This window comes from Colossoma macropomum, unplaced genomic scaffold (genome assembly GCF_904425465.1).
Source record: "Colossoma macropomum unplaced genomic scaffold, Colossoma_macropomum, whole genome shotgun sequence".
NCBI classification, from domain to species: Eukaryota; Metazoa; Chordata; class Actinopteri; order Characiformes; family Serrasalmidae; genus Colossoma; species Colossoma macropomum.
The window spans coordinates 8,177,371-8,233,479 of NW_023494802.1; the positions used below are offsets into that span (position 1 = coordinate 8,177,371).

The 56,109-nt window shown below is 42.3% G+C and overlaps 2 protein-coding genes across 11 annotated transcripts; one reads left to right on the forward strand and one right to left on the reverse strand.

The window, feature by feature from the left end:
- Nucleotides 1-222: 222 nt before the first annotated feature.
- tmem107l (transmembrane protein 107 like) lies at nt 223-3,834 on the reverse strand. Its single transcript, XM_036591598.1, has 6 exons — nt 3,632-3,834; nt 3,236-3,326; nt 3,007-3,074; nt 2,785-2,885; nt 1,825-1,921; nt 223-1,675 (listed from the first exon to the last, which is right to left on the reverse strand). The coding sequence occupies exons 2-6, from the start codon at nt 3,320-3,322 to the stop codon at nt 1,606-1,608; spliced, it is 423 nt and encodes a 140-aa protein (XP_036447491.1). The 5' UTR covers nt 3,323-3,326; nt 3,632-3,834; the 3' UTR covers nt 223-1,605.
- A 6,676-nt stretch (nt 3,835-10,510) lies between these two features.
- huwe1 (HECT, UBA and WWE domain containing E3 ubiquitin protein ligase 1) lies at nt 10,511-55,632 on the forward strand. Of its 10 annotated transcripts, none has more exons than XM_036591928.1 (82): nt 10,511-10,581; nt 15,959-16,008; nt 16,183-16,252; nt 16,339-16,437; nt 16,528-16,734; nt 17,740-17,892; nt 18,141-18,203; nt 18,324-18,401; nt 18,545-18,592; nt 18,691-18,859; nt 18,977-19,077; nt 19,341-19,491; nt 19,606-19,733; nt 20,109-20,249; nt 20,373-20,478; nt 20,590-20,697; nt 20,793-20,894; nt 20,983-21,063; nt 22,223-22,329; nt 22,726-22,903; nt 23,128-23,219; nt 23,319-23,521; nt 23,667-23,724; nt 23,955-24,131; nt 24,271-24,516; nt 24,644-24,777; nt 25,251-25,372; nt 25,611-25,799; nt 26,052-26,268; nt 26,368-26,490; nt 26,592-26,829; nt 27,224-27,571; nt 28,440-28,562; nt 28,682-28,777; nt 29,064-29,333; nt 29,663-29,815; nt 32,145-32,272; nt 32,452-32,533; nt 32,631-32,807; nt 33,162-33,315; nt 33,471-33,880; nt 34,036-34,231; nt 34,328-34,495; nt 34,637-34,785; nt 34,953-35,019; nt 35,181-35,404; nt 35,580-35,791; nt 35,914-36,096; nt 36,227-36,399; nt 36,575-36,714; nt 36,846-36,921; nt 37,009-37,107; nt 37,263-37,390; nt 37,504-37,663; nt 37,801-38,029; nt 38,407-38,585; nt 38,691-38,780; nt 38,942-39,102; nt 39,301-39,346; nt 40,087-40,440; nt 40,735-40,945; nt 41,546-41,670; nt 41,775-41,998; nt 42,175-42,569; nt 43,188-43,842; nt 45,909-46,590; nt 46,831-46,922; nt 47,072-47,228; nt 47,402-47,534; nt 47,670-47,872; nt 48,179-48,450; nt 49,151-49,253; nt 49,697-49,846; nt 49,931-50,176; nt 50,276-50,393; nt 50,594-50,734; nt 51,513-51,800; nt 51,938-52,043; nt 53,031-53,148; nt 53,308-53,489; nt 53,705-53,895; nt 54,722-54,824. In XM_036591928.1, exons 3-82 carry the CDS (start codon nt 16,208-16,210, stop codon nt 54,822-54,824), a joined length of 13,734 nt encoding a protein of 4,577 aa, XP_036447821.1. In that variant the 5' UTR covers nt 10,511-10,581; nt 15,959-16,008; nt 16,183-16,207. The 10 variants fall into 10 exon arrangements, with proteins under 10 accessions (XP_036447821.1, XP_036447822.1, XP_036447831.1 ...); XM_036591929.1 differs by lacking the exon at nt 10,511-10,581 and adding an exon at nt 13,009-13,197 and having other exon boundaries at nt 54,722-55,632; XM_036591938.1 differs by lacking the exon at nt 10,511-10,581 and adding an exon at nt 13,009-13,197 and having other exon boundaries at nt 48,179-48,261.
- Nucleotides 55,633-56,109: the final 477 nt, after the last annotated feature.

A 56,109-nucleotide genomic window follows, 5' to 3' on the forward strand; every position in this document is an offset into this window, starting at 1 on the left:
TATGTTCTTCACAGAAAATGAGCAAAGGCCAAGAAATCTGAGGTTGAAATAATAATAAATCGCATAATTTTTCGTGATAAACATTGAAAATGAGTCCTGCAGACCTGAACACCACACAGGGTTAAGTAAAGTAACCACACTTTTTTCAGGGTTGGTGACCCCCCGATGCATCCTTTACAAATCTCCAACCATGTTCCTTCTAGAAATGTCCTTCTCATTGTGGATCATACCCTTTGTGCAAAAATCGTACCCTCACCCTCCGGTCCTCTTCCAGGCAGCTTCACCAGAGGTTTAGTTGTTTTAAACCACTTAATTGTTGCCCACAGTGAGCAGCTATTTTTAGCCACTACTTGATTTATGAAGGTTAATAAACTTTTGTCTCCTTTCGTTTGTGTACTCTCTGATTTCCCCCCATGTTGATGAATGACTAAGAGAATTTAGCCCCTCTCTCATCTCATATTTATACCCCAGTGAAACAGGACGTCACAGACGACCATTAAAGAGTTCCTGCACACTCTGGTGGACTTCAAAACAATTAAATATAAATAGGAACATGCTTCAGTTACATTTTGGTCATAAACTTTGCAAGTGGTTTTGTTTTCAAAACAGTTTTTGGATAAGGGGTTTTGTTTTTGTTGACTAGATTTACTTCAATTAAAGGTTAGATTTCCATTATTTCTAATATTTTTTTATATTATTAAACTTTAATGTCAATTAATGTAAAAAGTTTTTATCCCAAGTAATTTTGGACCATTTCTATTGATCCATTCTTCATATGGCATAAAAACTAAACCACAAAGACACCACAATGAATGTATGTCAGACCATCTTAATTATTACAAAATATCTAAGTGTCAAAATTCTGTTACACCTTAGTTTTCCTCTTATATGTACCCCTCAGACAGCTAGAGAGGGAGGGACTCCAAAGCTTCTGTCAGCCATGAGACTAGAGCATCTCAATTTCTTAGGCCAGCACAACAGTACAAACAAGACCTATTTGGCTCACAACAAAACACATGAAAGCTGAATGTCTCTTTTTTCTGGGAAGATGCAGTCACACTGCAAATGTCCTGAATACTCTACCAGTGCTTTAAAACATGAAGACCCTTACAAAAAAATGTCCTTTCTCCCTTCTTTAGGCTTCACTGCTGGAAATCAAGCAATACAGCTGATTAACATGCTTTGGGTTTCTCTGGTGATATTCAGCAAGGCTGCATTCAGTCCTCACTCTCAACATGCAATACTGCATTCAATTACAACTTTTCATTTAAAAAATATTTTATTTTATTTGCAAACTATAAAAAAACAATAGCACAAAACATAAAAGCTATATTGATAAAGGTCAGTATAAAATTCTCCCTACTTGAGTTCCATTTGTTTACATACATTGAGTAGATTAAAGCACCATTTCTCTGGTCCCACTCTGGTACTTTTGATGAGAACAAATGATAATAAGAATATAGACATAACTGTAATAATATTAACAGTATTTCCTTTTATGCTCTGATTGTAGATAGACCACCGATACTCCTGTTGCTTGGCAACCCAATCTTCTCTGTTATACCATGAAGGAGAATTCTATTAGACATGCAAATACTGTATCATTCACAGTGGCTTCTTCTTCAGCCCAAAGACAGCAATAAGCAGGATCATCTCATAGAGTGCAGGAATCACACTAAAATAAAAAGAGAAAGAAAGAGAAAGAAAAAGAGGTCAAAATAGGCCAAAAAGTATATGCTTTTTGAAAGCTCTTTCAATTATATAATAAATCTAAGCATGACAGGGTGAAAACTGCTGCGCCAAAAAATCTGATCATTGACTCACCTACAGAAGCCAAAGATCCACCAGTAGATGCTGCAGGTCCACTGCTCAAACAGAAAGAAGAGCAGAGCAACAGAGCCACTTGCATGACATGCTGTAGCTGAAGAGTAATAATCAGGAAAGCAGTGCTGCACCAATGCATGTCCTATTTTTATTTTGTAATCACCCTACCAGTCCAAAAATGTAGAAGCTTCTATACAATATTGTGTTGTGTGACTGCTACTGGCTGCTGAATTTGCTTCAGGATCAATAAAGTATCTATCTATCTATCTATCTATCTATCTATCTATCAAATATCCTGTCTTCCTTCTTTTGGCTTCACTGCTTGAAATCAAGCAGCGGCAGCAAAATAGAGCTGATTAACATGGTTTGGGTTTCTCAGGTGATGATAAACAATACTTTGGGTAAGTCATTCAATTACATAATATTTTACAAAAAATTATTTAATTGAAAAACAGCAACAATACTCAAATTTATCACAATTTTTATTCTGACAGTTTCCACAACTCAAATCAAAAAGAAGTGGGTTGTTGTTGACCTGACAGGTAGACAGGTGGAGATGCAAACTGTCTTTTGCCCTTATGTTGTAATAGCAAATTATGAAGCCTACCTGTTACATAGGTATTAGGTTTCCGACCGAGTAATGATTCAACTGATGAACCTACTGAAATGTAAAGATGTCTTGGACAGATGTTCAGATTTGATTTGGTAATATGTTTATTGTACTCTGGAACAGCAGAACCTTAAGGCAATGCTGTGCTAAAACGTCTGCATTTTATTAATTTTATTTCATTGCTAATCCTACAGAGGTAGATGTTATATTTTCCTGTCATGTCAATCCAAGTGGATCTAGTCCAAATTTCTACATTTTATAAATGTTATGTATCGGTAGATATGCACGAGTAATATCGAATATTGCATCGGCCCAGAATTCCCATATTGGTGCACCCCTAGCAAGGATACATAAAAGGCCTTGATTGTTGTTGAACATGGAGGCTCCAGAGAAGAACCCAGCAAGTTCTACAGCAAACAGTCCCAGAGACACAGATAATGCCACCACCAGCCTGGAAACAAGAACAAGGAGAAAGTGGGGAATAAGGCAACAATGAAGAGCTTACAAAGAATTAAACACTCTCAATTTTGTGTTGTATTTGTGTGAGTGGATTTCTACTGACTTATTCCTACCGTGTGTCTTCCAGAGCGTATTCTCCATTAGTGTAGTCTAACGGCAAACAAGCTTTAACATTGTTCTCCTAGAAAAAGACAAGGATAAAGCAGCATCATTATAAACACAGCTCTCTTATTCAGAGATTTCATTCAGAAATTGTGAACAGAAGCATAAAAAGGAAGGAAAGGGCTATACTCTGGGTTAGCAAGAAATATAAGAGGCTCAATACAAAAGAAAAGGTCTCACCCGTGACCAGAATATGGTGATAACTATGACAAGATGCGCTATGAGAGTGAGGAAACGAGCTGGCACAAGGCTGCTTATCGCTGACATTGAACTGGATAGAATAAAAAAGCGTTACCAGCTACGCTACGTAGCGTTAGACAGTTTTGAGCGGCGCCAAATAACGTTACAGACACAAGTAACGTTAAGCCACTAGGCTTAACTTGAGCTAGCTAACGTTAACGTACGGGGCAATGGTATGAGTATGTCAGCTACGTGAGTTTAAAACAATGTGGTTGAAAGAATGTGCACTGAATTAAACTGGCTCTAGCTAACTAGTAAGTTATTATTTAGCCGTTAGCTGGCTGGCTAATGACGGACGGTTTCTAGATAGCGAATTAGCTAGGTTAGCTAACGTACCGATGTAGCCAGCAAACCTGTCCTGTCAGTACCAAATTCCCGATCTATACAGCACCAGAGAAACGGCACATTAATCTAGTTAACGTTTGTGAGTAAAACACAACTCCCTGAGCAATAAAGCCTCGACTGCAGCGTGCGTCTCTGCTGGTGGTGTCATTCGTTACTATGGGCAACTGCACAGATACAGCGCCCCCAGTGGCTGAAACAGAAGAGAACCTCCGTTTAAAGGGGAACCCCACCAATTTTTCAAAAGTTTCACTTAAATTAGTCCAATCTTATCCACAAAGGGCCGGGGTGGCTGTATGTTTTCATTACAACAAAGCAGGACTGCACAGGATCAGTTCTTTAAAGGCTGAACAATTGATTAAACAAGTAGAATCAGGTGTGCTCCTGCTCGTTTGGAATGAAAACTTGCAGCCATGTCAGCCTTTTGTGAATAAGATTGGACAATCCTGCCTTAATTAAACAGGTATGGTGTAAACAAAGCATGCAGGGTGTTGTAGGGCCAGAAGAATTTTCAGATTTTCAGCTGTTTTACCATAATCAGCATTACGTATAAAAACTCAGAAGACGTGTAGGTTCACTGGTGCTTTTGGACGGTAAATAAAATGGCAAACATGGCAATCCCTGGTTCCAATCACCACCACTGTAAAGAAATTTGAGTCTGAAACTGTCTCTGCAATGGACCATTTCATATCAAACCATTCTGAATGACTTTGTTTACATCTCAACAACGGAATTATGCAAAAAATTCCCCTTCAAGCCTCCTCGCTTTTGTAGCCTACAGTATATTTGACAACTGACTTTTATGTTTACACATGGCATTACACAGAAAAGCATCTTAAATGATCAAAATCCACCTGATGTTGAAAACGCCCCCTATCCTACCTGAAACAAATGAGACTGGGTGAACTCTGATTTCAGAAATGTCATGTCATCAGTGGAGATTAAAGTGTTGAACTGCTACAACTAACACAGCATTTAGCTGTGATAGCTAATATGTCATCATAAACCTGCAAACATTATTTTTTTTTACTAAAGCAGGGCACCCCAAGATGTGTTTGATTCAGCCACTAGAAAGCTATCCTGGCCTGCCCCCACCTGCTAAAAACAGACCATTAGAATCATTAGGCTTAAAACCTGATGGTTTTGCTTTTTTTAATGGGAATTGACTTAATGGTTACCATTAGAGATCTCTAGTTTCCTGTAGGATATCTTTAGATTCCATTAGGAAAACATTAGATGCACCTGGAATCAGTTTCAGAACACAAACTGAACGACTGTGATTGGAATGACCGAGATCCATGCATGAGACCGCACGATAGTCATTTTTAATAGTGGTGTAACAATGATCCAAAATATTCCCTTCTCCTGTGGCACTGGTGACATGCTGCCTGTACTATATTTGCACTGTTGAAGTCTCCCAGAATGATGAGTAATGAGCCTGGATCCTTTCTTTCTACTTTCATTATCTGATTGGCCAGCAGTTTCTGCATGTCGCTCATGCAGAATGTAAACAGCGACCAGAGTGAAAGAAGAAAACTCTCTGGGAGAGAGAGTGAACGGACTCTTTGAGTTGATTGATGTGCCGCTCGACTTCTTCCAGTTTGGCGATCATCTCCCACTCCTGACACCAGTGTAGCATCAGCTTAGAAGACGCAGAAAACATAGCGCACATAGGCAAATGTTCTTGTATTTTGAACAGACACTTCAAAAGACAGCGAAATGCCCAGCCCAGCACTACCCCAACCTGAACCACAGGGAGAGGGTTACGTGAGAGGACATGACATCCAGGGAGGGTAGACACTTCCGACACACTGTAACCCCCCCACTTCCCACTTTTATTATACTATTTAACCCTTTTTGGCCACACACCCTAAGCTCCTCATGGCTGGGCGGACCCTATGGACAGACTTTGATTGTCTCTCTTCCTCTGAAGATGTTGAATCTTGGCATTTGAATCTATATTACATTGACAACAGATTTTCAAAACTTTCTCTGAATTTTCATACTTTACTACATCTGAAAATGAGAAAATCCATTCTTTTCCAGACTTTGCAGACATGCACAGGAGACTATAAGCCTATAAGACATATTCTTTAATAGCCATGATTTGTCACTAACCAATATTTGTATGTAATTATACATTATCACTAGTTTAGTGATTTCTGTTTTTTTTTAAATATTAACATGTGTAATACCATCAGGCTTTTGTTAGCTGTTAAGTCATTTGCTATTCATTTAGTCAGACAGTCAGTTAGCATTAAGCTTACTGCTACACAATTGAATTTGAGCATGGAGTTTGTTTACAGATAGTGTCCCAGTGTTTCAGTAAATCAACTATTGTCCTGTATGTACTAACCTTAATGGGGAGTGAGCTACTTTTAGGGTCTTCCCATATAGAATATATTCAAGTGCAATGATTATGACAGTCTTTCTCATCCTACTGTGAACCTCAACACTATTGTATTCCACAATGATTGAAAATCAAACCAAAGAACTAAAAATTTAATTCAGGATGGCAGATGGATCACTACCACTGCAGCATTCTGGTAGTAATATAGTTAATCACTAGTTAAACATTTTAAACAAGTACATTTTACATTTAGGCCATGCTGTTCTTCTTTTTTAGGTCATTTACATCTGTCTAAGCAGCCAGTAAGTTAGCTGCTAGCTTACTAAATGCTACTGATCATCTATCTTGTTTACATGTGACTTGTTTACAAATTTTCTTGGCAGAGTTGAGTTTTCCAATATTCCAACAAATCTAGAACCCAATATGACCTAATAAGATCTCTCATTTCATTCCGTAGATAGTAGATAGACACAACCCAAGGCTAACCATCTCTCGCCATACATATGACTGAATATATCAGCTTTTTCAGAGAGCCTTTGGTGTTTCATATTGTCACTGTCAGACAGAAACTTCATATTTCCAAAGTGGTAACTTTCAGGAGATGGAAAAAAAACATTCAAGTTAGCAACAAGATTAACAAGATTTTATTCCAAGCATTTTTGGAACATTTCTTTTGGTCCATTCATCCTGAAACTTTCACACAATGTACATTCAGCTAGCATTTTCAAATTATGACAAAAAAAGGAAAACAACAAACATGGACATACAAGGCTTTGTTCCAACAGTGACAATATGTTTTCTGGTATCCTTATTCTGAGAAAATGAACACTTACATGTCCAGTTAGAATATATTATTTTTTGTCGTTTGAAGGATTCATCATAATTACTTAGTCATAATAAAAATAAAGCAGGAAAGCAATTGTAGTGTAGAGATACCTTTAATAATTCAAAGTTGCACACCAAACATTCTGATTTCACACTCTTGTGGACCGATTCACTAATATTTAACTCTTGTATGGTGTTGATGTTTTTGGTACTCAGTGGTCTGGTGGACCCACCACATTATTTATTTTTTAAATCAATACAGCCTTAACAATTTATGTAAAAATACCAGATGTTTAAAATATCACAAGTGGCCAGTGTAGGGTTCTCCTTTAGCAGCTGTAGCCAGTCAGCAGCCTGTCCATGTTATCCACCCTCACACGCACACACACACACACATACAAACACATACACACAGACACACACAATAACAGCAGGCCATGTCGGAGGAGAACAGCGTGAAGGGACACAGCACCTCCACACTTTTATTCCCCGCGGGTTCACCCCACCACCACATGTGTAATATAAAGGTGTAGGGGGTGAACAGTGGGGAGTCATTGAAAATGTGTTATTTTATATGCTCTTCACAGATAATGAGCAAAGGCCACTGAATCTGAAGTTGAAATAATAATTAATCACATAAAGTTTTTGGTACACATTGAAAATGGTGCCCACAGACCTCAACACAACACATGGGTTAAAAAAAAATTAGAAAATTGATTGAATGAATCAGATAAAGAAACATCTAATCATTCAACAATAACAGATCCCGATTGTAGGATACAGAGTAACAATAACTGAGTAATAAACAATAAGAAAGAAGGAAAAGCAAAGAAAGTGACCAAAAATATCATATTTGTTAATATTTTTGGAACATTACATGTTTTCCCTGTAAAAAGATGGTGGGATTTAGTAATTTTAGAAAGAAAACATTGAGTAAAGTGGGAGCCACATTCTTCTTCAATTACCTCAAATTTAATATAAACCTAATCCAACATTTAAATTGATGTTATTAGTAATGGACCAATATCATCAGATTTCAGAGATGCAGGGCTTTTTGGTATAACTCTGGCACCCCCTGCTGGTAGTGCTGGCCTAATTTAATGACATTTAACTACGGCACTGGGCACCAAACTTCAGCATATATCGTAATTTGCTTTGTATGCAAAATTTTTACATTAATTACAGGTTAATATGTAGTATCAGACCATTAGGGCAGCCCTTAATGCATATTAATGTGTTTTGCACATAGGATAAGAATTTATAATGCACACAAAGTTTTAGCTTTTGTCATAACGCTGGTTTTGCTGCATTCCAAAACCTTTTATCAAGTATGTTAACTATAAAGTTGTTACTACAAATTATTTCATACTATAATTACAAAATGTTATGTGGAAAAACAGTGTGTGTGCAGTGTTGTTTTCTAATAGGCAAGTATTACACAGCACATTATACAGTTGTGCTTGAAATGCATTGTGAATAATTTAACATTTTCTGTGTGTATGTTTTTATGTTTATTTTATTCTGCACTGCTCTTAGGGTAGAATTTAAAGGCTCATCACAGTTAATTGATTTTAAAATAAAAAATATCTTCTCTGTAGACTTATAACAGCACAAATAATGCAGAAGATGGCTCAGAGAACTTCAAGAAGGCCCAGTTATAACTTTATGCTCATCTTCTTATTGCCACGGATAATTGTGCACTGTGCATTTGACCATTTCTGTTGTTTCTCTTTGGCATATACTCGTTTAAAGATTCAGCATTTGACCCTCAATCACAACACAAAAATGAGACATTTTTTCCTGCACTTTGTCCAAATGCACCATGTGGGTTTGTTGAACACTGAGTTGATCTTCTGTCAACTCAACATTTTGTGTTTGGATATGATCACACTCATAACCTACCAACACTTTTAGTTTGTTAAGATGCAGGATTTCCCCAGTAATCATTGCATAGCTCTGGAAAAGTAATTTTAGCTTTAAATCTATAATTTTTGATATCAGAAATTTAAGTTAAACAAGTAAACATTTTGGCAGCAGTAGTAAAACATGAGTCTTGACATGTAAAAAATGTAATGCTAGGTCAAAACTAAACTTTTAGCAGTTGGCATTATGTTTTATGATATAGGATTTCAGTTCTCATTAGTGGAAACTTTTTATTTTAATTTTTTATGAAAGTATAAATTAAAATTTTAACGTGCTTATTAAATATTCAGCAGTAAAATACATACATACTTACATCATCTAAACCACTTATCCTTCTGGGTCGCGGTGGGGTGCTGGAGCCTATCACAGCTGTCATTGGGCAGAAGGCAGGATACACCCTGGACAGGTCACCAGTCCATCGCAGGGCAGACAGACAGACATACACAGTCACACACACACTCACACCTAGGGGCAATTTTAGCATGTCCAATCAGCCTGACTGCATGTTTTTGGACTGTGGGACAAAACCGGAGTACCCAGAGGAAACCCACGCAGACAACAGGCAAGCTCCATACAGAAATGACCCCGGTCACCCAGCCGGGAATCGAACCCGGGCCATTCTTGCTGTGAGGCGACAGCACTACCCACTGCATCACCGTGTCGCCCTCAGCAGTAAAATATTTTACAAATTTTGACATGTTCAAAATGTCATATTAGCAAAGACTACATTGTTCCATGTCAAAATTTAGTATATACATGTAAAAGTAAAACTTTTAGAAACTTCTGTTTTTACATGTAAGAATGGAATTTGCACATGACAGTTATTTTTCAATTCACCCAAGTAATAATTAGTAATAACTTCTGAAAAGTCATTTTTCCTTTGAAAATTTAATGAGCACATAATATTCAATTCATGCTAGTAAACGGTATTTCTCCTGTTAAAAAGAAACGCCACCAATTTCATTAAGAAAAGCCAAAAAGCCATTTCAGTGAGAACTGAATTTTACATCCCATAAAGAAGAAATTACACAGGTATATATGAGATACATTTCAAATACATTGTTTCATTCTCAAAATGTACTGTAAACATTAAAGGACATTAACCAAAAAGTTTTTATTTAATTTTCAAATACTTGATAAATAGGGCTGAACGATTTGGGGAAAAAATCTAATTGTGATTTTTCTGACTAATACTGCGACTGTGATTTGAGTTGCAAGTATTGACTATAAGTGATTTACACCAGAATATCCAATTTTTCTGGCTTAAGGCTTGAACCTTGAATATAGTGTGCCAGACTGCCTGTAAGATGTGGTTGTGATGTCACAACACATGGAGGTTTGGTTGCCTCTGATTGGTCTAACTTACCTACAGCCAGTTCACAAACTCTATGTTAATAGGTTAAATTTCCCCATTTCAAACTTAAGACAGCATTGTGGATGATGTAGAGTATAATTTTAAAAAAATGCAGTTCTTGCGATTTGAAAAGTGCACTCTCTTAATCTGCGATCTCGATATAAAAACAAACAAAATACAAACACTAATAAAAGCTGAATTTTGGCATGTTGGAATTTGAGTTTTCACATGTCAATTTTTTTTTCTTACTAGTCTTAATAACATATACATGTCCAAATTTCAAATGTAATATGTGATATCAATAATAATAAATGATACTGAAAGTTAAACGGCCTGCTAGCCCACCTATTAGTGTTGGCCGCCATGCCGGTGATGCCCTATCGCCCTCAGCGCTTCAGCTCCGGGCGGCACCGAGCGGGCTGCAGCTCTCGCGAGACTTACACCCTGTTAGCTGCTGTAAAATGGAGAAGTTACACTGAGACAAGACCCGAGGTAAGCGGTTCGGTTTCTCCGACTCACTCCAGCTCCAAACTCACGTAGCTCGTTTAGAACGACTCGTAAGGATACACGAAGCAAATGGATTTGTGTTTTGGAGTTTGTTCGTGGGCGGACAGCGTCCAAAAAAAGCAGCGTTTTGCGGCTCAAAGGCCGGACATTCCTACTGTATAAACCGCCATTTTTAATATGTGAGCAGCTTTTGTAGCGGCGGCTGTTCGCGTGCACGCGCGCTGTATATGTGCGCGCTCACGAGTCTGTGTAGTGATCTGGGTTCGGTTTTGTTTCAGTTTTGTTTTTTATTTGTTTTTTTATTTGTTTTTTGACGATGCCAACAAAATCCGTGCCCTGTAAGTTAACACTAGGCGTGTTAGCTTCGTCAAGACGACATGTATCTGTAAAGAGTGAGCGAGGAAAAGTCGCTAGCTGTGTGATAGCATGTGCTCGTGTGTAAGATGAGGGACATTCATCAGAGAGAGACCACAAAACCATTTCACTTTACTGTCATATACTGTGGTGTATTTAGCTTATCATTGAGCTTACACTCAATGTCAAAAAGCAGCACTGTTTTACACCCCTAAGACCCTCTCTCTCACATCCATCTGATAATTTGAAGGGATTTTAAGACTGTTTCCCTGTTTTAGCACTTTGTCAGCATGACACACACATTTTCCTCCCATTGATATGACTGGAATGCTAATGAAACAGTGAAGCATAACTTTAAAGGGGAATTCCACCATTTTTTTTCCAATATTTCTGCAAAACTCAATGGTTGAAATGTGAACAAAGTCATTCAGAGTGGTTTGATGTGAAATGGTTTACTGTAGAGAAACTCATCAACTAAGATTTCTTTATAGTGGTGGTGACAGAAACAAGGGGTTGTGGAGTGTGTTACACAAATATAGGAACTATCCATCAAACCACTGATACACTTCTCTCCTGAGTTTTAATATGCAGTGGTAATAATGGTAAAATAGTGCTAAATGTCTAAAATTTCTTTGGGTACTGTTTTTCATCATGACACCCTCCAAGTATGTAGAAAACATGTTAGACCCAAAACGTTGTCACAGAGATATTAAAACAGTGTTTAGCAATGATGCAGCATATTCGCAACCATTACATCTGCTAGCTTTCTGTAAGCATAAACCTCTTCAGATATCTGGTTTCTGTGACCACCTCTGTGGACAATTCTGACTCTGTAAAGTTTTTCTAGAGCGAAGCATTTCACATCGTACCACTATGAGTGACATTATGAGTGACTTGTTGATAGCTTAATGATTTAATTATGCAATTATGCAAATATTTAAAAATCAGTGGAATTCCCCTTTAACCTTGTCGTACATACGCTTTAGTATTCTGCATAATTCAGTATGCAGAGTGAACCTAAATCAGAACAGACATGAGAAGAATCTGTCTGTTTCCAATTAAAGGTTTGACCTCATTTTTGCAAGATTGGGAAAAATATTGTCACTTTGTTCTTATAGCCATTTTGTCATTAATTGCAAGTTGGGTTTATGGCCTAAGACATTACCACACTTATTGCACGCAGGCTGTCGGACTGTCTGCATAGTTATTATTATTATTATTATTATTATTATTACTATTATTATTATTCCTTTTTCAAAGACTTCAAATCTGTGCCCATGCATTTTTAACAATGAAAATAAGACACACCATTCAGTTTAAGTGCAGAAATAAATCACATGTAAAGGTTTGATTGCGGTCATATCACGCTCATAGCTTTATATCGCTGCTGTTGGAAGAAAATCTTGTATCTCCAAAATGATAACTTTACAGGAGAAGGAAAAAACCTACTTCACCTTTAATGTAAGTCAGTGGAATCAGACTTTTTTCCAAGTCGTTTTGTGGCCGTTTCTTTTGGTCGGTTCTTCATGTAATACACACAATGTAAAGGACAACATTTTCAAATTATGTCAAAAATTGAAAAACAACAAAAATGGAGGTTTTCTTCCGACAGCAGCGATGTGAGAAATACTGACATGCAGATTGATGTAGGCACCCTGTAGCTTGATGTATTTTATTAACTTTATTGTGGTTTTTTTTTTTAATACAACCATTAACACATCTGTTTGTTGGTAATATACTGGCAGAGTACTGTGCTTCACTGGCAGAGTTATGATATGCTGAAAGATTTAATATAAACTTAAACACAGCACATAAAAAAAACGAGTCAAATGAGAATATAAATAAGGCAGTAAATGCAGTAACTTTGTATGAGTGGAAATAATAAGAAGAAGCTGGGATTGAAAATACTTCGTGAACAGTAGACATTTTAAATCTAACTCTCTGGCTTTTTTGCCAAACTGCTTAATAAACTCCACATGCAGCAAATAATATCGTAGCTGTGTGGCTTTTAGGGAGCTACGCAGTCAGTGGAGCAGTGAAGCTGTGAAATCTCGCCAGCACGCACTCGGTGTTATGCCGGGCCTGTTTGGGGAATGATTCAGCGACATATTATGCGTTTCTCAGTTAGCTGAGCAGCCAGCCAGCCTACGATAGAGCGCATGTACGAGAGCCGTACGTCTGAGCATCTTCCAGCGATTTCACGCTTGTAGAGAAGTATTTAGACCGAAACGGGGTTCTGTTTGCCGGGTACGTACGAGCGAAAGGCCGTGGTAGGGTGTGAGGACGAGTTTTGTGTCCGTGTTGTGAGTAATCGTCCCTTATTAGCTTGTTATATTACAGTAGTGTGGAGGCTTCGGCAGGCCCGCCACAGCCGGGCGCTGGATTAGACAACAAGAGCATGTGGAGCCGAGAGGAGAAGATTTTTTTAGGTTGAGCGTCGGGCTAGCTAAGTGCTGTCTTTTGCTTTTCAGCCTTCATCGACATATATGTTAGCTGTTGTACTGAACCCTTGTCTAAAGAAAATGTTTCGGAGAGATATTTGTAGTCGAGCAAGTTTATGTTGACATCTTAGAGAGCAATAATCGATTGCACTTTCCTAGCTTGGCTAGCTTGCAAGAGGCTAGACTATGTAGCCTGCTAGCTAGGTAGCTAACCCAGCGGTCTAATGACACATTCTTTTCTGAATGCGGCTGTTGAATGGTATACTCCTACATCAACTAATTCACACATTGATGCAAATGTCCATACGTGTTTGTGTTGGTATAAGGGGTGACATTTATGTTTTTTCGCTGAGTTAAGTAGTCTGTGAGGGAGAGCTCACCGCTTAAGTTAGCTAGCTAACCTAGCTAGCTTTTGCTATGTGGCCCCCCGTATTATTTTGTAGCTAGGTTAGCTAAGACATTACGCGTTAGCTGCCCTTTTAGCTGTTGCTAGCCAGTGAAATTGAATTTCGACTACGTGCTGTTTTTTTCGCCTGGTGCTTTTATCTTATATCTCCCTAGAAAAGGTGGTTGTCTGCTTGCTTTCTTAATGTCGTTTATTGGCAAGCTGTGGTTAGCTAACTGTAGCTAGCTAGGTTAATGTACAGACGCACGTCAGTGCATTTTTTGCTGTTGCATTGCAGTTAACTTGGCTGCAGTGGGATGTACAGCTAGCATGATAGCCATTGTGTTTGTCTGAAGCCTAAAAAACTTACAGGAGGCTAATTCTTTCTGTTATGCTTTCAGTATCATTTAGCACTGCAATTTAGACACAGACGGAAGTGCTGTTGCTAGCTGAAGTGTTTTATTAGGTGTGTAAACATTGCAGTGAGATTCAGACTAGTAGCTCATCTTTAGTGCTTATTATTTGGTTAATGTTGCATGTCAGCATCTATTTTTGTACAAGATACGTTTACTGAATGGAATTTGTATCTCTTTGTAGCTGTGGGTAGGTTTCTGAAGGTTTGATATTAGATGTAATCGCCACGGATGGATCATTTAATAGATAGTGTGTATTAATGTGTGTGTGAACCATTCTGAGTTTTCAGACATTTGCTTCCCATTATAGTTTCAGTCGTGTGGAGTACCAAATGTTTTGTCATTTTTTTTCCCTCTAAGTTTGTCTGCATTTACATTTCTTTGGTGATCACATCTTTAAAATAGATTTTGCCATTTGTTTGACCTTTGTACTGTTTTATTAGAACATTTAGACAGTGCCCATGTCATGCAGTAGGCATCTGTCTATTACTTGGCAGAACAACCAATTTGGCAAAATTGGGCACGTTTCATATGAGGCAGAAGCGCTTAAATTGAAAAAACACATAGCGCTCTGTGATATTGTAATCCCATTTAGTTATCAGATTGTGCAAATCATGTTTCATCTCTTACATGGCTCTCATAACAAATGTTAGTAGCACCATGTTCATCGACACCTCAGTCATAGGCATACAAAATGAAATGAATGACTTGGGCTGCAGGGAAGTGGTATGTTTTAAATGAGGACTTTGACAGGAAGAAAGTGCTTTTTGCACCATCTGCTTGAATCATGTTGAAAGTGCTATACAATTGCTTGACTGATAATGTTTTTAATCTGTGGGCCTTGTATAGGTGCCATGTGCCTCAACTAGGCCTTGTATAGATGCCGTGTGCCTCAACATGCTTTAGTATGAATGGGTTTTGGGCAGCAACAGCTTCAGCAAACCTACACAAGGATATTTTTGTTTTACTGGTTTTAAATTGTTTAAATTGTCCACAATTTAAAGGCCTACAGTGGTGTAGTGTCTGTAATGACTTGTACTTCACCCCTCAATTGAAAGAATTTGGCCTAGGATAGTTTAAATCAGGTACTTAAAGTGTAATCTTCTTGCTGGTGGCCCAAGCTCTTTTAACAGAAAAGGAGATTGAAAATTGTCATCGAACTGAGCAGTAGTCCATATATCAAGTTTTTGTCAGTTTGTGCTCAAATGCCCATGGTATCATGTTAATCCATGAACCATAAATATGATATATGAAAAATATGTTTTGTTTTATTTATTAATTTTGTGCAGTTTGAGGACAACTACCTCAAAATCCATCCAGAAATGAAATTTGCTATCTCTGACGCCTGGTTACCATGCCTACCATTTGAAATGGCTGCTCTGGAGCTCTCTAGCCTTTTGACCAGATCACTGAGGGCACGTTCTGATCGTTCTCATAGCAGAGCACACTGATTTTCTGAATGAATAGCCTATTCTGACAGCACTCTTAATTCATGAACATGCAGGGTTTCTCTGGCACCCGGAGAGCAAATTCAGCTCTTGTTGTGGTGATTTAAGTGTTGGCATGGTGTTTAAAAAAAGCCAAATAGCTTTAGACTGACAGTTTTTAGAACAACAAAAAGTGCTTTTATATTTGTAAGACTGCCCTAATTTTAGGCTCTGGATACGTCCCTGAGATATTTGAAGAAATAAAAAGAGAGGTTATTTTCTTTTTTTCTCCATATCACAGACAGTGTGCTTCATTTTAATGGTGTCTGTTTTTCATCACAGGTATTACATGTGAAAGATGCCGTTAAGTTGGAATTGCCAAATTAATTATCGTAAGTTGATTTTCATGTATACATGCAAGACAATGTTTTTTGTATATTGACTCCAGCTGTACTCTGTAGTGCAAATTTGACATGATACTACTTCAGAATGGTAGCACTTGTATTGTGTGAAATGAGTTTTTTGCTTTTGGGCATTAATTCTTTTGATTAATGCTGATTATGCAGGAGCAGAGTGTAGAAATCAGTAAACATGAAGGTTGACAGAAGCAAGTTAAAGAAAACCCCCACTGAAGCGGTCAGTATCCTATATGTATGTGTGCATGTGTGTTATAAGGTCTCTTCACTGCATCCATATCCTAAATATTGCCCCTCTGCCCTCAGCCTGCTGACTGCAGGACGCTCATAGAGAAGCTGAAAGGATGCAGTGATGAGCAGTTGCTGCTGGAGCTGCAGCACATCAAAACATGGAACATTGGCAAGGTGATTACAAAAGTAAAGGGTTATTTGAACAACTGTGGTGCTCCTGTGTTTAGTTGTAGTATTCTTATGGCTCTTTCTCTTTCTTGGCAGTGTGAGTTGTACCATTGGGTAGACCTCCTGGACCGCTTCGATGGCATCCTCTGTGACGCTGGACAGACAGTGGAGAACATGTCCTGGATGCTGGTTTGTGATCGACCAGACAATGGGCAGCTCAAAGCCTTGCTGTTGGCGGTGCTGAACTTCACAGCCCTGTTGATAGAGTACAGCTTCTCTCGGCACCTGTACAGCTCCATAGAGGTATTAAAAAGGCCTTTTCCATTACACGTGAATGCCATAGTCTTCTGAAGATGCATCGTCTTTTATTAGTTGTTGTTGTGCCCATATAAGGGTATGGGCTGTATGGAGACAAATGAATGCCATTTTTGAAAACTGCTGTTATCACACTCTGTGGTTAACAAATATTATTATGATGAGTTCATTAGGAAATGTGGTTCCAGTCTGCTTACCGTTTATAATACTATTAAGAGAAGGAAATAGAAGAAACAGTCAGATCAATACAAAATATGTCAGGTTAAGATGCCCTTACCATAGAGTAGCAGTACACAGTAATCCATCATCTTGTTGTCTTTTTGTTATTTCAAACCTAAATCGTCTGATACCATACTACTGTGGTAATTGGTATTATTGTTATACAGGGAGATTCAAAAAGATTCATCTGATTTCAAAATGATTTTTCACTTGTAAATCATTACAGAATAATGCAGCAAATTGTGAATGGTTTAAGTGAGCATAAAGTGCAATATGGCCTCCTCCAGCTGTACGGACAACATCAACGCGATAGTCTAATTCATCCTATACTCGATTGAGCATGTCAGGTGTCACTGTACTCATGGCTCTTTCAATGCGATTTCGGAGATCATCCAGTGTTGTGGAACCAACGACGAATGCTCTGAGCTGTTGGAGGTTCACTGCCGATAAAAATCACATTGCACGGTTATGGCAGATTCACTCTTATTGAAGTGAACACAAACTGCTTTCTGCTCAGGGATCGCCATCTCCTTGCAGACTGAAGGGAGCCATCTTCCGGTGACAGTCAGAAACTCTGTGACCCCCTCTTTCAGTTGGTATGTGATAGGTTCGTAGGCACCTCACGGTTGTAAAAATATGGCGCTTTGAAATCGGATGAATCTTTTTGAATCACCCTGTATTGAATTTTATCAGTACCATCCAGCACTTGTTGACTTTAACAAGTTCAATACAGATGTATACAACTTTCTGTCCCCTCTTTCTCTGGCCCTACAGCACTTGACCACCCTTTTAGCATCATGCGACATGCAAGTGGTGCTGTCTGTGCTGAACCTCTTGTATGTGTTCAGCAAGCGCTCCAACTACATCACCAGGCTGGGCTCGGACAAGAGGAGCCCTCTGCTTGCCCGCCTGCAACACCTGGCTGAGGTAAGATTGGCTGTGATAGTCTCTTAACTTTGTTCACCAGAGAAGACTGTTGGAATGGGTGCCATTTTGGCCAAAACCATTTCAGTGTTTACTGGTTGCATGCTTAAGTGAGTTTAGTGAAACATAATTTAGACCTAAGTTGTATGTGTTCAAGTGTGCTATGGATTCAGTTCGCTGATTTACTATGGCTGAAAGTTCTTTTCTCTCATCCATTACATATTTTTTCTAATGTATTTATCTCCATGCAGAGCTGGGGAGGGAAGGAAAATGGCTTTGGTCTGGCTGAGTGCTGCAGAGATCTGCCCATGACGGTAAGCCATTATGCCCCTTATACAGTGTTTTTACTGTGCACGTATTGAAAAATACATTGCTAGGTTGTTTTATTAGGTCACACCGTGTTCTGATGCTCAATTTCTTCATTGTGTATGCAGAAATACCCACCCAGTGCCACCACTCTGCACTTTGAGTTCTATGCTGAGCCTAGCTCTGAGGTCAAAGTGGAGAAGAAGGTAAGAATTCATTCTGCATTATTTCTGATAGTTTCTTTCTTCATACAGAGTTCATAAATAGCTAGTCTGGTGTTGTGTTATTTTGTAAGCAAACTTAGCAAATAATGAGTTTTGTTTTGTTTTTATTATTCTTATTTCTACAGTCCAGCAGCAACACGCTACACTACATCCACATTGAACAACTTGATAAGGTGAGCTCCTGTTATTCTCAATCATTGTGGCAATGCCCTTAATGGCCTTATTGATAACACTTGAATTTAATCGTGGCTTTTCCCTGGTGCATGCTCAGATCTCGGAGAGTCCATCTGAGATCATGGAGTCGCTGACGGTCATGTATAACATCCCTAAAGACAAGCAGACCCTGCTATTCACACACATCCGTCTGGCGCACGGTTTCTCGAACCACAAGAAGAGACTGCAGGCCGTGCAGGCTAGACTGCATGCCATCTCCATACTGGGTGAGTGAACTCTCAGGCCATGACGAAAATAAGGCCACAATTCATTTTCATCAAACAATGTCCAGACCAACACTCTACATCTGCTGAGATGGATGTTTTGTGCTGATTTTTCTGTAGTGTACTCAAACGCCCTCCAGGAGTCAGCCAACAGTATACTCTACAACGGGCTGATAGAGGAGCTGGTGGATGTCCTGCAGATCACAGATAAACAGCTAGTGGTAAGATATGACCCTGACTCCCAGCATTGTAATATCCCAGCTACATTAAAACAAGTGTCAGGTGTCCTCAATTCTTACTTAAGTCATTGCACCAATATGATTGGAAAGATTTTTTTTTATTATTTATTTTAAGTCATCCTAGTGCATGTTTGATTTGAGCCTTAAATGTCATAAATATTTTTTGTGATAAATTTCCGATCAGTTACAATTATAGGAGGTCTGTGTTCATTTTGGTGAACTTGCATACATGATCTTTATGACAGGACATAAAGGCTGCTTCCTTGCGCACTTTGACATCGATAGTCCACTTGGAGCGGACTCCTAAGCTTTCAAATATCATCGATTGCACTGGCACAGCTTCCTACCATGGCTTCTTGCCTGTATTGGTCCGCAACTGCATACAAGCCATGATTGGTGAGGGTTACAATAACTGTCACTATCAAATACAGTGATCGTCAGATACACTGTTGTTGTTCAAGAATGTCGGATCTGACATCTGTATCTTGTTCTGTCTTTATTGCAAAACAGACCCACTGATGGAGCCATACCCGCACCAATTTGCTACAGCCCTCTTTTCTTTCCTGTACCACTTGGCCAGTTATGATGCTGGTGGGGAGGCGTTAGTCTCTTGTGGGATGATGGAGGCCTTGTTGAAGGTTTGTGCTCCCATCTCTCCTTTTCTCTGTCTTTCCTGCTCTCATCTCAGGGTTGGCAGTATGAAGGTGTGTTGTTGTTATGGTACTAAATTTCATCACAATGAACTTTACTGAGTATATTGTTGGTTCTGTATGCTAGAACACCTTTAAGGTTAAAGAACATCAATAGGCACATTTAGGCCAATTATTATAACAAGTAGTGGATTGGACCTGTTGTTAGCAGCTGTTTAATGATGACTATTGTGTGTTATTATTAGTAGTGTTCTTTTTTTTTTTTATTCTCTTGCTCCTTATTTTAAGTAGTTTTTGTTTTGCTGCCCCTTTATGGCTATTTTATTTCATGCATTCTTATGAGCTTTGTGTCTCTTTCTGTAGGTAATTAAGTTCTTGGGGGATGAGCAAGACCAGATCACCTTTGTGACTCGGGCGGTTCGTGTTGTGGACCTTATCACCAATCTGGACATGGCTGCCTTTCAGTCCCACAGCGGCCTTTCCATCTTCATCTGCAGACTGGAGGTACCCACACAGCACTGTACTGCATAGTCTCGTGCTCTGCTCTGGCTTATTCAGTTCTAGCATTCAGCTCTTTGTTAATGGAATGTGCTTTCTCTCTCATATGACTGCTTTGTTTCTGTGCAGCATGAGGTGGACCTGTCCAGGAAAGAGTGCCCTTTTGTCATCAAGCCAAAGATCCAGAGGCCCAGCACAGCTGCTGAAACTGAGGACATGGACACAGACATGGACAGTCAGTTCCTTTTCTTGTTATGTTAGAAGGTTGATAGACTCAGCAGTCATTGCTATCAGGTAGTGTATTTTTCATAATAAAATGCAGCTCTAAGTGGTGGTGTTCCTGCAGTGTCTGAGGTTGCCATGGAGAGCAGTCCAGGGCCCTCCACCTCTGCAGGCTCCAGAGCAGAGGCAGACCCTCGTGCTCAGACCAGCACAGTGAGCACGCCCAGAGCAGGTGAATCAAATAAACTTCCCAGCGGGCTGAGTCTGATGTCTTTTGCCCCAAACATCTCAATAATGGATGAGTGTTTTCTTCTCTGTAAATTACAGGTGTGCAGTGTATCCCTCAGAGGGCAGCTCTGTTGAAATCCATGTTGAACTTTTTGAAGAAAGCCATTCAGGACCCTGCCTTTTCAGATGGCATTCGCCATGGTAAGAAGACAAACATGCTTAGAATTAAATTCAGTTATGTGTTTCATTATTGCCTATAAGGGTTTAATGCCTCACTGTCTCTCTGCAGTGATGGATGGGTCTCTTCCTACCTCTCTGAAGCACATCATCAGTAATGCCGAGTATTATGGACCGTCACTCTTCCTCCTGGGTGAGCACAGTGAGCAAGGGGATTGCTGGTGCAGTTAAAAAGTCGCATTGTCTGTCCACAGCTGTGTGTAGCTCAGGCTTCAAGGACCTTAACCAGACAAGGGCAAACGATGGCAAAGATGACATGGTTACAAGTAGACTGAAATCTCTGCTTTGCATGTTTAATGTTTGTCTGAGACTTATTATTTGCCATTGAATATTCCAGCATTTTTAGGCTAATCTCTATCTGTTGCATCTATGTTGTGACATGGTTTAAAAAAAAAAAAAGACCCGTTTACTTAAATTACCTGATAGAAGCCAGTGGGAAGCTGCTGAATGCTGTAAATAAACGTTTGAAATGTTTGACAATGTAATGAAAATGATGGTGTTCCATCATGTCTGCTGAATTGTGTATAGACACCCTGCAGTTGTCATCCTGGAATGCGGGATTGTCAGTGTTGTGTTCTGCTTAGTCATGAAGCGCAAACTCAGTGTAGAGTAGACTAAAATGGACAGGAGTTTCAAGAGATTGTTGTAATTCTTACCTGACAGGATGGGTACAGTTAATAAGACAAGAGGATGCATTAGAGTACCAAGTATTGGAGACGAAGTGATGTATTTGACTTTTTTTCCCCTCTACGGAGCCTAATAAATGTTTTTAAAAGTGAGACTAGATCTTGGTTAGCATTACTGAGAAATAGCAAACTTTTTTTAAAGGGCTAAAAATGCAGTGAATAAAACGCAGGCGTTTCAGCAAAGCCTCCAAACAGTAATGTTAATGCCGAAATGTCCTGCTCTTACATTCACTCGGTGCAATGAATGCATCATGAAATAACTTTTTTCGAAATATTAATCAAATCTAAACATCTGTCTGATGCTGAAAGTCTTATTTTAGTTTATTTTTAACTTTATTTATTTATTGTTTTTGAAATTGTGCATCCCTAAAAATAATGCAACTAGAAAGAGCCCGTTCAGGTAAGAACCTGTGAAAACTCCTCTTGTACCACTCCGTTGGTAATGTATTATCAGTCTTCCTCCTGGAAACTTCTCTCATCTCTGAAAGAACAAGTTTAACAATCTCACTAAAAGGTGTATATGAAATATCTCTCTCTCTCTCTCTCTCTCGCTCTCGCTCTCTGTCTCGCTCTCTCACTCTCGCTCTCTCACTCTCACTCTCACAGCAACGGAGGTGGTGACAGTGTTTGTGTTCCAGGAGCCATCCCTGCTCTCCTCCCTGCAGGACAATGGCCTCACAGATGTCATGCTACATGCACTGCTCATCAAAGATGTGAGTCTGCATTCTCAATTTTCTCCTACCCTCATTCTCTGCTGGCTCCTCCTTTCACTTTCATTTACCACACATTCCGTAATTCAGAACTTGTTCTTCATGTAGTGAGTCGTTGTCAAACAGACATCTTGTCACACCACCCACATTTCATTCTTGATATCCCACTGTCTTTGTTGTTATTGTTGTGCCCACCCCCCACAGCCTTTTTTGCTTATGTTGTTTTCCCAGCCTCATTCACTCTTCACTTGCCAGCAATTTCCCATTTTCTCACTTTCTCAGCAGCTCACACAGCATGTGTTGGACAGTCTTGTTTCTGGCGTCTCCCCTGACTCCTTTCTCTCACTCGTTCCTTCCCAACTCCGCTCCGATCTTCTCTCACAGTCTCTCTCTCTGCAGGTCCCTGCCACCCGAGAGGTGCTGGGTTCCCTGCCCAATGTCTTCAGTGCCCTGTGCCTAAACGCCCGTGGCTTGCACTCATTCGTCCAGTGCCAGCCCTTTGAGCGCCTGTTCAAGGTACTGCTGTCACCTGACTACCTGCCAGCCATGCGACGCCGGCGCAGCTCTGACCCCCTGGGTAAGTGCCACTATGGTGAGCTGCCACATGTCGCTGAAAGAAGCCGTAAGTTAGAATAAGTAGTCTAGACACTTTTTGCTTGTATTGTAATTTAAATGAAATGTGATTGAAATACTTTTACTAGGTTTGGGTGACTTTACTACAGCAAAATAAATTGAAACTAATGAAGATACTGAAAAAAAGCAGTGGTTCAGAGATGAAGACTGTATGTGTTTGTGTTGCAGGGGACACTGCCTCTAATTTGGGCAGTGCTGTGGATGAGCTCATGAGGCACCAGCCTACACTGAAAACTGATGCCACAACTGCTATCATTAAGGTTGAGTGGATAATGATATTTTGTGTTTCTCTTGTGCACTTTGCCTTAATGTTATTTTCTTAAATTACATGATATTTTCTGTAATGTCTTTCCTGTCAGTTGTTGGAGGAGATCTGCAACTTGGGCAGAGCTCCTGAGTACATCTGCCAGAAACCTTCTATTCAGAAAGCAGATGGGACTGTCACAGTGCCTCCTGCTCGGTCCAACCATGCAGCGGAGGAAGCCTCCAGTGAGGATGAAGAGGAAGAAGAGGCTCTGCACACATTCAGCCAGCAGCAGGGGGAACCAGAGAGCAACAGACAGTGAGTGCTCTAATATAATGAGTGGTTTGATTGCAGATGTCTTGGGAGGAAAATATTGTCTTACATTGATTCTAAGGGAGTGTGTTTGAATTGAATGAGCTTGTGAGACACTGCCTTGGTGAGTAAACAGACTGTATTTTTGCAGAGTGGTTGGCACAGAAGAGCGGATCCCCATTCCCCTTATGGATTACATTCTCAATGTGGTAAGTGCTGATTCAGCTAATTGTGAAATGGCTGCTCAGCATCCTTGGCCTGCATCTCATTTTTATTATGCTCTGCAGCTTAAAGCAATATTTTATTTATTTCTCAGAGAGCAGTGCTTATTAATCTAAATACAATTATTTACCAAAGGATATGCCATTCATCTGGTTCAGGTTAATGTACCATGTTCTGATGAAGATTTTGTTTGTTTTTGTCTGTTTCTTACTTCAAGATGAAATTTGTGGAGTCGATTTTGAGTAATAATACAACAGACGACCACTGTCAGGAGTTTGTGAACCAGAAAGGCCTCCTACCCCTGGTGTCGATTTTAGGGCTTCCCAACTTGCCCATTGACTTTCCCACCTCTGCCGCCTGCCAGGCTGTAGCTGGCGTATGCAAATCAATTTTGGTGAGACACACAATATTGCACATGATTTATCTTTTGTATTCTGAATGTCACATAGTTAGAATGAACTTTGTTTGATGACTGAGGGACTTTTCATTTTATTTGAGAGAATACCTTTTAAACTACCATTTTCCTGGCTTAGACACTATCCCACGAACCGAAGGTTCTGCAGGAGGGCTTGTGCCAGTTGGACAGCATTCTCTCAGCTCTGGAGCCACTCCATCGGCCTATTGAGGTGCCGGGTGGTTCAGTTCTACTGAGAGAACTGGCCAATGCTGGCCACGTCACAGACGCCACACTGTCTGCCCGTGCCACGCCTCTCCTGCATGCGCTCACTGCTGCACATGCGTATATCCTCATGTTCGTCCACACTTGCAGAGTTGGACAGGTGAGAGTTTTAGCTTAAAAGAAAAAAATGGTCACCTTATTTGTTAGAATTAGTCAATTTTCCATTTGAAGTGAGCATAAGTTATAATGCTCTCTCCCTCTCCCTCTCTCCCTCTGTGTTCTCTCAGAGCGAGATACGGGCCATCTCGGTGAACCAGTGGGGCTCCCAGCTGGGTCTGAGTGTGCTCAATAAGCTGAGTCAGCTCTACTGCTCCCTGGTGTGGGAGAGCACTGTGCTACTGTCCCTCTGCACACCCAACAGGTCAACACTACACTCAACTCACCTTACACTTGCTTCCACTGCACTCAACAGTCCTGAGCTCTCCATTGTCTGCTACCTCAACACATTAGATGCTACGCCAAGCTTTGTGCTTGTGATATCTTTGTGTTAGATCAAGAAATGATGCCTAACTTTCTCACTTTACCAGAGTGTGGCAGATTTAGGAAAACTATCATACTATCAAAAAAAAATTTCTTTGTCTTTATGATTAACAATTGGTATAGAATTCATTTTTTAAGATCTATAACTTGCTTAATAAACAGTGTTTTGACTCTGAAATTCTCTCTTGACAACATCCCTTCTGTCTAGCTTTGTGACCAATTTTTTTGTGTTCAAATGGCAAAATTTCTCTGCTTGAGGCCTTAAGATTTAACTAGTCTTTTGTCCCAAGGCCATGTAGAGGAGTTTCATGTATTCAATTGTTTGTTTGTTTGTTTGTTTGTTTTGCTCTTCAGTCTCCCTCCTGGCTGTGAGTTTGGCCAGGCTGACATGCAGAAACTAGTGCCTAAGGAAGAAAAACCATCCAGCAGTACTGCAGCCAGTGGAGGCAGGAGAACCGGTAAAACACTGCACCATGGTGATTTTGCATAATACCTCCCCTCTTTTGTCTTTTATCAATATATTTATTTTAATTACCTCTAATCTTAAGCGTGCTACTTTTTTCCATGTTTTTCTAAGGCCTTTTACTTCAGTTTCAAATGGAACACATAGACATAAGCCCTGTTCATGACTTCTTTTTCACAGTTTTCATTCTGGGAACCTATTTTCATGTTGTTTTTCAATGTGTTTTGTCTCTCCCCTGGTGTTATTTCCAGCCGAGGCAGAGACTTTGTCTGTGGGGGTGGACCCGTCTGCACAGGGCCTACTGGAGGGCATGGGCCTGGATGGAGACTCCCTCGCTCCCATGGAGACAGATGAGCCCTCAGCCACTGACCCGAAGGCTAAATCCAAACTCACTCCTGCCATGGCAACGCGCATCAAACAGATCAAACCTTTGCTCTCTGGTCAGTCCCAACATCACTATCAGGCTGTTTTTTATTCAGCTCTTTGGTTTTTGAATAAGTGGCTTTAAAAAATAATAATGTAAGCTTTATTTTGCTGTTTGAGTTTTATTATTTCTCAGTTGAAGGCCTGTAACAAAACAAACTTTGTTTTTTTAACAGAGTGGTGCTTATGGACATAGATAGTAATCACTGGTATGGGTGTTTAGGCTTGTAAAACACTGCTAACCTAAATTTCTGTACTTGTCCCCTAAGCATCGTCTCGTTTGGGTCGGGCGTTGGCTGAGCTATTTGGCCTGCTGGTGAAGCTTTGTGTGGGTTCACCTGTTCGTCAGCGGCGCTCCCACCACACCACCAGCACGGGCACCGCCCCCACACCTGCAGCACGTGCCACCGCGTCCTCCCTTACCAAATTACTAACCAAGGGCCTGAGCTGGCAGCCGCCTCCATATACTCCCACTCCTCGCTTTAGGTACACCATCCACAGCCTCTCCTCACCTGTCCCATGTTCCTATTACATGTGTGGGTGTTTTGCATGTGTAAATAAACTTGTGTGTCCGCTTCTGATCAGGCTGACGTTCTTTATCTGTTCTGTGGGCTTCACTTCACCCATGCTGTTTGACGAGAGGAAGTATCCCTACCACCTGATGCTGCAGAAATTCTTTTGCTCTGGAGGCCACGATGCCCTGTTTGAGTGAGTAATGAAATATCTGCTCTTCCCAGCACTGTTTGACACACAGTTATTGGTATCATTATCTAATCTGTTTCCTGCTTCTTTGCCACTGTACTCCTCAGGACGTTTAACTGGGCTCTGTCAATGGGAGGTAAGGTGCCAGTGTCTGAAGGGCTGGAGCACCCTGAGCTGCCTGATGGGACTGGTGAGTTCCTTGATGCTTGGCTGATGCTGGTGGAGAAGATGGTGAACCCCAGCACAGTGCTGGACTCTCCCCACTCTCTGCCCGCCAAAGTGCCTGGAGCACCCTCCACCACACCACAGTTCAGCGCCCTGCGTTTCCTCATCGTCACTCAGAAGGTCAGAATACACTATTCCATATGACTGCATAAATACGAATGTGATTATACATTGGAACAAAGTACTCATTAATCTAAAGTGCATTTAAGTGCATCGATTTTGAAACGCTAGAAAGGATTAGAAAATATACATTAAAGTAGGAATGGACTGTATGGCGAAACTTTTCTTTTACAGTATTTACTTTTTTTTAAAAATCTGAATCATATTGTAAAATAAATTGATGAAATTGTGATAATGTGAGATTTTATAATGCATTAAATAGTTTTCAAAAGGATCATCGTTGAATTATTGTGAAGTCAGATGTAAATCACTGATAAGCACACATAATGGCAATACACAGGACAGTTAGTATTATAACTTGCTGTTTATTGTTTAACTGTTTTTTTACACTCAGGCTGCATTTAACTGTATCCGCAACCTGTGGAACCGTAAGCCTCTGAAGGTCTACGGTGGACGCATGGCAGAGTCCATGCTTGCCATCCTTTGCCACATCCTGCGTGGTGAGCCAATCATCCAGGAGCGACTGGCCAAGGAGAGGGAAGGCTCATCTCGCTCTGATGAGGATGGTGGCACTTCTGGGACTGCTGCGGCCAGTGCCGACCCAGGAACTGGTGGAGCAGTGGGAGAGGGTGCTGCCGGGGCAGGAGCAGGCAGTGCCAGCACAGCTGGTGGCTCAGCAGAGGAAGGGAGCAACGCCACACCCCGTAGGGAACCTCAAGTCAACCAGGCTCAGCTCACACAGGTAAGGATCATATAGGTTCCTTTTGTGCTTAGTAGTTATCATTTGGGATACAGTTCTTTTAGGCTGCGTTTATACAGCAGGCAAAGAGGCCCAAATCTGAATTTTTTTTTTTGTTTTGTTTTTTTATTCGGCTGCTTACAATATCTTTTACATGTGACCTGTATGCGACATCAGTCTGAACAGATCACATTTCTAAACTGACCTGCATGCGCAAAAGAACAATACTTCATGTGGACCGCTCCTCCAGAGGTAAACAATCATAACTATGCAAGAACACCAGTTGCTCTCGAGCTTTCAGCTTCATCTAGGCCAGCTTCATCGACTGACAGCTAGGCTCATCACCCAGAATGTGTTCGAGCTCGCCGTCAAAAGGACGCGGTCACTTCTTTGGTTTGTGTCCTCAGGTTCTTTGAACTTTCAGAAAGCTTTCAGATTTTTAACCGTTCTTTGACGCTGCAGCCTCGTTCCCTATGGCCACGTTCAGCCGTTTTTTTTTTTGGAATCTCTTCAAACATGGAGGGTTTTGTAAGTTTCTTCTAATTTTTTGTACAGAAATATCTCCCCAGATGTTTTATGTCTCAGCAGCGTGGAATTATGATGAATGTTGAGTAGTATTGACGCAAAAATCGCATGAATTCTGATCTGGCTGTTCAGACTCCCACATGTGAAAGAGTCTCAAATCGGAATTAAAAATGTCAGATTCAATGCTTTCAATTCAAAGTTTTTGCTGTTGACACTGCCACACCGATGACACGTCTGTGTCATATATGAAAAAATCAGATTTGGGCCACTTTTACCTGCTGTGTGAGCAAAGCCTTAGCTAGTGTAGGATATTTCTCAAAGTTCTGACTGTCTGTCCTCTGTCCAGCTAATGGACATGGGCTTCTCCAGAGAACATGCCATGGAGGCATTGCTCAACACCACCACCATGGAGCAGGCCACAGAGTACCTGCTTACCCACCCACCACCACTCCTCAGTGCTGCTGTTAGGGTAAGACACCATCACACAGTTTTACTAATAGTTTGCAGTTGTTTCACACAGACAAGCATAGGTACATATACACATGCATGTAAGGTTAAAATTAGTCACTGTGGGTTGTGTCACTGTAGGAATTCACCATGTCTGAAGAGGACCAGATGATGAGGGCCATCGCCATGTCTCTGGGTCAAGAAGTCAGCATGGAGCAACGCTCAGACTCTCCTGAGGTGGGCAGATAGACATACAGACATGCATGTGTGCATACACACTAAAACTGAGCTATACTTGTTTATTTAACATTCTAGATTCCAAATAGGTTTTTTTTAGATAGTTGTTACATATTTTACAATTGGGGTCTACATTCTATAATATAACGGGTGCACATGCCTCAGAAACACACATGAACACACATTTCATAGTGATATGTAACCTGTGTCAACAATTTTATGGCTGTTAGGAGAAATGCAGTCTTGTCTCATGGGTAATCCTGTTGCTTTGTTTTTGTGTTATCAGGAGGCTGCACGCAGGCGTGAGGAGGAGGAGAGAAGAGCGCGAGAGAGAGCCGAAGAAGAGGAGGCTCGCTGTTTGGAGCGTTTTCTGGAGGCTGAACCCCTGGACAATGCCGAGCTCCATGCCTTCACTGACACCATGCTGCCAGGTTGCTTCCATCTGCTAGATGAGTTGCCTGACACAGTTTACCGCCTCTGTGACCTGCTCATGACCGCTATCAAGAGAAATGGCCCTGAGTACCGAGACCTAATCCTCCGCCAGGTTGTGAACCAGGTGAGTTGTTGTTCCCCTCTCTATCTTTAATCTAGTTTTGTGACACAAACTGAATGAAAATCTATGCATTTTTAGCTGTTCGACCATGGTTTTATTTACATGTAAAAAAATGCAACAGCATTCTGAAATTTCATTATTAACGAAAATGAGTAATTGTAAATTAGTAAAAGCAAAAACAGGAAATTTTTGCATCAACTTTAAAAGGAGCGTTTACTGAAACACATAATGCTCCCTTGGTGTACTGATGTAGGCTGTAGTTAATAATTATAGACATTGCTTTCTTGTGTGAGTTGGACTATGTTCTCATGTCCTGTATGTATATGTTGTAGGTGTGGGATGCTGCTGATGTGCTGATAAAAGCTGCCGTGCCACTTACAACAAGTGACACTAAAACTGTGTCTGAGTGGACGAGGCAGATGGTGACCCTGCCCCAGGCCTCCACCTTGGCTACCCGCATTCTGCTATTGACTTTGCTGTTTGAGGTATGTATTGCTGCATATTCTAGGCATCCGTAGTAGGGGTGGGAATGTCTAGGCACCTCATGATTCGATTCGATTCGATTACGATTCAGAGGGCTGCGATGCAATTATAAAATGAATATCGATGCATCTTGATGCAACTTTTTTCTTTTTCTTTTTTCTCACTGTGTGACGACTTGGTAGTTCAAAGCAAAATATTTGTAATTATCCATAGTAAATTTACTTCCAATATCTTTTATTAATAAAACAAATGGAAACGATGTGGCAAGTCAACTGTAAGGCTCTCATTCACTGCTCTTGTTTGGAGTGCATGAGACGCAGGCTGCCACTCATCTGTGATAAAATGCGCAGTTACTGTGAAAAAAAAAAATTCTGTGGCAATGGATACAGATTACAGCTATTCTACCCATTTTCTTTAGTGATTCCATAACTTCAGTTTTAGTCTTGTAGAGAGTGGGGGTCGGGGGTCGCTGTGGCAGTAAAATAACTTCTAGACGGGCCGCTGTATCTCGGCTCCAATGTGTACAACATAGCACAAAAGCCCTGGGTCTCATTGACTGATAACGGACGCGAACCCTCGGCAATAAAAGTTGCGATAGAGTTTGTAGTTCGCTTCCAATTTGGGTGAAAGCTTTGACATCGCTTGCTCGATGGTCCTTTGGTTGGCGGCAAGTACAACCGGACGGAAAATGGGTGGAAACATGCAGTATGATTTCTCATTCTCCAGGATCTTGTTTCGAAATTTCCCGTTCCACCTTAAATGGTGCAGCAGGTCCGTTCTGGTGCCTCAGGCACCATTTAAGGTGGAATGGGAAAATTTGAACGAGAAGCTGGAGAATGAGAAACTGACTTCAGCCTCGTAAGAAGTAGAACATTGAGAGACATTTTTACAAGAAACTATTCTACTTTTGTGGAAAAGTTTCCTGCGGGTGATGCAAGAAAAGCAGCTACAGCTGAGCTAAAGCTTAAAGCAGAGCACACTAAGTCTGCGTTTTTGTCTGTATTACGTTAGCTCGTACTGAGACATATGTACAGCCAAGATGGTAAAATGGAGTCAAAATGTTGTGGCTCCCAAGGTGGTTTGATTTTTGTTGAAAAGACAAAATGACATTTGGGTTGTTGACCCCTGCACTCAGACTGTCCGGGCGCTGCACTTCCACACTTTGCAAAGTTCCGCTTTTTGCGTTCCGTCAACATTACGTTATTAATTAAAATTAAGAAAATCGTTGACATTTTTTGAATCGATACAGAATCGTCCATGTCCTCATCGCGATGCATCTAAGAAAAGACCCCCCCCCCTCTATAACCGTGAAGGATGGCATGCTGACTGCAGGTCACGTAGCTAGCAACGCAGACAGTCTCGCCTAGCTAGTAGCTAACAAAAAGGCAAGGAGAAAGATTTAAGACGAGCATTTGGAGACGAATGTATTGATTTGCATTTATGTGCACTGCAGTTGGTTTCCTGATGCATAAAATCCGCAATGAGAAACTGTTAAACGCTAAAAAGTTGTGCAGCTGAAGTCAGCTTCTCTTTCGGTTTTCTCCGTTCCACCTTAAATGGTGCCGCATTTACATCCTGGCACCTCAGGCAGAATTTGAGGAGGAACGGGTAAATTCAAATAAGAAGCTGACTTCAGCCTCGTAAAATAATAGTTGAACGCTGAGAGACATTTCACAAGAAACTGTCCAACTTTTGAGGAAAAGTTTCCTGCCGATGATGGGGAGGAAAGCGGCTATAGCTGAAGCTTAAAGCAGAGCAAAGTGAATCTTTATATTTTTTAGCCTGTACTAGTACATTAGCACATACTGAGACATATTGGACACTGAATGTTGTGACTTCCACGGTGGTTTGTTTTTAGTTAAAAGGACAAAATCGCTCTTCTTACTATTTGGGTTGTCGACTCCTGACGTAACCTAGCTTTGAATGCAGAGGATGCCAGTCGGTTTTCTTGCTCATCCATTTGTACTTTCGTTATGTGCCGCCACAGACTGTCCGGGCGCTGCACTTTCGCAATTCCAAGTTCCGTCTTTTGCGATCCATCAGCATTACTTTATCAATTAAAAATGTAAAAAATCAATTTTTGACACTTGTGAATCGATTCAGAATCGTCCACATCCGCATCGCGATGCATCTAAGGATCAATACCCCCCCCATCCTATTGCCTAGTCTAAATAAGCATCTGGCAGAATGGACAAGAGCTCACTATGTTTCACTATAAACATTCATGCTGCGGTCTCACACAGTCACATAAATACATACACGTTACCTCCCACTGTTCGGGTGCACTGCATCAAACTTTTTTTTAATTTTTTTTTATTGTGCGTGTTGCAGGAGCTGAAGCTATCGTGTGCGCGGATTGTGGAGAGCAGTGGTGTTCTGACTGTGCTGATTAAGCTTCTGGAGGTGGTTCAGCCTTGTCTGCAAGCTGCCAAGGAGCAGAAAGACATTCAAACACCCAAGTGAGTGCCAGCCGCAATGTGCCTGTGGCAAAGACTGGTCACAGAGAAAGAGACATACTGCCAGCTCAGGCCTTTATAGCTAAAGAAGCAATAACTACACATGTTGTTTTCCTCTTTAGTTTTATTTCAGTATGTGAATATTGACTAGATGGAATTTTACCATTTTCTTCTTTGTGTAGATGGATCACTCCAGTGCTCCTGCTCATTGACTTTTATGAGAAAATGGCTGTCTCCTCCAAACGAAGAGCCCAAATGAACAAGGTTTGTACGAACAAAATGGCAGTTGATTTCAAAGTATTTAAATGGCGTTAACATTGTAAATTTACGTTGAAATGTTTTTTTTTTTCACCCTCATCAGTACCTGCAGCCTAATGGGAATAATTGGCGCTGGTTTGATGACCGTTCGGGCCGCTGGTGCAGCTACAGTGCTAGTAATAACAGCACAATAGACTCTGCCTGGAGGGCAGGAGAGACCAGCGTCCGCTTCACTGCAGGGCGGAGGAGATACACTGTACAGTTCAACACCATGGTGCAGGTAACCATAGATCAGATATTGGGGATATTAACGGAGCTGATTTGCCTTTAGGCCTGTTACCAAAATTTTCATCTTCAGTTTGTGCCTGCTGCTGAAACATTTACAGAGTGGATGTGTGTGTGTTTGCAACCCCTGGTGGGCATTGCTTAAAGATTAGTAAATCTGTGTGATCTCTGTAAACAAACATTTTATGAAGCCTGCTCAGCTCTGAAACACTTTACATTTATAGTCATCACAGTATGAAACATGAATGCAGTCATTGTCAGCTCCTATAAGTGTTGTTGCCTTCCATCCTTTCCTGATTTTAAAGCTAATGTCCTCTGCCTTTCTCTTTTTGCCCCCTGTGTCATACAGGTGAATGAGGAGACTGGGAACAGGAGGCCTGTGATGTTGACTGTGCAGAGAGTGCCACGCACGCCCAAGCCCACCAAATCCGGCAGCGCAGCTGAGACTGAGCGAGAGGAAGGGGAGCAGAGAGCCAAGACTGAGGAGACCCAGACTGACACAGGTGAAGACGAGCACTACACTTCTGCCTTTTTTACCTCTCATAACAAAGCTCAGTTTTTGCTGTTGAAGCTTTAGGGTTATTTATTACTTAACTTCTTTTCCACCCGCAGTCATGGTGAAGTAAGCAAAAACAAATCTCTTCCATTTTCCTCACAGACACTGCATCTGTTACTGTGGAGATGGCTCCCCCTAAAGAAGAGGCAGACCAGAAGGAGTCTTCCTCATCTGCCCCCACCCTCTCTGCTGCTTCTCAGGACTCGTCCTCTGGCTCTGGTGGCATTGTAGTGCAGGGCCTGTCGGAGGAAATGACTACAGTTCTGATCCGTGCATGCGTTAGCATGATCAGTGTCCCTGTGGACCCGGACACGCTGCACGCCACGTTGCGTCTGTGCCTGCGCCTTACACGCGCACACCACTATGCCATGATGTTCGCCGAGCTCAAGAGCACACGCATGATCCTGGGCCTCACGCAGAGTTCTGGCTTCAATGGCTTTACACCACTCATCACTCTGCTCTTCCGCCACATCATTGAGGACCCAGCCACGCTGCGCCATACCATGGAGAAGGTGCCTGGCTCATTTGCCCATTTGAGATATATAATTTGCGAATTTTTTTTTTTTCCCTCTAGTTATGCGATTCTGCTTTTCATTAGTGTCACTATTGACAAAAACTGAGCTGTCTCTTATTTATTTTTTACCGCTTTGTATTCTTTCTGTATCAGGTGGTGCGGTCTGCGGTTACCAGTGGGGCAGGTAGTACAACTTCAGGTGTGGTGTCAGGTAGTCTGGGCTCACGTGAGATCAACTACATTCTGCGTGTGCTGGGCCCAGCGGCCTGTCGTAATCCTGAGTGCTTTACAGAAACTGCCAACAGCTGCGTCCGGATCGCCCTGCCAGCCCCAAGAGGTGCTGGAACAGGTATTGGATCATTTTATTTATTTATTTATTTTTCCTCTCATAAGGGAAACAATTTAGGAGAATATTTTATATATTTTCATATAATCCATCCTCTAGCTTCCGATGATGAGTTTGAGAACTTCAGAATCAAGGGTCCAAATGCAGTGCAGTTGGTGAAGACTACGCCTCTGAAGCTGTCTCCGCTGCCACCTATCCCAGACACCATTAAAGAGGTCATATATGACATGCTGAATGCCCTAGCAGCTTACCATGCTCCTGAGGAAGGTAAGATCATGGATGCCTAGTCATATGAGGAGGGTTTCTTTTGGGATGCTGACAGAATTTGTGATTAACGGTTTTTCTTTATTTTTGTCTCTTTGTCTTCCCTTTCTGTCCTTTCTCTTCTGTGTGCATGCCTGCGCGCAGCAGAGAGGGGAGAGGAGCGTCTGGTGGCAGTGCCTGGCAGTCAGGATCTGTGTCAGATCCTGCAGGATGTTGGGGATGATGTCTACCAACAGTACAGACTCACACGCCAAGGAAGCGACTTTGACTCGCAGTCTGCCTTCCACATAAATGTGAGTTTATATGGTAGCACAGGAAATTTAGAGGATTCAGAACATGTGGTTTACCGTTCTGAACGTTGATTTATTGCATATGGATTAAGGGATTATGCTGTGACCTCAGAATACAAAAAATTCTGCTGTTGTTGACCATCTTTTAAATGAAAATGCTGTTTCCTCAGACTCAGGTGTTTGCTGCAGATGGTGCTGTTGCAGAGTCTTCCCAGTCAGGAACACCTCAAGGCGAGGGTGAGAACTTCATCCTCCCACACATGCACAAAATAATACTCTAAAATAGTAAAATATTTTAATATACTTGCCCTCTGTGTCAGACTCAAACCTTAAAACTCTCATTTTTGTTTTTTTTGTCTCCTTGCGCTCTTTCTCATTTTTCCCACTCTCTTCTCTAGCCTCAACCCCTGAGGAGATGCGGGAAGAGAAGAAGGAGCAAGAAGGTGAAAGGGGGGCCTCCTCAGAGGAGAGCCGGGCAGCTAAGGCCAAGGCCAGCAAGCCCCTGATGCCAACATCCACTATCCTGCGGCTGCTGGCGGAGCTAGTGCGCTCTTATGTGGGCATCGCCACACTCATCGCCTCCTACAGCTACACAGCTGGACAGTCGGAGCTCATTAAGGAGGTGGGCCAGTTAGGGGCACCTCTGGATTACTGCCAGAGTTATGTGAATTGTTTCCTTGCATATTAAACACATGCGCATTTTAATATCTGCATATATTTGTGTTTATTCTCATTTCTATGTGCCTTTTTTTTTTATTAAACTTTGTGTTTTTGTGTGTGTGTGTGTGTGTGTGTAGGACTGCAGTGTGCTAGCCTTTGTGTTGGATCACCTGCTCCCCCACACCCAGAACTCAGAAGACAAGGACACCCCTGCTCTGGCACGCCTCTTCCTGGCCAGCCTGGCAGCTGCTGGCACTGGAACTGATGCCCAGGTGGCCCTGGTCAATGAGGTGAAGGCCGCTCTGAGCCGGGCACTGGCTATGGCAGAGGGCGCAGAGAAGCATGCTCGGTAAATGCATATAAATAAAACTTGAGTCTTGCCTTTTTTCTCCTTTCTTTCTTCTCTGAAGCACTCCATTAGATTCTAGCTTTCTTTCTTTATTGTAACTTGACTTGCTTTTTCACTTCTAGGTTGCAGGCAGTAATGTGCATCATCAGCACCATTATGGAGTCATGCCCCTCCACCTCCAGCTTCTACAGTACAGCCACTGCCAAGACACAGCACAATGGCATGAACAACATCATCCGTCTCTTCCTGAAGAAAGGCCTTGTCAATGATCTTGCCCGTGTGCCCCACAGTCTTGACTTGTCAAGGTACTGTCTCATTCATTGAATGTATATGGATACTGTACATTCTTCTTTGCTTGCACACTCTGATGCTGGTTTAGATGCATCCTTTTTTGTTTATTCCACTTAGACAGTTGTTTACATGACTTTCTTGCAGTCCCAACATGGCGAACACTGTAAATGCTGCACTTAAGCCTCTAGAGACACTGTCACGGATTGTCAACCAGCCCAGCAGCTTGTTCGGGGGGAAAGGAGGGTCTAGCAAGAACAAGACCGAACATGACACTGTGGGCACCCCCAGGGACAGCAACAGTAACACACAGGACCAAGGTAGCACTTCTGCTGGCTTATATTGCAGCTGTATGACCAGGTTAACATCTAGAAATTTTTGTTGTTAGGAATCAACAAAGTATAACTGTTGCTCTGTAGCTTTAAAGGAAAGCAGGGGTTTAGGGCTGCTAGGGGTGAAAGAAGAGTGTGTAATGACTTGCATTGTCTGTCTCAGGAGAGGCAGGTGAGGCAGAGCCTGTTGAGAATCGTCACCGGGGCCAGGGCACAGATGGTGATCTGATGGATGGAGAGGCGGAAGGGGACACAGTGGTCATTGCTGGCCAGCCAGAGGTGCTCAGCACACAGGCTATGCAGGTAACAATGTTTTATTATGTAGCCTTAGACCAGATCTTATGGCAGCTGCTGATAAAAATTCATTCTGCTTGTTACAGTGAGATACCTACTGCTGTTTGGCTCACAGCATGGTTTATTGTTCATTTTTGTAGGTGGAGAATGAGTTGGTGGATTTGATAGATGAACTTTTAGAAAGAGATGCTGGAACAGTCAATAGTACCATCATCGGTAAGCTCCCCAGAAGAGAGAGGGTGGATCAGACTAACCAGTGTAGATGCGTAGCTATTGCTAAATGGGTGTTTGCTTTCTCCACAGTTGGACGTTCAGGAGAAGATGAATCTCAAGAGGATGTGTTAATGGATGAAGCTCCTTCCAACATGAGTCAAGCTTCCACTTTGCAGGCCAACAGAGAAGGTTGGACAGATTTTTAACACTGATTCACCTCAGTGACTTCTTTGATGTATATACATGATTGTTATACTCAGATTGTGCTCACAGTTTGGATGTAGTGGCACCAGAATTTGGCAGTTCCAACAATTGCTCATTTCTGTATGTCTTCCTCCGTTTAGATTCTATGAACATCCTGGAGCCAGAGGATGAGGAGCACACTCAAGAGGAGGATTCCAGTGGCAGTAACGAGGACGAAGACAGCCAGGACGAGGAAGAGGAAGAGGAGGAAGAGGAGGAAGAAGATCAGGTAAGAAATTGACGTGTTAAACATGGTGAAGTTGTATCATTTCTTTTGTTGTTGTATTTGTTGATTTTTGTTTGTTTTGCTTGCTCCAAATCTCTTCTCTTGCTTATATTTAGGATGATGAAGAGGGGGATGAGGATGATGATGATGAGGGCTCAGAGATGGAATTGGATGAGGATTTCCCTGATATTAATGCTGCCCCACACATACGATTTGAGAGATTTGATAGAGATGAGGACCTCATTATAGAATTTGACAATATGTTCTCAAATTCTGGTAAGTATATTCATCAATATGATGATAAAAATTTATAAGCCATTGTTAGTAAATTTTTGTTATTGGTTGCCCATTGTGGGAATTGGGCCCTTAAAAAAATGTTTTGTAATGTGCCTGTTCTCACTGTGTTCTTTCAGCTGACATCCCTCCCTCTCCAGGAAACATCCCTAGCTCCCACCCTCTAATGGTGCGACACGCTGACCACGGTTCTCTCACCCTGGGAGGAGCCAGCACCAGCAGCCGGCTGGCTCAGGGCATGGGCCGCAGCCAGCGCACACTCCGCCAGCTTACAGCTAACACTGGCCACACCATCCATGTGCACTACCCAGGCAACCGCCAGCCCAACCCCCCACTCATTCTTCAGAGGTAGGGCAGCTCTCCTTGTTGTGTGTGATGTGACAGTTGGACCTGGACAGTAAAACTGTTGTTGTTGTTGTTGTTGTTGTTGTTGTTGAGCACAGGAGTTTTCTTTATTAGCAACACTGTGTGGTGTGATTTGCTGGATTTGAAGGAAGGGCAAATGTAAACCAAAAAAAAGATTTTTATACACACACACGTGTGTGTGTGTGTGTATGTGTATATATATATATATATATATATATATATATATATATATATATATATATATATATATATAGTGTATGTATGTATGTATGTGTGTGTGTGTGTGTGTGTGTGTGTATATATATGAAATATATTCTTCTGAAATAGTTCTGAATAAGTCTTTGGTTGTTTCTGCTCAGGCTACTAGGCCCCAGTGCAGCAGCAGACATCCTGCAGCTGTCCAGCTCCCTACCATTACAGTCTCGTGGCCGTGCCCGGCTCCTCGTTGGCAATGAAGATGTGCACATTATAGCTCGCTCTGACGATGAGCTTCTGGATGACTTCTTCCACGAGCAGAGCAGCAGTGGAGGTCAGGCTGGTGAGTCGGAGCAGGAGAGCATCTGCTGTGGACTTAAAATGCTGCATCTCTTCAAGACGGAACATAAATGTCTCACTTTTTTCCCGTTTTTCTTTTTGTTTGCAGGCACCCTTTCAAGTATTCCTACAGCCTTAACTAGATGGACAGATGAGTGTAAAGTTTTGGATGCAGAGAGCATGCATGATTGTGTTGCAGGTAGGGCTTCCAACCAGACCTTCAGATGCTGTTTTAGTTGCAGCAATGAAAGAAAATATTTTTGCTATGATTTGTGAAACAGTTTGTATGCTGTATCTCTCTCATTACAGTATCTGTCTATCTCAAACAGTATCTAACTTGACACTTTTTATGTGTGTCAGTGGTTAAGGTGCCCATTTTGCAGCACTTGGAGAGCCTGCGTGATGAGGAGCTGGAGGAGCGCAGGGAGAAGAGAAGGAGGCAACTTGCGGAGGAGGAAGAGGCCAAGCAGAATGAGAGAAGCACTTCTGCTGGAGAGGAGAACAGGGAGCAGACGCTGCAGGTATGGAGACTGAGGGGGACAAAAGAGGGCGGTGTGGGCTGAGAGGTAGACGGGCTCTTATAGGGACAGACAGAGTATGGTCTACAGTGTTAAAGTAGATGGATGACGCCCAGGCCCAGACACTCCTGTGCTCTCATGTAATGAACATTACAACTTGAGGCTGGCTGAATTACATTTTGCTCTCTTTGTCTCCGGCAGGGCACTGCAATAGGAACTGTCAACGGAGGTGGAGATAACTCAGCAGGTACTGCAGTTACTCTTCTTTTTCTGCTCATGTATGTAAATGAGGTTTCCCCACTAAACTGTTCCTGTTTTATACCGTGTCTTGTTTACTCTTCTGTTCTTTTGACCTCACGAAGTCTTTTCTGCCTGAAACACCACTGATTTAGCCTACTTGCAACTTTGAAGTGATGATATGATGGATCTGCGTGCCTGGAGAGTGTTCTATTGCGTGCTGTGGGCTGAGGTAGTAGTTTGTATAGTTTTAGGATCACACCAGATCTGGGAGATAACTATACAGTCTACTGTCTTTCCCACGGCAGCCGCATGACAGCAGGATGACTTCCCCTGGAGAAAGATTTTTTTCGATTTCTTTTTAATTTGTGCTAGACAAGACTTACAACTATGCAAGAGATAAATATAAGTATATTGCATTTTAAATTGTTGTCTCTGGCTGATTTTTATACTCGACCTGTATTACTGCTGTTGATTGTGTATTCTTTGATTAATCTCATGCCTGGCTGTTTAAACCAGTAGGGACAGGTAATGGCTGTGCTGTGGTGAGGTAGTAAGTTGTGTTGTTGTTGGGGATCAGGATAGTGTGGCCCTCGAAGGAGATAACTATACAACTTACTGCCTTCCACATTGCAGCCCTTGAGCCACAATCTATATGTTTGCCATTTATCAAATATAAAAGTTATCATTGCATGTGAATAAAATCTCATCTCTGAATGTTACACTCTTATGTTGTTTTGTTTCTATAAGCAGAAGGAGAGCAGGCCCAGGTTGGCGTGTCTTCCTGTCTTGACCCTCCCCGTGCCTCTGAGGGCTTTCTCACAGCACCCCCTTCAGGAGAGGTTACCCCCACTGCCCCACATGAGCAGGCCCTTGTCTCACTGGAGACAGCAATCAATCAGCAAGTGCATCAGCCAATTGCAGAGCTGCTGCTGGCTGACTCACATGCTGATTCACTTGCAACGCTGGCAGGGGCTGTACCTCAGCTCTCAGCACCCGATCGGCCGAATTGTGAAGCGGAAGCCTCCCAGATGGAAATGTCTCCTGCCCCCACTATTGGTGAGAGAGGAGGAGGAGGAGGAGCATTGGATGCAGTCAGGGAAGGTAGATTAACTTTTAAAAACTATGAAAACATTTTACTTTGTGGTCAAGTTGGAAATCGTGTGGATTTTCCTTTAAAACTTTTATTGTTAGGCTTAATAGTCTTAATAGTTTTAACTTTAATCGTTAGTCCATTACGGACATCTCCATAGTGCTTTACGAGGACATACATTTATATCCCACTGCATTCTACATGCAACTACTGCATGTATTATTTTTGTAATATGCTTTAGTGTGTACCTGTTCTGCATGTCTTAAGTGTCTCTTTATTGAACACTCTCTGGTCCTCTTTCTCAGCCTCTCTCAGCCCAGATATAGCAGAGAGTTCTGAGCCTGTGCCAGTGGGTGTGTCACAACTAGAGGGGTCACCTATGGATACCAGTAGCCCTGCCTCTGCAACACAGGAGGAACCTGCCCCTAACTCAGCACAGCCTAATCACATGTCTCAAGAGCTATCAGGAAGTGGTGACAGTGGCCTCACTGATAGGCAGACAGATGCAGATACAGGGTGAGAGTCCTATATCAGGGTTCCCATGGATCCTAAAAAAAAAAAAATCAAATAGAAAAAATTAAAATAGATATAAAAAAGAAATCCTAAAACATCTGAAAATGTCTATTTTTATGTTCTGTTTACTCTGCTGTTGTGCAAAATGTGCAGCAACCAGACACGTTTTTTAGAAAATAAAGCGATTGTCTACACTTTAAATAGGCTTGTAATATCAGCCACACTTGTGTTTCTGACCTGTCAAATGTGAGCATGTGGCTATTTTAGTCTGTTTTTTTGCTGTTTGTCCTGAGTGACATGCTACCAAAACCATGTGCAAGGTACTTTCCCCAACACATTTTTTTACTTCAGAATCTCAGTTGGTTAAAATGAAACCATTGTGGACACATTCTGGATTTAAACTTTGGTAGAAATGGCATGTTTAAAATTGAGAAGAAGGAGCAGCTACTGAAAATGTTGTTTTTGCTTTGTTGAGGTTTTAAAATGTTATGTTCATTTTTTGACTAGGTTTAGGTGGTGAAGTTATTTGCTTCAGTTTAAATTGTTAGTTTTGCAACCGTTATGTCTTGCTGAGATGAGTCTGGCACCTTCTGACGCTCTTAGGTCCACCTCTGTGTCCTCCCCTGGTGAGACCATGCCACGGAGTGATAGTGCGGACAGCCAGTCTCAAGCTATCCAGGAGGAGCCACTCCCATCCACCAGCAACGAGGAGGATGACCCGCTTGCTGGTGAGTGTCTAACAGGTAGCATCGGCTGTATTATGAATCGTACTCTGCCACTACAGCATCCGTTCTCTCTCTAACACATTTCTAATTTGTCTCTGTGCCTATAGGCATCAGTCTGCCAGAAGGTGTAGATCCGTCTTTCCTGGCTGCTTTGCCTGAGGACATCCGTCGGGAGGTGCTGCAGAACCAGTTAGGGATCAGACCCCCCTCTCGCCCCTCCGTAACCTCCACAGTGTCCTCTGCAGCGGCTCCTGTGTTGGGGGGAGGCCCTGGGGTCACTGAGGTCAGCCCTGAATTTCTGGCGGCACTACCACCAGCCATTCAGGAGGAGGTGAGAAATCCTGCACAGATTAACCTGTTAAGAATGACATTCTGTTTTGAGGATATTATGTAACACAGTGGATCCCAGCCCTGGTCTAGAATACCCTTCACATGCGTGAAGCTTGGCTGAGGGCCAAGATGGGTTATGTATCTATGACTGAGCAAAGTCCCCTTTTGTCTGCTCAGGTGCTAGCTCAGCAGCGAGCCGAGCAGCAGCGGCGAGAACTATCCCAGCAGCCCCCTCAAGGAGACCAGCCTCTGGACCCTGTCACTTTCATCCAGACGCTACCATCTGAGTTGCGGCGCTCTGTTCTGGAAGACATGGAAGACAGCGTGCTGGCAGTAATGCCCCCGGACATTGCGGCTGAAGCTGCAGCACTGCGCAGAGAGCAGGAGGCCCGGCAGAGGCAGCTGATGCACGAACGACTCTTTGGACACAGCTCCTCTTCTGCGCTCTCTGCAATTCTGCGTTCTCCTGCCTTCACTAGCCGTCTGGGGGGCAACCGAGGTGTGCAGTACTCACGCTTGGCTGTGCAAAGAGGAGGAACCTTCCAAATGGGGGGCAGCGCCAACCACAGCCGGTCAGTGTTTAGAAAAGATAGTTGGAACAAAGTGGTTTTGGATGAGTTGGTATGAATGAGGGTGGGCGTTTTTTAACCACCTTTTACTATTTGTTTATTTCTCGAGTATTCCAATAAGACGTAGCTTGGATAATAAAGCATATTAAAGTATATACATCATGCCATACATAATTTGTGAATAGGTTTTTGACAACATAGAAGTCCAAAGACTGTCAGAAGACAAGCACTAAATATCATGCCTAATGTTAGGTGTTAAGATCCAAACATGTACAAATATTGCAAACAAAATTTGACAAGTCTGTACAGTGCAAATTTTGAACTCAGTTCTTGTTCTGTTGGTCAAGTGGTAGTACGTTAAATCAGAGATTTAAGATAAATCAGATAAGCCAAGCAGTTTTTGCAGTTACCTTATATTCTAGCAGCTCACAAACGTCTTCACAAGATATAGATATCTGTTTCATAGAAATGTTGTTTGTTGTTGTTTTAATATTATTTAACATTTTATAATTGCAAAAATGGTTCAATGGTTCAAAAATGTTCAGCCTTTGTCAAGAAGTTAGTCATCTTGCCTATCCCAGCAGCTTAACTATCCCTAATTTTTGGGTGTTGTATGTGTAGCCCCTCCAGCTCCAATGTGGACTCCCTCTTGCGGCTTAGAGGACGTCTCCTCTTGGACCATGAGGCACTGTCTTGTCTCCTGGTGCTGCTGTTTGTGGACGAACCTAAGCTGAACACCAGCAGACTACATCGTGTGCTGCGGAACCTGTGCTACCATTCACAGACACGTGGCTGGGTGATCCGCAGCCTGCTTTCCATCCTCCAGCGCAGCAGCGAGAGCGAGCTCTGCCTGGAGACGGCCCGGCTAGATGAGGCAAGAGGCAAGCGTGCACAGGGCCAAGGGTCATCCGGCGGAAGCAAGAGCTCCTCCTCTTCTTCACAGGCCTCCATGGCCTCTTCCTCATCCTCCTCCTCCCTTGAGCTTCTGAATAGAGTGGAATCTCGCAGCTCCAGCCAGCTCTCATGGCTCTCTGTGTCCATGGATGCGGCACTGGGCTGTAGGACCAACATTTTCCAGATCCAGCGGGCATCAGGCCGCAAACATGCAGACAGGCACTCAACAGGTGGTGCCATGGGCTCGGCAGGCCTCGGTAGTGGAGTGTCAGGAGCTGGAGGAGTTGGCTGCTCAGGTGGAGGATCTACGGTTCACATCCACCCGCAAGCTGCCCCTGTCGTCTGTCGTCACGTACTGGATACCCTCATTCAGCTGGCCAAGGTTAGATTGCAATAACTAGTCACTATATTCCATTATTGTTCTATGACAGATTATTGCAGTGTGAATGACGTGTTGTATCAACATTTGTCTGAATGTTCATACGTCATTTACTTTTTTAAAAGCACTATGTAATGCTTTATACACAGTACGCTACAGTGAAGAATAGAGACAATATGGTTTCAGTTTCATGGGACATTTTTTTTTTTTTCCCTCAGATGGAAATCTGAGTGTGATTGAACTTAGATTACTATAAGTTAAACAGACAAAAGCATAACAGTTACATTATTTAAATAAACCATTAATAATACGTAGGTTATTGTAGTAATAGTAGTAGTACTAGCACTAGTCATAGTGGTGATGATGATGATGATGATATTGGCTAGCTTTTGTTTTATGACTAAATTAATTTTTCTGAAGAGATGTGCTTATATTTGCAGGAAAGAAAAAAAACCCAGAAATTTTACAACTCCGTTTTTTTAAACGGACGCTGTGCAAAATGGAAATAAAAACAGAATGCTGTAATATGCAAATCATTCAAACCCTGCATTTAATTGAAAATAGTACAAAGATAACATATCAGATGTTGAAACTGAGAAATTATTGTTTTCTGAAAAGTATATGCCCATTTTTGAATTTGATGCCACCAACACATTTCGAAAAAGTTGGGACAGGGGCAACAAAAGACTGGTAAAGTTGTGTAATGCTGGGGGAACACCCTGTGGCAACAGGTCAGTAACATGACTGGATATTTACTTTCAGAAGTAAAGATGAGGAGGGCCTTACTATTCTGTAAAAGATTGTGCAGGCAAATAGTGCGAAAGAACAATGTTTCCCAGTACAAAATATAATTAAAAGATTAAAAATTCTGAGAAATCTCTGTATGCAAAGGACAAGGCCGAAAACCAGTGTTGGTTAGCCGTGATCATCAGGCCGTTAGGCAGCACTGCATTAAAAACAAATATGACTGATTTTCATTGCACACTACTTTGGCTCAGAAACACTTTGAAAACCATTGTCTGTGAACACAGATTGTTGCTGCATTCATGAATGTGAGTTAAAACTCTACCATTCAAAGAAGAAACCATATATAAACAGTATCCAGAAATACTACTGCCTTCTCTGAGCCCGAGCTCATTTAAAATAGACTGAGGCAAAGTGGAAAACTGTCCTGTGGTCCGACGAATCAACTTTGGAAATTCTTTTTGGAATCACGTCCTCTGGGCTGAACACCACACGGCTTGTTAACAGTGGACAGTTCAAAAGCCAGCATCCATGATGGTACAGGGGTGCATTAGTGCACATGTTGAAGGCATCATTAATGCTGAATGCTGGATACAGTTTTTGGGGCAACATATGCTGTCATCCAGACTTCTTTTTCAGAGAAGGCCTTGCTTATTTCAGCAAGATAATGCCAAACCTCATTCTGCCTGTATTACAGCAGCATGGCTCTACAGTAAATTAATTAGGGTGCTAAACAGGCCTGCCTGCAGTCCAGATTTGTCACCCAGTGAAAACATTTGCCGCATTATGAAACAAAAATACGACAAAGGAGACCTTGAAATGTTGAGCAGCTGAAATCCTACATCAAACAAGAATGGAAAAACATTTCACTTTAAAAACTGCAGCAATTGTTCGTCTCAGTTCCCAAATGCTTACAGTGTGGTGTTAAAAGAAGAGGCAACACAGTGGTAAACGTGTCCTGTCCCAACTTTTTTGGAACGAGTTGCTGGCATCAAATTCAAAATGGGCATCTATTTTTTAAAAAAAAAATTTCTCACTTTTAAAATTTTATATGTCTTTGTAATATTTTCAATTAAATATGGGGTTTATGTGGTTTGCACATCATTGCGTTCCATTTTTATTTGCATTTTGCACAACATCACAACTTGTTTGGGCAAGGGGTTGTTAAAGGAACGTTAGAATTTGTTTGGAAGAATCCCAAGTTTGAGTTGGGGGAAAGAGTTCATGTTCAATTCATGTCTGGGGTGTGGGTGTAATTGAAATTTGTTTGTTTGTTTGTTTTTATTTATTTATTTATTTATTTTACCACCATCCCTCCTCTGTAGGTGTTCCCTAGCCACTTCACACAACAGCGCTGTAAGGACCCCCAGTCATCTTCCTCCTCTGAGCTGGACTCTCGCCTGTGTGGCAGCTCTGCTTCTGCAACTGGAGGAAGCTGCAGGCCAGGCAGTGCCAGCCAGAACAACCCCTCTGGCACTCCCAGCACCCCTTCCTCCACCCACAACTCCCTCAGCTCCTGTTCAGTCACCCCGCAGTCCCTGGGCATCTCCACTGATTTCTGGGACCTACTGGTGAAGCTGGACAACATGAATGTCAGTCGTAAAGGCAAGGCCTCCATGAAGACTGTGCCTCTGGGGGCATCTGCAGAGGGCGAGGGGGCCCAGTTAAGTCTAGAAGCCTCACCGTTAGGCCAGCTGATGAACATGCTGTCGCACCCAGTGATCCGTCGCAGCTCCCTGCTTACCGAAAAGCTCCTGCGACTACTCTCTCTCATCTCCATCGCCCTGCCTGACAACAAGGCTACAGAGGTGCCAGCTGGCCACCCTGTGCCTCAGGCCCCCACTGCTGTCCCTGCAGCCCCCACTGCCCAGGCCACTGCTGGGGCAGGGGGTACAGCAGGTACCCAGAGCACAGCTGTTGGGACAGTCGTGGCACAATCTCAGCCAGTCTCCGCTGCTACTGCTGCAGCCACCACCACGTCTACTGTAGCTACAGGCACCACTGCTGGTAGGGAGCTGAAAGTTTGTAGTCTTGATGTATTTTATAAATGACTTAATACTGACACTGAACATGCTCTGGAAAGCCTGAAGTGAGTGCAGCACTGCATCTTTTGTATGTTATTTATACAGGCATTGTGTTTAATTGCTCAAAACATTATTTTGATGTAGGTGCTCATAATACGTATTATGAAATGTGATGTGATAACCAAGGTAATGCATAATGAATGCAACCGTGTTACTGATGCAGGCAAACAGAAGGCAGCAGTGAGCAGCACAGACAGTGATACCAAGTTGGCCTCCACTGGACTAACAGAAAAACAGCTGCAGCTCTCTGTAGAGGTGTGTAACATTTTACACATGCACATACATAATCGTTGTGTCTGGTTTGCCAGATCCCTCTGACCCAGCAACTACAAGGTGATTAGGAGACCCTTTGTTTTGTGTGTGTGTGTGTGTGTGTGTGTGTGTGTGTGTGTGTTCTCCACCAGGTGCTGACATCCCACTCATGTTCAGAGGAGGGCTTGGAGGACGCGGCTAACATACTTCTGCAGTTGTCCAGAGGGGACAGCCAGACCCGGGACACTGTGCTCAGACTGCTGCTCAGCGGGGCCCGCCACCTCGGCTACACGCTCTGCAAACAAATTGGTCAGCAAATCACTACTTTTCAATGGAATTTTTACATGTAATTTTGTTTCCATATTTATTTTTTCTGTTACCTGTTATCTCATGTTTGTTGTTTGTTTGTTTGTTGGGTGTGTGTGTGTGTGTGTGTGTGTGTGTGTGTGTGTGTGTGTGTGTGTGTGTGTGTGGCTTTATAGGCACTTTACTGGCGGAGTTGCGGGAGTATAACCTGGAGCAGCAGCGGAGAGCACGGGCAGATGCCCAGTCTCCAGAAGCCGCTCATGAGGACCCCTCCCTCACCGCTCGCCTCAAGGGCACGATGACCAGCAGGTGAGCATCGCTGATTGTTCCTCTACTTTGTGGAACAAAACAATATTTTCCTTTACTTGATAAAAGTAGCCACGTTGTAGTGTTCACCATGTATCAGTCAGTTCTGTGTTACTGACGGTCTTCCTTTCCCTGCAGGTTTGACGGCTCAGAAAGTGTGGTGATTGTGGCAGCTCAGAAGCGTACTCTGGGTGGCCGAGAACTCCAGCTGCCTTGCATGAGCTCTCTCACCTCCAAGACCTCCACGCAGAAGTTCTTCCTGCGAGTGTTGCAGGTCATCATCCAGCTGAGGGAGGACACACGTCGTGCCAACAAAAAGGCTAAGCAGACAGGAAGACTGAGTGAGTGAAAAGTTAGGGATGAGTATCTGTAGAATTTTATTAATATTACAACTGTTATCGATATTGCTAATCAAATCAGCATAAAATTGTAATCATCTTTATGATTTAGGTGAAAAAATTTTGGGTGACGTTTGTCAATACTTTTTAACTACGTTGATCTTGTCCATCTGATGGAACACTGAAGCAAATTTTGGACATCAGGAATACATATGTTAGATTTTACGTGTGACCGTTCCTGTAAGTGCTTAATCTGGTGTACAGTGGTGATCTGAACTTTTGTACTCTCTCTCTGCTCTGCTGCTGTAGGCTCCACCAGTCTGGGCTCTGCGAGCAGTATTCAGGCTGCTGTTCGCCAGCTGGAGGCTGAAGCAGATGCCATCATTCAGATGGTGAGAGAGGGACAACGGGCTCGCCGGCTTCAGCAGGCTCCCCCACCCTCTTCGTCCTCCTCCTCTTCCGCCGCTGCCGCCGCCGCTGCTGCTGCTGCTGTTGCTGCCGGATCGTCTGCAGCAGCTGGTCTTGCCCCAAGCGCTGCTGCAACCAACAACCCCCCCGCCGGTCCAGCCAGCTCTGCCACGGTTAGCATGGGCTGCACTGACAGCAAGCAGACTGCTACTTATATTACTGACCAGTGCCCACACACACTTGCACAGACTACTTGTATTACTGACTTAATGTGCCATAGTCATGACCATGCGGTGAATGGTTCAAAACTGAGTATACAAGTTTTTAAGAACTGACCTTGTTTACAAACCGTAACTGTTACACATTTGTTGCTTTTATGTAATACTGTTAATAACTATACGCACCAGTGATCATGTGCTTTGTGGTTAATCTCAATGATGGTGTGAGCCACCCAGACTAATATTTCTTACATTTCCACTGTACTTATTTGACACTGTTTTCCAAATTGGCCACCTGCACATACTTACGCTTCTTTTGTATCACAACCACCACTGTGTTCCATGTGGTTTCAGCACTGATTCACTGCATTGTTCTGCATTTAAAATTGACACACTGTTGTTTGTGCACATGGTATGGCTCAGTGTTATGAATTTGAATGTGGCTGTTTTGCTCAGTGCTTCAGCTCCCCTCCCAGCTCTTCTCCGATACTTGCCTTTGTTTGTAATGCATGGTGCTCTCTCTTCATTGTACTTTGAAGATGCTCTCCGTCATTTGAAGGAAAAAAAACTTCAGTCATTCCCTCGTTACACAAAGACTTTTTTGCAGATGTTGGTGTGAAATCTTACCTTGTCTCCTTTTACTCTCCTGGTTCAGTCGGAAGGACATTCTGTGGCAGAGCCTCCAGCAGCGCAGAGAGATGACTCTCCTATGGACGTGGACCAGCCCTCTCCTCTGGAGCAGGACCAGGCTCCTATTGGTGAGCTTCCACTGTACCGCAATGCTAGGCTTAAGGCCAGAGCATAAATTAGCCGAGAATGTTCTAGAGACCCCCACATAAGTATGGCACAACAGCCCAGCATTCCCTAACAAACCCAAATGCTGGGCTGTTGTGCCATACTTGTGTGAGAGTCTCTAGAACGTTCTCCCCTCATTTACACTGTTTTGGAATGTTCTCTCTAATTCATGGTCTCTGGTTATTACTACTCTGGAGCGGTACTAGTCCAGCTGCCAACAACAGAATGTTGCTGTTGTGGGAGAATAGCCCTTAGGCAGTATATGAGCAATGCCCATTTGTTCTGATGAGCTTTATAGTGCTATTCCATATAAAAACTAGCATTTCAGTTATTAAGACCTTTAAATGGTGATTGTTGGTTTATGAAGCCTTAAAGAGAATTGACAGAAATGTTTCTGTGTGTTCAGGTGAGGAGAGCAGCACTCAGCAGGAGCAGGAGGAAAGACTGCCTGAGTTGCCACTGCTGAGCGAGCAGCTCTTATTGGACGAACTATGGGACATGCTAGGGGAGTGTCTCAAAGAGCTGGAGGAGTCACATGACCAACATGCTGTTCTGGGTAATTGTGTATTACAGTCGATATTCCGTTGACTAAGTGATTAACGTACAATTGAATTTACATTTGTTTTGTGTGTTTTTAAAGTTCTCCAGCCTGCGGTGGAGGCCTTCTTTCTGGTGCATGCCACCGAGCGAGAGAGTAAGCCCCCAGTGCGGGACACTCGAGAGAGTCAGCTGTCGCACATCAAGGATGAGCCGCCTCCACTGTCTCCTGCCCCCCTCACCCCCGCCACCCCCTCCTCCTTGGACCCCTTCTTCTCCCGAGAGCCTTCCTCCATGCACATCTCTTCCAACCTGCCTCCAGACACACAGAAGTTTCTGCGCTTTGCTGGTGGGTTCAAAACACACGCCACAGGACTCTCAGAATTTTTTTACAATGTTAGAATGAACACTGCATATATGCTCTCTTATCTCCCTCCGTCTGAAACAGAGACTCACAGAACAGTGCTAAACCAGATCCTGCGCCAGTCCACCACTCACCTGGCAGATGGCCCCTTCGCTGTCCTTGTGGACTACATCCGCATTCTCGACTTTGATGTCAAGCGCAAGTAAGGCTTAACTGCCACATACTCTTTTGTTTGAGCTTTACCTATTGCTCCTGTTTTACACTTATTTTTACTCAGATTCTGTTCTTTAGTTTTTGCTATCTTTGTGCTTGTTAGGAGGATAGATTGCAGTGCTTTTTCTGTCCAGTGTGCTGAGGGTGTGTGTGCTGGGCTGAGAGCTGACTGGTATTTCTGTCTGTCAGGTATTTCCGTCAGGAGCTGGAACGCCTGGACGAGGGTCTGAGGAAGGAGGATATGGCTGTTCATGTGAGGAGAGACCACGTCTTCGAAGATTCGTACAGAGAACTGCACCGCAAGAGCCCAGAGGATATGAAGAACAGACTGTGAGTGACAGACACATAAATACACTGCTACAAGCTGCAAGCCAAAATCCACATGAAATCTAAGAGTGTGTTTTGTGTTAATATGTACACAAACAGATGCACACAATGGGTGTGCTTAAATGCACTCAGTAATCCAATCATAATCAGATTTCTGCCGCTATCCGATTATTTAAATGGTCGTGTAAAAACCATACACCAATCTAGAAATCCGATTAAGAAATCCGATAAAGAGGGCTGGATTTTAGCTCAGTAATCAGATTTCTCAGTGCGTGTATACTCGTACTCGGATTTCTATCAGATTTCTCAGTCTGCGCGTGCACAAGAACACAGTGGTAACAGATATAAGCAAGCAACGATGACACAAAATGGCAGCAAAACCAAACATGAAATAAAGGATTTAAATATTCTTCATGTTCTAAATGATGTGTTCATATTTTCAGTTAAAGTAGCACGATGTTTTTTTTTTAAAGCCATGGCACGAAGTTTGAGTTTTATGTTATGTTTATGTCTCGTCGTCTTCTGTGAGTTTATTGGCTGGTTGCAAAGCAGAAATCCGATTACTGCCTGACTCATATTATTAAGTGCATGTAAACGCACTCAATGACTTCAGCAAACATTTGAACAATAAAAACAAACAAAACAATTACAGTTAATGGATAAGCACTTTTTTTTTAAACCAAGAAAAATGACTAATACAAACTGCTAATGTTGCTTCTTTATGCCTCCATACTTATTTTGAGTACTTGTCACTCACACTGTCTCTCCCTGTGCTCTTCAGGTACATAGTGTTTGAAGGAGAGGAGGGGCAAGATGCTGGTGGCCTGTTAAGAGAGTGGTACATGATTATCTCCAGAGAGATGTTTAACCCCATGTACGCGCTATTCCGCACATCACCAGGAGACCGGGTCACCTACACAATCAACCCCTCCTCTCACTGCAATCCAAACCATCTCAGCTACTTCAAATTTGTGGGGCGGGTGGTGGCCAAGGCTGTCTACGACAACAGACTTCTGGAGTGCTACTTCACACGCAGCTTCTACAAACACATCCTCGGGAAGAGTGTTAGGTGAGTAACGGAATTACACTGAACTTCAGAGTAAATAAGAGACTTACAGTAGAGTCTGTTTTGATGCAGTTTTATTCTAAGACTGCGTGTGGTGTTGTCTTCTGACTAAACTCTTTTGTTAATGATGTTTCTCTCAGGTACACAGACATGGAGAGCGAGGATTATCCCTTCTTCCAGGGCTTGGTCTACTTGCTAGAGAATGATGTGTCCACCCTGGGCTACGAGCTGACATTCAGCACAGAGGTATAATAATAACAATTATGTCTTTATTTATAGAGCCCTTTTAATACTAGAGGCAGTTCAAAGTGCTTTAAAGACAGGTGATAAAACTTAGAAACAGTAAAATAGTAACAGTAATGGAATAAAATAAAACAGTAATAGAAGAAACTGAGTATTAATTTAAAATCATATGAGCAAATTTAATAAAGATAAATACTAAAAAGACTTAAGTAATTTTAAGTAAGCACTAAGTTTTCCGATGTTTCTTAAGTGTGCGCTGAGCTTTACTGTCTGGAAAAGGGTGGAATTGAGCTACGCAGTTTACAAGCATAATAATCAGAAGAGGCCTCTCCACGTTTTCTGTATTTTACGGGAGATATTTGCAGAAGGCCAGCATCTGCAGATCTAAGATCACATGTTGGAACATTGACAGATATTGTGCGATGTAAGCTTTGCTCGGTCATTTTGAGCCTTAAAAACTAGTAGCAGCACTTTAAAATCTATTCTAAAGATACAGGTAGCCAGTGCAGTTCTTTCTAAATGGGAGTAATGTATAGATACTACTTGCCTTTTTATGCCCTTATTATCCTCTATGCCTGTTGTTTTGTGATTGAGTTGTTTGATGCTATTTGTTGTCCATATGTTATGACATTCATAATAACCATGGCTGTCATCATGCTAAATATTAACGCTACTAATTATTTTAAATGCCATCTATGCATTTTCCTAGTATGACCCTCTGACACATCTGTAGTAGTGCAGGCAGAAGCCCAGCTGGTCTTATGCTTTGTCAGATACAGCTTGGTCAAATGCAGCTTTTCAATGACAATACTTTTGGTGTACTGTGCTGGACAGTGCTTTCGGGAGACCTATGAATAAATCAACAGGCAACAAACTAACGAAAGTGGAAAGCTGCAGTTTTTCGTAAAAGCCGTTAATTGCATAAAGCATATGCTAGCTGTATGATTTTAATCAATTGACCACCCTAATAAGAACCACTCTGTCTGTCAGGTCCAGGAGTTTGGTGTGTGTGAAGTGAGGGACCTGAAGCCCAATGGGGCCAACATCCTGGTGACTGAGGAGAACAAGAAAGAGTATGTGCATCTGGTGTGCCAGATGAAGATGACAGGTACAATTATACTGCATGAATATGCTTACATGGTACAAAGTATATTTTACAGAGGGTTTTTTTTTGTTGGTTTTTTTTTTTGGAGCAGAACAAGTGTAGAATTATATCTGTGATGTATTTTTATTTGTTTTAATGTGCCACTTTTATTGTATTCTGAAGGTGCGATTCGTAAACAGCTGGCAGCCTTTCTGGAGGGCTTTTATGAGATCATCCCCAAGAGGCTCATCTCCATCTTCACTGAGCAGGAACTGGAGCTGCTTATCTCGGGCCTGCCCACCATCGATATTGACGATCTCAAGGCCAACACAGAGTACCACAAGTACCAGTCCAGCTCTATCCAAGTACGTGCACGCAGATTCTAAGCAGTTTGAAATTTAAAACAATAAGAAATGAATTATAAGCTTATGCTTATTTATGCATGTCTGTTTACATTATTTTTTGGTTATTATTGCACACAGTTAACAGACATTCAGTTGGTTTCCCCTCTCACCAGCCATGTACTTTTATGCCTATGAAGAAGTGGTTTTGGTATTAATCTCTGTCCTTACCTGTGTAGATCCAGTGGTTCTGGCGTGCACTGCGCTCCTTTGACCAGGCTGACCGGGCCAAGTTCCTGCAGTTTGTGACGGGCACGTCCAAAGTGCCTCTGCAGGGTTTTGCTGCGCTAGAGGGCATGAATGGTATCCAGAAGTTCCAGATCCATCGTGATGACCGCTCCACTGACCGCCTGCCCTCTGCACACACTTGGTAAGCGCTTGCTGAAATGTATCCACATTACAGAACTACAACAAGTGAAAAATGTAATGCTATGACTATGTATGACCTTACCTGTCATTTTGGGCCAGGACCACATTTTGACATTGCTATAAAGAGAACTAGCTCAACATTTTGTTGACATCAGTGTTAGGTTTATACAACATTAGTCAAGATATGTTCATTGAAACATTTACTGTCCTCAAACTTGATGTCTTCATCCTGCAAGTGAAACTGTTGTTCACTGGGAGAGTTTTAGCCAGTTGTGGAAGGAGGGAACAGATGGAGACAGATGTGTAGGACAGTCAGCTGGGCTCTGAAATTAGAATTTTGCCTGTAATTTATTTGTTTTGTAAAATTATCTATTGCAGATACGTATTTTTTTAAGAAACAGAGAAAATAAGATGGATAATTGCAATAAGCAAAATTTTTAGGACTGTGATATGTCTTAAACCTTTTAAGTGGATGCTCATACATATCAAACATTCCCAAAATCTGTGTTATAAAACAATGATTGTCAGCCTGGAATCAAAGTGGTTGTTTTGAGAGCGGGGGGGTGGTACATAGACATGTTTTTGCTAATAATAAGTTGCGTGTATAAGCTATAACAGTGAGTGGCTACACAGGTGAAATCACGTGACAATCTTACTAACTCCAGGTCTGAAACATACTAGGAGCAGAAGCTTTAAACATTCTGTTGAACATTTTCTGCTTTCAGATATGCATGTGTTTTAACTGAATTCAGTAAATATTAATTATTGAATGTATTGAGCTCACTTTAGAGTGGGGGGTGTCTGACTGCTCTTTCTCCTCTCTACAGCTTTAACCAGCTGGATCTCCCAGCCTACGAGAGCTACGAGAAGTTGAGACACATGCTGCTGCTGGCCATTCAGGAATGCTCCGAGGGCTTCGGGCTGGCCTAGAGACTTTCCTAAACCCCCCCCCGCCCCCCCACACACACACCTGCACACAGTTACACACAGATGCACACACTGATTTAGACTTACATAATGTTAACTTATGACACACATGCATATTCACACTATCGTAGACATGGCCAAGACCTACTTGTTTCTAATCCATTTAAAGACAGACAGAGTTGGACGGCTGAGCGACAGACATAAGACAGACGTATTGACATTTGCCTACTACACACAAAGCCTCTCATTGACACACAGAACTGTATTTGGTATATTTGTGTGTCTCCCATCCCAATTAAAATGCAGACCCGAGAGACAATATGGAGGATTTGCGCGGACTAATATAAGAGACATTTTCTCCATTTAGTTTGTTTTCTCTGTACAGAAGGTTTGGGAGTTTATTATGTTTAATCCTTTTTTGTTCTTCTCTGGCTGTTAAAATAAGGAGAAGGTTGTTTGTGTGCGTGAACAGGATGGTTATAAAACCTTTGGGGGAAAATACGCTGATTGTCCTCTGTTGCTAATGTGTGACCTCACTAGCTTTGAAAATGGGGGACCCGGGGAGGGGTGGGGGAAGTTGAGTGAGAGTTTAGAGTTTTGATGAACTTGCAACCATGCAGGGACTTTTCAAAGGGTGACATTTTTAGGCAAATTTTGTGGTATTTTTGGGAAGGATCACACAGAAATTAGAGGAGGTAAAGGACTGAGCAGAACCACAGGCCTTCCGACATGTGGTTATCAGACTGCTGAAGCAGCCCCTCAGCAGCTAATCAGAGAATAAATTGCTACATAAATAAATGCATAAAACAGAGTCCGTTGTGTCGGCTAAAGTTGTTTCGACAAACATTCAGGAGGGTTTGCATCAGACATGTTAAGTCTCTCTGTGGCTGTGCCGTTTACAGCGGTGACTGGTGGAATCGGCACGGTCGCGTTGAGGTAACTGGGTTCAGACAGACTTGACGAAGCTGGGCGGGGGGTATGTATGTGTTCCTCTGGTGCTTCTGTGACTTCATCTCTGCCCTGTGGAGTACTGCTGCTCTGCTGATGTGCCCGATGAGACAATGGTGCAGTGAGGTCACATACACACAGAGGAGCTTCAAAGCATTAATCATGGTTAATGCACACCAGCACACTTGGGTTTACAGTGTGTAAGTGCAGCAGTCTAATTATTAAATAGTTTTTCTGTGAATCTTATGTCCATTGGCATCCAAAAAGAATGCCCACATGCATGTCACATACATGTATGCCTTTCATGACCACTGACAAACCTACTTAAAAAGGCTCATTC

Bases quoted from the DNA above. Each gene is read 5' to 3' on its own strand.
- huwe1 (XM_036591928.1), top strand. From the start codon at position 16,208: ATGAAGGTTGACAGAAGCAAGTTAAAGAAAACCCCCACTGAAGCG. The intron at 42,570-43,187 runs GTCAGTGTTTAG...TTGTATGTGTAG, and splicing joins GGCAGCGCCAACCACAGCCG to CCCCTCCAGCTCCAATGTGG. The intron at 48,451-49,150 runs GTTAGCATGGGC...CTCCTGGTTCAG, and splicing joins GTCCAGCCAGCTCTGCCACG to TCGGAAGGACATTCTGTGGC.
- tmem107l (XM_036591598.1), bottom strand. From the start codon at position 3,322: ATGTCAGCGATAAGCAGCCTTGTGCCAGCTCGTTTCCTCACTCTCATA. The intron at 3,075-3,235 runs GTGAGACCTTTT...GTCTTTTTCTAG, and splicing joins TCACCATATTCTGGTCACGG to GAGAACAATGTTAAAGCTTG. The intron at 1,676-1,824 runs GTGAGTCAATGA...TTTTTATTTTAG, and splicing joins TGGATCTTTGGCTTCTGTAG to TGTGATTCCTGCACTCTATG.